The sequence below is a fragment of the Phasianus colchicus genome, chromosome 1 (genome assembly GCF_987193195.1).
Source record: "Phasianus colchicus chromosome 1, bPhaCol1.hap1.1, whole genome shotgun sequence".
In the NCBI taxonomy this organism is placed as follows: domain Eukaryota; kingdom Metazoa; phylum Chordata; class Aves; order Galliformes; family Phasianidae; genus Phasianus; species Phasianus colchicus.
The window spans coordinates 120,893,095-120,965,183 of record NC_143436.1 but is presented as its reverse complement, the minus strand read 5'-3'; the positions used below and the strand labels follow the sequence as shown (position 1 = coordinate 120,965,183).

The 72,089-nt window shown below is 39.3% G+C and overlaps 1 long non-coding RNA gene across 1 annotated transcript; it reads left to right on the top strand.

Annotated features, from left to right (window-relative positions):
- Positions 1 to 40,995: 40,995 nt before the first annotated feature.
- Positions 40,996 to 67,219, top strand: LOC149919996 (uncharacterized). Its single transcript, XR_016461007.1, has 4 exons — positions 40,996 to 41,114; positions 41,187 to 41,282; positions 63,559 to 63,752; positions 67,093 to 67,219. It is a non-coding gene; the product is annotated as an uncharacterized LOC149919996 (long non-coding RNA).
- The last annotated feature ends 4,870 nt before the right edge of the window (positions 67,220 to 72,089 follow it).

The following is a 72,089-nucleotide window of genomic DNA, read 5'->3' as shown; positions in this document are numbered from 1 at the left end:
AAGATACAAATCTCTTAGCACACATTTGGTCCTGCTTATGGAAAAAAAAGCCTCTGGTAATCTCACTTCTAGCTTCCAGAATGCCTGAAATACCATGAATTTGATGCCTTTTCCTTCTAAATTGTATTTAAATGATTGAACAGACTCAACAGAATCTGCTCAGTTTTCACAAATAGCAAAGTCAGTTTCTGGTGAAGTGAAATGACTGAAGAGACAAGTAGAGACCATGACTGTAAGACCACCAATAATATGCTACTTAAGGGACTTATGTTCTAGAGGTCACATAGCTGAAGTAAATTACCTCTCTCTTGCAATATATATTTTATGCTAGTTTGACTTCATCATGTAAAAAAATTACTTTATGTGTAGTGCAATTACACATATTTAGAAATAATCTGTTTCCTTTGACAATATTTCCATTATTAGAAATGCTCAAAGTTCCTTCCAGTGACTCGTCTCAGTGGTTTCCAAGGGTTTAGAACTATCAAGAGAGGAACGACAATACCAAAACACAGGCACCCAGTACAAAATTACGTTAACCAGCTTTCCTGATGTGAAATGAAGAGCTGCATGCAGAAATGTACTTCTATTTCTGCATAAAACCATTGCACTGCTGTTGTACGCCCATGAATATTTTAGTTTCATGAACGGTAGAGGGATTATATTTATAATTATAGACTCACGTGTACTGGTGTGAATGTATTTTCCACCAAAACCAAATCTGTTCCTTTGTAATTTGACTGCATAAACCTTATTAGCATTTTTTCTGACATTTTTTTGTACTTCTTAGGAATCCACAGTAGGTTTTCAAAATTTCTTGCACTGTACATGAGTATACTGTGTAAAACAATTCCTGAAAAGGCAAGAACAATGCATGTGTTTCATGTATGAGTGCTTAATTGCAACTCTAAAGAGATAAATATTTGCTTAAGCTAATCATACTGCATATTTCCTAGGTGAAAGAATTTTCTAAACTCCCCTGAAATAGAAAGATTTTTTGCCCAGAGATAAGGCTCCTAATTTTATTGGTCATATATGTGCAAAAGCAACCTTCATAGCCCTTGCAATTTGAGGCCTTCCCAGTAAAGCAATTCATTTCACACTTTTAGTTAATTGCAGCGTACTTAAAATATTTTTAAAATGCTTCCGTATGTGTAACTGTTAGTAAACATATTTTTATTGAAAGGTCCTCCTTAAATTACAAAGTAACAGCAATTTGTTTTCATTTAATTGACAGCAAGATATCAGTGTATCAGCGCCTTTAAATACATAATGGAAAATCTCCAATAAAGAGACCTTTGCAAGTAAGCGCTAGCAATCTGGAAAGAACAAACTGGATCTGGCAGTATTCAAGCCTGTACCATTCCAACTGCATGCAGTCCTAGCTCATCATTCATCTAGTATTAGATTTGCAAGGAGGGATAGTACAACCCACTGGCGGCAAAAAATAACCAACAAAACACCTTCCAAATACCTAGACATGTTTCTTTTCCCTGTCCTGGGAAGGAAATGTCTCCTCTATCTGTATTTAGCCTTGCATGCCCAGAAGAATTCAAGAACTGTGCTGATGTGGTACTGAGGGATCACAGAATCACAGAATCACAGAATGGCCAGGGTTGGAAGGGACCTCAAGGATCATGAAGCTCCAACCCCCCTGCCACACGCAGGGCCACCAACCATCCCACCTAATACTAGACCAGGCTGCCCAGGGCCCCATCCAATCTGGCCTTGAACACCTCCAGGAATGGGGCATCCACAACCTCCCTGGGCAGCCTGTTCCAGTACCTCACCACTCTCTCCGTAAAGAACTTCCCCCTGACGTCCAACCTAAATCTCCCTTCCCTCAGCTTAAAACCATTTCCCTTTGTCCTGCTGTCACTCACCCTTTCAAAGAGTTGATTCCCCTCCTGCTTGTAGGCTCCCTTTAGGTACTGAAAGGCTGCAATGAGGTCACCCCGCAGCCTTCTTTTCTCCAGGAAATGGATATGGTTAGTGGTCATGGTGGGGGTGGGTTGATGGCAGGACTAGATGGTCATAGTGGTCTTTTCCAACCTTTGTGATCCTATAATACAATAATAATACAACCATGAGAAAAAGAGAGAGGGTTTGGAAGACTGCTCCTTCCTGAGGTCATGCACAGTCCAACATCCTCACAAGGAGCTCTCTTTGTGATCCAGAATAGTTCTTTCTCTCAGTGAAGATGGTGCCTAAGGAAGCAAAGCTTAGCTGGAGAGCTCTATCTGCAGAAAACAAATGTATGCTTTTTTGATGGAGCAAATAATTGCTTTTCCAGTCAGGAAAATGCAGTTCAGCTTACCAACACCAAATAATGGAACTCACACATCTCTTCCCCCCAATATTTAGATAAAAAGTGCAACTGTTCCCACAGAGAAGAGAAGAAGTTACGAGAAAAGGATCAGAAAGACAACTGCTCTTTCCCAGAGCTGTTTCTGTCTGCTTGTTGACCAAGGTGACCTTCCGTCTCACAGGGCTTATTTGATAAGTATCTCTGCCACAGTCCTACTTTAACAAAGGTAAACCCTCCAAAACAGCAGTTTCTCCTCCAAAAAAAGTTTCTCCAAAATAAGCATCTCCTCCACACAACTCTCCTGTCCAGGTTTCCAGGTCAAAGAGAGACAGGGACCCAGGCAAGTTTTCATTTTCCTCTTGAACATGGCTTGGTGTTAAGATCATCAATGAATTGTCACAGAAAAACCAGTTCTAACAGTTCATTTGACTCAATGGGACCAGCTATAAGGAATGAAGATTACAGAGGCTTATGCACAGCAAGTGAAGAGACAGGAACTATAACCTGAAAAGAGGTATTGGAGAAGACCTGAAAGAAAACAGAGATACCCATAGGTGCCAATCACAGTCAGGATATTCTAATTTTTTATTTTGACAGCATTTATAGATTTGACAGCTTCTTGCTGAAATCAGAAGAAACTAATTAAAATGTAATTGGAGCAATGAAAGGAAGTTATATATTGGAGTTTGTGGTTTGGAAATGCAATTTTTGAATACACCACCTAAAATATCTCAGATGATTTTGAGTAACAACACATCAACAGCTAAAAAACAAAGTCTATATTAACAGTTTTTCAGCAGCCAGGAAAAGGCTGCTCTAAATTGTTATGTTCTGTATATTTCAATGAAAGTAAGAAAACAACATGCTGGTATGGGTGCAAGAGGAGATAACAGCATTAAATGTAACAAAATCATCAACACTACCAGTGTTCCTAAAACTCACTAGTAATTCTGTGACAGTCACACCAAGCAAATGGGACAAATCCAGCCTCTGATTTAGTAGGCATGAGAGTCCTGCAGGTAACAGAATGAAGAAGCGCTACCTTTTCTTTTGCTGAGCAAAGAACTGGCTGGACAGCTGGGTGAAAGGAGTTAAAAGCAGCTGGTGACTTCTGCTCCTCAGGAGTTGGTTCTGGAGACCATCCTGCTTAATAATTTTACTGATGATTTGGATGAGGGATTTAAGCACATCCTCAGTAGGTTTGAAGGTGACATCAAGCTGGGAGGAAGTGTTGGTCTGCCTGATGGTAGGAAGACCCTATAGAGGGATCCAGACAGTTTGCATTGATGGGCTGAAGCCTATGGAATGAAGTTCAACAAGACCAAATGTCAGGTCCTGCACTTTAGTCACATAAATCCCACACATCAGTACAGACTTGGAGTAGAGTGGTTGGAAAACTGAGCAGTGGAAAAGGATCTGGGGGTACTGGTATATGCTCAGCTGAATATGAGACAGCAGAGTGCCCAGGTGGCCAAGAAAGCCAGTGACATCCTGCCTTATATCAGAAATAGTGTTGCCAGCAGAAAAAGGGAGGTGATTGTCCCCCTGTACTCAGTTCTGGTGAGACTGCACCTCAACTACTGCATTCAGTTTTGGGTCCCTCATGACAAAAAAGACATCAAAGCCCTCGAGTGTGTCCAGAAAAGGGCAACAAAACAGGTGAGGAATCTGGTGTACAGGTCTTATGGGGAGCAGCTGAGGGGATAAAAGCATGAAGCCAGTTAATATTTGATGAACAAACACACAATTAATTTCTAATATTTTACAAAGGAAAAAAAGAAAAAGAGAATGAAAAAAACATGCTCAGCTGCATGGCAGGTGACATATACTGAAGATTTGTTAAAGTCAGGTAATGCTAGTGCAAAATTTTTGGCATAGCCAATAAAACTGAGTTCAGGAATGCCAGGAAATTAAAATATCTTATTTGATATTTTTATTGAGGGAAGCCTGTATTAAAAGAAAAAACTTATGAGGTAGACCAAAACATCACAGTCACAGCTCAGAGTGCATCATCTTTATTGATAAACATCTGCAAGAGCTGGGCTACTCATGCTATGCAAGAGAGATTGCAGCCATAGCATGCCTGCTTGGTATTCTAATCCACCTGAGGGCTGCTTCAACTCACCAGATACAAAAAAGTTTGTGATATTGCATCTATATTGTTATCATTCCTCTAAGTGCTGTCTGGATGTTCATCACATAAGTTTTTCATGGTGAAGAGATGTTTCCCCAAGAAATCAAATTAGAAAGCAGACATAGCAATAGAGGTTTTTAGTATTAACATTCAGAGTCAAGACCTGATGATGCACAGCTGCATTGTTCCCTGTTTGTATGGACCCTGAACCTGTTCCTTTGAAGTCAATAGCAGTTTTACTATCATCTTGAGAAGAAGCGAGTAAAGAATAAAGAAGAAACAGGCCCATATGATCATTTTCTGATCTCATTACTTGTGAGGGAAAGAAGAAACTTATTTTAAGGAGAAAAAATAGAGTCTGTGGACCAGGAAAGGAAAACAAATACAAGATAATGTATGTACTGGTAGACTTTAGACTTAGCTACTATGGCCAGCTAACTCAATTTCTTAGAACTTAGCAAACCCTACAACAACAACAAAAAAGAGTCATACATCATTTTTTGTCTAATGATAGTAAGCCAGATGGAAAAGAGCTGTGATAACAGACAACTTATAATAATTTTATTACAAAAAAACCAACAAACCGGCTGTTGAATGCTTGTACTCCTGAGACAAATGAGCTGTCACAAGTCAAATGGGCTCAGGAATAGTAATTGAATGATGTCACACTTTTCCTTTCCCAAATTTTCCTTTCCTAACATGTAGTTAAATCATTTTTCAAAGTCTCTTAAAATAAAGCCTTTAGTTCTCATGATAGTCATTGGCAGTAATTTGGGCTGATAATAAACAAGCCTGCATTAATTACTTTTGAAGACAAAATTCACATCCTGAATTAGATACACTTAAATGAGATGGAGGAACACTGCAATAAAAACACAACCACTATACTATTTCTTTCTTACAAATGGGTTTCCAGCACAGTTTCTTTTCTGTAGAAGCTTGTTGACTGCTACATAGGAACTAGTGAGTCAGTTTTTACTTATTTTTGAAAGCCTCATCAAGACCTTTGTTTTGTTTCAGAAGAAACTCTTTTTGAATTGAGAACATCCAAGTTGAGAAAAAATACCAACCTATTTTTTCTTTGACACCTCACTATGCTCGCACCCAGAATGACAGTAATCTTTATGCTGGCTTCTTGTTCCGACTGGAAAGTATTGTCTGTTGCTCTGTGGACTTATTCCTGGCAAAAGAAACATCAAAGGCAAAATAGTCTTTAAGAGGCCTTAAATAAACAAGAACCTCCTGTAGCAGAAGGAAGAATGTAAAGAGGAACACAGTTTATCTGGACTTGTTTGAAATTTCAGCACTGTGAAATTTCTGTAGTAAAAAAATAGATTTTTTCTAAGATGTTTGTCTTTCTATGACTTTGCTGAATATACAAAAAGAAGGGAAGCTGACACCACATAAGGTTAATGAAAGTGTTAATGAAGTACAGTCTTGTTTTCATAGCTAAAGAAAAATAAAAGCTGAGTTCTTTTTTTTTCACTTGAGCAAACCACTGAGGCAGCAAAGTGTCTTGATGAGGTAAATCAACAAAAGTCAATTTCAAGAAGAGTACAGATTGTGAGCCCTAATACTGTGCACAGGAGTTTGGAAGTGAAGGAGAGGTAGGCGAAACTCCTGTTTTATGTTGGTACACAACATCAGAGGTGGATGTTGGTGGTATGGCAGTAGAGGTTGAAGCATTCCACCAACACTCCATTACATTTGTTGCTGTGCAACAGATGCCAGCAGAGAGGCAGTTTGACAAAATGGTATCTGACATGAAAGTGCAAATGAAGCAAAGGAGTGGAAGTGAATTCCTCCATGCAGAAAAAATGGTGCTCATTGACAATCATCAGAGCTTGCTGAAGGTTTATGGAGATCAACCAGTGGATGTGAGCACAGTGAGGCTGTTGGTGGTGTGTTTCAGCAATGGCGACAGCAACAGTGGGTCGACTCTGCTGGTATAGATCTTCATGAGTGCAACATGCACACCCTTGTTCTTTTCTGGTGAAAATACACAGCTAATGATGATTATGTTGAAAAAGAGTGTTTTTTTAGCTGAGAATTTGCTCTGTCAAATAGTGTTATTGTGATCTTTGTATCTGCTGTAGTTTCCATGGAAATAAATAGGCGACATTACTTTTGGAGCAACCTATGTACAGTGTTTTATTTTAATTGCACTTGTCATGTTTAGTCAGCTTTGTCCTCTAGGCTTTAGGTGTATCAGAAATAAAGCCTACTCATAGTTACAGAGCAATTATTTCTCTGCTGAAACTAGGACAGTCCAGCTGTATGCTTGTCCTTACACTTTTCACATTTGTTCACATCTAATAGGCGTAAACAATATATCTAAAATAGCACTGGGATCTCGCAATCCAGTTTCAAACTCTATATTCCATGAGGCAACACACTACGCAGCCCCTGGAGACGAAACTGCAAAGACCACACTGACAGAAGTGGCTGTTCTTAGTCTTCCATATATATCAAACATTGGTGCTGTTCTGGGAACTATGATGATAGAGCTCAGTTTGCAGTGTATCTACAGCTGCTAGAAAAATCTGAACAGAAAAGAAAAAACTAATTGCCCCTACCTTTCGCTTTCTGGTTTTAACAAGTTCCTTTTGATCTTGTAACATTTCTACTTAAAACACTATAGGAGTCTCATTCACAAACTGAGCTAGGGCAAGCAAGTAAAGTCTTTATTTGTTCAGTAAATGCCCAAGCTTCAATTAAAATGTATAACTAGAAAAGGACATTTCTCTTGTAGGATTCAGAGGATTGTATTCAGAGGATAAACATGTAAAGATATCTTCTAATTATCAGTGCAGCAGCCATTTTTAATGCAAACTGAACAAGAAAGAGAGCCTCAGAGAAGCCACAGGAGGTAAAAAAAGTCATATTGATTTCTTCTTTTCACACATATTGCTCACTCAGTCTGCAGCAACTACCTTGCACCTGCACCAGTTTTCTAGCCTCTAACTTGACAGTGGAAAACAAAAATTTCACACTTTTCCAACACTTCTTTTGTATCTGCTCTTTAATATAGTAGCTGAAATTCTTTATACTTCAACCCAAGTTTCATATGACTTATGTGCTGTATGGGTATGCAAAATCTAAGCCACAACCTGGCCCTAAAATAGTATTAAGTAGCCTCTGAAGCAGAGCTCTTTTATATAAGACATTTAAAATTGAATTAGGCATATCACTTGAGAGCATATCATTGAAAGAATGTGCATCCTGACTGGCTTGAGAAGGAAGAAAGGAACAGAAATGAATGGCCCAGCTGGCAAGAATGCACAGAGTTTTGCAGTTACAAATAAATTTGGCATTTCATGAACAAAAATAACAAATTACCAGGGGAATGGAAAGAAGGCACAGATTCAAACTGTGACCTAGTAGAGGGAAGGCATTTGCTGTCATGCAACTTGAATGAAGGGCACACAATACTCCAGCGAATTACAGTGTAACATATTTTGTTTCTGCTCAGCACATTCCACGTGCTCTTCATGAGAAGGAAAAAAAAAAAAAAAAAGCACTTCTTAGTCCACCACTGAAAGCCAATGAAAATAGGCAAAAGTTGGATCTTGTCATCCATGTGCAGATGCATTACAACATGACAAGCATGCACAAGCAATGAATTTGTAATGCAAAAAGGGATCATAATTCAAGACCTGCCCCAGCATATTTCAGGTAGGAGCTTAAAACTGTCAGAAAGCCAACAGTTTAAGATATTTCAATGCAGAAAAAAATAAAATTGAAGTGAGGTTATAGGTGGCTGATCTGATGTGCTTCTGAGCTGTGAGAAACACTTTCACCTTACTTTCAGAGAGTAACAGTTTAAATGGAGAGCAAATAAAAGAAGAGAGATCTGTGAACAAAAATAGGAAGAAAAAATAAATAAAGGTTAGTTGCGACAGTCTCCTCAGATTAAGGCCTTATTCAATGAAAAAGTAATGTGGTGTTGAACAATATACGTTCTGGGCTGAAAGACAGGCTAAATATCAGCTGTAGCCTCAATGGTTTCTGTGCAAGCACCATGTATAAACCCACATCATCTTTTGTTCAATGAAGAGCTCATCTCAACTGAAATGACTTTCAAAATAAAATCACAAAACATAAAATTTTCTTCCATAATGACCCTTCTTATACATGTGAAAAGAGTCAAAAAAGGCATAATGGAATATAAAAAATTCTTCAACATTTTGAAACAACATTAAAATTTTGTCTGAGAAGAAATTAGTACAAGAAAAAATAACTGTAATAGTGACTTTTAAAAAAGATAAATACAAACCCTTCTAATTTTCAAATGCATTAAGCACAGTCTTAGCAGCAAGGTTGCTGAGGCACCTTCAGTTGAATTGAAACTGGAGACTAATAAAAGTGTCTTCTCTAGAGGGATTACTAGTTTTAGAAAGCTTCCCATTTTTAGTTCAGATTATATTTCGTAATACTTTAATGACTGTAAGGTGTTCTCGAAGTGAATGTGATCTAATAACTTTTACTCTGCATGACTAGAAATTTCCCATTGCTTGCAGATCTTCTGAGCAACAGAAAAACAAGATAAACACTCAGAAATGCTGTGGTGCCTACATTTTTCTTTCTCTGAAATGAGAAATTCAAAGAACATCTTTGTGAGCTTCTAGTCTTATTCTTTCAATACATTCTAGATCTAGGTACAAACTTATCCCCACTGAAGTCATCAGGACTTTCATTACTAAGTTCAGTCAATGCAAGAACATTTTCAGATTTTTGTATTTGATCTCTTGATTATTCAACTTGTCATCGGAAATAAATTCTTCCTAGCATTTACTGAAAATTAAGACTCCATGAGGCATATTTAATCATGATTCTGATGTCAATGGAAGAAGCATAAAAGAAACCAGTTAACTCTCAGAGCGTATATGGAGCATAAAAACAGAAAACTGGGAGGTTTGCAGGCAGACAAGAGTAAGTTACAGTAAGGTGGTTCAGTTTTGAATGTCCATTTTCTAGTTGACCATAAAAATGTATTTTTCTTCCAGAACTTCCATAAAGTACTGTTGTATTTGGAACACAAGGAAATACATGGGATCTGTTAAAAACGATTCTCGTAGCTACATTTGGAAAGAATAATTCTGTCCACTTCTATAAGAGGATCCTTTGAGATTAGCACTAGAGCTATTGGTGAATCAATAGTTATTGAAGCAGTGTAGTCAAGCTGATAGGAGTGAACAGTTTTGGTGGCAAGCAGCAATAGAACAAGGAGCAATGGGCAGAAACTGGAATACAGGAAGTTCCATAATTACAAAAGGAAGAACTGCTTTACTGTGAAGTTGATAGAGCACTGGAACAGGCTGCCCAGGGAGGCGGTGGAGTCTCCTTCTTTGGAGGTACTCAAGATTCACCTGGATGCCTATCTACGTGACATACTTTAGGGAACCTTCTTTATCAGGATGCTGGGCTAGATGATCTCTAGATATTCCTTCCAACCTCTGTGGTTCTGTGATTCTGTGATTCTCTCCCTTTTGTAAATATTTTTGCTCAAAACTAACAGCGTTCCGTACTGCTTCGCTAAGAGTGTCTTACTTTCTCTTCACCCCAACCCACTGTTTCCTTATCTGTGCAGCACACTAACATTGGTTCAGTGTATTTATTTTAAGAATACAAACAACTCAGCTACCTTAATGAAATAAAAAACGTTGTATTGACCCTAAGCTAGGACTCCTTCACCCTTCTACTGGCAGCCTAGTTCTTGGCTCAAAAAAAAAAAAAAAGAAAAAGAAAAAAAGAAAATCTCTAAAAATAAAATGCTTTTATTTTTAGCATACATTTTCAGTGTCTGCTTGCAATAGCCACTTATTGTCTTACTTGGATTGTAAGTTACCCATGTACCCATGAACCATTTTCATTCCCTCCTTAGGGGTTCATTAACTTTCCAGCAGGTCCACTCCACATTAATACACAAGGAGCCTACTCCAACCAGAATAGCTGCACATGGCACCCTGCACATGGCACCACAATATCTTGTAATTTTTTCACATTAAGAATTGCACCCACAACATAACAGCATTGTACCTCAGAGCTGAAGTCAAGTATCCAGTGCTCCAGTGGAGAACCAAAGGAAAAGAGTCAGAGTATTTCAAAGTTTTACGGGCTGGTCTGGCCCAGTTCCGTGACTAGAAGGGCGGAGGGATTTCGTAAAATCCGCACCTCCAGAAAAGGGAAACGGGAGACCCCAAAATAATTAAGAACAGTGGCAACGATCTGAAGAGAAACAAACTAATTTACTAAATATAGTATCGGAATGCAAGATAACACACCATAATAGAATATAATTAAAATAGAAGCTAATAAATCAATTATAATGAGAGAGAGAATGTCCGAAAGGTGGATAGGCCTCACCACAGCACTGAGGGGAGATGCGCAGTCCAGTTGAGCAGCAGGGAGACAGGAGGAGAGCTGACGAGGAAGAACCATTGAAGAAGAGCAGACGAAGAAGAGCGCATCGGGTGACCTAACCAGGAGTTTATCTCCTCTCTGACCACAAAGCCACCTGGGGAATGTAGTTCTTCTTCTCTTCCAGATAGGTACCCAGAACTTGAGCATTAAGAGATAAACTCCCAGTGCACTACATGATGTTATGATGTGGAACACCAATAACCAAAAATCATAGAACCATGACTTGGACATTACTTAGCAAAAGTAGAAAGATCCCAGATTAATTCAGTGCTCCCCTGTGAGGGAAAAAAAAAAGACAAAATAGAAAAAAAAGCAAACAGATGAAGGGGGAGACAAAACAGAAGAAAAAGCAAACAGATGAAGAAATCCCAGCACCTTTGGTGTTTACCTCTGCACTCTAGTGCAAAGTTCTGTTTCTTCTTATTTTGTGTATTTTGGATTGCTCCCAAGCTTTGTTCTGAGCTTACAAGACTCCTCAAAGTTGCCATCCAGTGTTGGTTCAACATCAGTAGCAGCCACTCTATCTGGACAGTATGAATAATATTTGTTACCGCTTTGGCTCACCACCAAATACTCATCAAACATGAAATACTTATGAAAGCACCAGTATGGGAGTCAGTCACAGGCTATCAATACTTAAGGTGATTTGAACTGTGGGGATAAAAATTAGTTCAAGATCACCTGGGTGGTGCTAGAAAAATCCCCAATGGATGTACAATATATTCTAATTAATTCCTCCTTTTTATCAGTGCAGTTATAATTATGGACACATTAGTTAAGCTCCTGCTATCAATTGTCGTCTATAGGAGGCCCCACCTTCACTGATTGATTATAGAGGGAGTTTAAGGAGAATAGTTTCCTGTCTTAATCATCTAAATGAATTGCCTTAAGAACACTGAATGCTTCATGTATGTGACTGAACCCATGGCATCTGTTCTAATGGAAATTAAGTAAATTAGACTTTTTTTTTTTTTTTCAAAAAATGCATCTAAGACACTACCTGACGAACAGTGTGAAAAAAAAAGAAAGATTATTACAATGTGTTTTCTTTATATTGGACATCATTAACAATAAGCTTTATGCAGTACTTTTCACTTTGGAGTCTTCTAGTGTTTCAGAAGCAAACTTGTGAATATTTGATGGCCAAAGACAGTACGATTGTTGTACTTGGAGTACAGCAAGCCAAGGATCACAAAACACATTTCATGTTATATGGAAAACTAATCCCAGTTCTGAATCACAAACATGCTTGCTTGGGTATAAAGTCTTGTTTCTCTCTGAAGAACAAAATCAATGTGAAATGTGGAATAGATAGTACACGCTTTTCTCTCTACCAAAAGATTAATGGATGAATATGAAGAGCCTTTAATAGATAGCTTTTTGAAGGAAAAAAAGCAACACAATTCCTGGTAAATTTAAAATGTTCAAGCATCATTCACAGCTTAGAAGAATGCCTAACTTATTTTAACTGTTCCTTAGGCAATTCTAAAATATATCTAAAGAACAGTATTGTATTTTTATTTCAAAAAGCTTCTGCATCTTGTGGAATGCCACTAATTCTTTTAGTAGTGATTAGACAAAGGTAGTTGAAGTTAGCAGAGAGGGGAAAAAGAAAGAAAACAAGTTCACTGAAAGTAACAGCATGTCTAGTTTACACTTCACCTGGGAGAGATCTGCCAGTGTACTGACTTTGCAAGAGTCACTGTCAGACAGAAACATTATGATCAGTTCTCTCAAGAGTAGTGATGAAGTGAGTTTCTGGGAACAGAGGGGGTAAGAAAGACTTTAGAAGCAAGGCACTGAAAGAGAATTAAGGCACAACAGAACCAGGATAACATGACATTCTGGAAAGATCCAAATCTGGCAGGCAGACATTAGAACCAAAATGAAGCATAGATCTACAGAACTTGTTGAAAAGGCAAGAATAAAATTTTGAAAAAAAAACTAGAATGAATAGAACCATTTCAGAAATGTGCAAGTATTCTGAAACAGATGGTGCTTGGAAAGGGAGACAAGACTAGGAAAAAAAAGAAGATGAGCAGATGTTATCGATGCTTCATGTGAATGACTGGTAGGACTAAATTCTACCCCAAAACTGGGATAATGGGAGAAATTACATCATCACCAGGAAGGCTGTGCGTCATTACCAGGGCACACTCACATGTCTAGACTTGCGATTGGATAGCCAGAACCAAAGACAAATTTGGAAGTCAGATGGAATGCAGAGGAATCAAAATAAATGAAGCATAACTAGCCCTACTGAAGCAGATGGTTTGAGATGCTGCTGGACAGACTTGACTCCTGCCTCAATGTCACTGAGAGATTACTGCCGTGAGGATGCAGAAAGAGACTAATTAGAACACGTCTCCGCAAGTTTCTTGGTTTTTTGACCTTTCCTGATCCTTCATTTACAGTGAGAACAGTCTTAAGTGCATGGTTGGGATTTACTGTAGGGAGGCTTCAAGAACAGGAGCCATTTCTGATTCATTTCACACAAATCTTAATTTTGCTAGGGACTAGACAGTGAGAATTCCCTCCTATTTATTTTATTTTTTTAGTATCATTTTCTCTTCATGTTTTTCCTCTCAAGGGCCCAAATGTTTTTAAAGCTTCAGTGATTGATTCAGCACTGAATTATCTCCTATTCACAGTTCACCTGTGACCTAGCATTCAATGCTCTTGAAGTGACAAACACAAGTGGGGCTGTCAGAAGTTGTCGTGGCTGGAATTCCCTTACTCTTTTTAAGTTTAACAAGCTGCACTATCCAAAAAGAATTACTGACTGAACTTCCTGACCTCCATCCATTACCCTCCTTCTGACCATGAAGAATAGCATGTGAAGCATATGTAGTCTTTCACTCAAAAAAGATGTCATTAGAAGAAAACCTGCATGAGCAGAATCAACTTCCATTATCTGGTTTTCTTTCATGTCACAAGCATATGCCTGGTAACATGCTTGTTCTGTAATTTCAGTTCTCTCTGACAAGGCTGCTATCTGTGCATTCAGACTTCAATTGGTTGAAGTAAAAAGTGTCACTTATTCTTCCAGCAAATCTCTGGATTAGCTAGCCACTTAAACCAGCACACTTCTTGTGCTAATCTTTTGTTAACTAAAGAACAAATTCAAAATGGTTCCAAAAGACACACAACAATACTTTCTCAAACATACTAGAGTTTTTTTGTAACTTATGTTCATTCTTATTTAATTTGAAACCTGATTAGAGAACTAGAATTGCTACAGCCCTTAGGAAATAACAGCTATTGGTGCTGGCTGGATTTTTCAGGATATATCAAGTTTCAAAGTAAGCCTGTGAGCAGAAAAATCTCTATTTTGAAGATAACTTTCGCCCATCACTTTTTTTCCTTTTTTTTTCTCAAAACCCCATCTCAAGGATCTGTCATACCCAACAGCAATCTTTACTTGCCAAGAATCTGTGCTTCATTATCACAAAACCACCTTATGACTTCACAGCGTTCAGACCTTCCCTCCAAGTCATCGTCGCTCTACAACATAAGAATCCACAAAGAATAACAAGGTAATTGCCCTATTGCAAAATTGCACTATACCAAAATTAAGTCATATCACAGGATTGGTCCTAATGCTGTGATGTTGTGACAAAGGAATGCAGATGCAAATGAATGATGGTAAGAGTACAGCAGAGGATCAAATATAGTTCTGTGCATGTCATTACCAGTTCACACAGAATCACAGAATGGCCAGGGTTGGAAGGGACCTCAAGGATCATGAAGCTCCAACCCCGCTGCCACAGGCAGGGCCACCAACCTCCACATTCAATACTAGACCAGGCTGCCCAGGGCCCCATCCAATCTCACCTTGAACAGCTCCAGGGACAGGGCATCCACAACCTCTCTGGGCAGGCTGTTCCAGCACCTCACCACTCTCATAGTAAAGAAGTTCCCCCTGACATCCAACCTAAATCTTCTCTCCCTCAACTTCAAACCATTTCCCCTCGTCCTGCAGTTATCTACCCTTTCAAAGAGTTGATTCCCCTCCTGCTTGTAGGCTCCCTTTAGGTACTGAAAGGCTGCAATGAGGTCACCCTGCAGCCTTCTCTTCTCCAGGCTGAAAAAGCCCAGCTCCTTCAGCTGTCTTTGCAGGGGAGGTGCTCCAGCACCTGAACATCTTTGTGGCTCTCCTCTGGACCCTCTCCAACAGCTCTCTGTCTTTCTTATACTGAGGGCTCCAGACCTGGATGCAGTTATGTTATTGTCACACTTAAACTGAATTTTTATTTAAGAGACAAATTATTATTTGTCTGTGTTATTCACAATGGGCTGCAAAATAGACCACTGCCCCCCAGTTCCTCTGTATAAGTGTTAGTAATTAAAATCCTTTCAAACTGCAGTAGGTCTGGAGCTGTAACACTTACCTCTCTGAGATGGAATTGATCCCAAAACCCGTGCTTGAAAACATCAGCCAAAGAGTAAATGATTAGAGAGAGATCTTAGCCCAACTAAAATCAATGGGAACTTTGCAGAGGCCTTCAGGTAAGGGCAGGATTTCACCTTGAAAATTTTCTCATTCTTTATTTTGATCAGGGAAAGAGGAAAATAACATTACAGACATTCAGCAAAGCAACACAAATTATACAAATCTGTCAAATACTTTTTATCAGTCTTAATCTGTTATTAGAAAGGAATATCTAGAGTGCTGCTGTAAGCAGACAGCCTTTGGATGGAATCTGTACTGTGAGGAAATCATACTCTGCCCTATGAGTCCTAGGGCAGGGCTCTGTAACATGCTGATCTCTAAACAAATTGCTTATCCAGTGGCAGGTCAAGAGGATGTGAAGAGCAAAGAGGGAGAACATTCTGGGAAGTCACTGTAAACCACAGCCTGTTAGGTTTGCAGTAAAGCCTCTTCTGGGTAGTGCCAAAGCTAATATGTCTTAACAGACAAAAAGTGGTCCCATGCAGAGCCCTGCAAGTGCCTTTGTGCCATCCATTACATTATTCCAAGGTTATTGGGTCCTGTTAGAATCAGTGCTGGAAGCTCTGTGCAGAGACAACCAAGAGGAATAACGGTGACTATTCTGGTACTGGTTCTGATCCAGAACGACTCATCCCTGATTGATAGTTTCCAAATATTCAACTGCAGATCTTCACAATTCTTGCACCATGCAGGATTTTTCCATAAGTTGAGTTTTGCTAGTGCCCCAATGCCTCAAACTGTGGAAAGCTGGTATCCTGTGGTAATTGTTCATCTCCCACGTTCATTCTCTGAGAAGAAAGATGGTCAGAAATCACAGAAACATTGTCCGTCTCTGCAGTGGGAATCTTGGCTCTTGAAGTCTGGTTACAGGGAGACTTCTGTTTGAAACCCAGGGAACAGGAAAAAAAATCCATTCTCCCAGTCAGATACAGAATCTTTCACACTTGGATTCCTCAGGTGTGTTATCTAAGCTGCAAGAGATTAGAAATTACACCAAACTTCTGCATATTTCTTCAGAACCTTTACTTTACACACAGACACAAAATATTGGTATGAAATTAACTTTGGGTGATAAACACACAGAAAGGAAGAGCAGTCCAAGAAAGCAATTTTAAGAAAGAGAAATGCATCAAAGATGAGAAAACAGGTTGTGTATTCACCCAGATGATCCTTCTTTCCATATATGCACATAAAGAAAACATAATGCATAAAAATTAGCACTTTCATGACAGAAGAAATCACAGTCTCTCCAAAAAAGTAGGAGGCTATGGTAGGAGGAAGACAATAATAATCTGGATTTTCTGAATCCAGCAATGAAAAGGAGAGAAAGAAAAAAGAAAGGAAAAAAAAAAAAAGGATGACTTAAAGCTGGGTTTTTCAGAAGATGCCAAAATAATTGGGGTTGTCAGTTCATAAAAAAATCCCAAAAGCTCCCTAATGGTTTCTATTTTTGCCTAAGTCTTTAAATTCTATAAGGGCAGGGATAGAACTCTTTTTTCCTCCTCTTCTCTCCCTGGTTGCATTACTCTGAGGATTAGCACATTAAAGTTTATGAGATTGTTTCACTCACCATTTGAGAGGGCAGCATGCTGTGTGGATATTTTAAGATATTTCCCTAACGTAGAAATGTTAGAATTTTGAAAACTTAAAATTTTCAGGAAGGTGTTTATTTACGATGTCAGACTGAAATAACCTTTCTTTGTGTTCTTTTGTAGATCAGTAGTGTTACCTGAGAGCAAACTAAATAACTCTTCATAAATATGTTTATCTTCATTTGACAGTAAATGAAATTCTTCATGTACACCTAAGCTTCTCTTCAGAGCCACAGCTCTTTTAGGTTTACAGACCTGTTAAAAGAGTTGACTGGGGACCTTTGAAAACAAGGGTCAAGACAAGAAATTAAATCAGATTTTGCTGATGTGTAAAGGTCTCCTATCTCTGTTCTTGTATGGGAAGTGTTAAAGTAGTCTTGACTTGATATGCCAGATCTGAAGAGATGGCAAAATGACAGCTGCGGAAACTCTCCCTGGAAATTCAGGAAGGGATGAAAGGTAAAATCAAGTTTTAAACTTGAAAACAAAAGTCTAAATAAAGACACCAATCTAGAGATTTAAAAAAAAAGGCATTGTTATATGGTACACTACTTGAATGACAAACATTTACCAGAGTGCTGCCAGGAGAGACACATTAAAACAGCTGGATTTTTTTTGCAGTAAGTGGTATTAAGGCCACCAGGCTTATAATATGGAGTATAAAGAGTATAGCAGGCTAATACTCTACTACAAATTCAATTGAAAAGTTTTAACCATTCAGCATAGATTGCTTATACTTCATGTTTGTAAAAGACGAGGCACAAATCTAAATAATAAACTATCAACTGAAAATTCTGATCACTCACATTAAGGAGTTAGATATATAGAGAAATAAACTTAAGGGGGGAGCTGCTTTCATTTTGTTTTGTTTTCACATAAGAGAAGAAAGTAATGCAAGGACTGCAGTTTGGTTATGAGTTTCAGCTTGCTTGTTATGTACTGGGAAAGATTTCAAGGATAAGGCAGAAATAATCCCAAGTGTCAGAATACTGAGTAGGAGGCAAGTGGCAATTTGGAGCTAAAATAACCCATTTTTTTTAGACCCAGTAGGCATATTATGTTGTGGTTCCAAAGGGGGAAAAAAAAGCTATTGTTGATAGCTGAATTTTACTTAGTTGATAAAAGTCTTGCTCTTTATATGAAATTGCAGAATTTGAATGCCTTAATGGAGGCCACTGAGTCTCCCTGACTTATGCAAAACTTATTGTAATGGGTGACACTTGAATTTGAAATTTTGTGAGCAAACACTGGGGATACAGACATCTTTTTATCCTTCACAACTGAAAAAAAATATTTTAGAAACACAAGAACCTATGAAATCCTATTAAAAACTAAAGTTTTTTACCACCTGAATTTTTACAGGAACTGCTGACATCCCATTCAAGTATGGGCATATTTACTTGCTTTGGGTATCCAAGGCAGCCTGACTTGGATCATTTTTCATTTTACAGAATCTGAATGGCAGGTTTCAGAATGCCACACTGTATCACAAAAAATGTCAGACAAAAGGCCTGTTTTTGGCCACATATGCCTGTGGTTCTTTCCTGGCAGCAAAGCTGGGTAAACAGATAGAAAAAACTGTTTTTATCCCAGTGTTTATTAAAAATCTGAATTTACCATCAGGATTCTGGGTCAGACATTAAACAGGGGGTTATCAAGGCGTCTTGACATTAGATTGTTACAGCACTGGATGCCTAAAGTTGAGACAGAGGCTGGTTCATAATGCAGGTATCTTGTGTAAATCCCTGTTAAATATTAGTAAGGTTGGTCGTTGCTATTATGCTGACTGGGAAAGGGTCAGGACCAGAAAAACATATGAGAATACAGAAGACAGCTTGGGAATCCAGTCCCTGCCTCAGGGACCTGTTCCTTCCTAATCCACTGTCCACACCTTCCAGTATCCACCAAATGGCAGTAGCACCCTGCTCAGATCTGCTCACATCCTTTCTTCCCCTTCCTCAGTGCTTGAGAGTTACTCCAGAGCCTCACCACTAATGGCTAAAGCCTTATCTGTTTCAGTTTATCCAGGATCATTTTTTCACCTTTTGTTATTGAGTCAAAACATCTTCTAGATTAAATATTCTTTTATCCTTGGCAATGTGGCATTCCCAGCTGTGACTGCAAATAGAAATATTTCCATTCTATGCAACTTTTGGTGCTACACTTTCAGACATTGAGGACTATTTTTTTTTTTTTTAGCTTACTTGCTTCCTTTTTCAGCAGTAGAAAGCTGTTTATACCCCTGGAGACATCACCTCCTCCAACTTTCATATAATTGTGCTATGTTTTGATTCCAAACTGACATTCTGCCCAGAACATCACAAGACACAGGAGTACAGGACAAAGAAGAAAACTTTTGGGTCACAGCACAGAATATTATGGTATTCATTAGACTGAAATTATGTATCATGGGCTCCTCAGTTTAAGGCAGCGTTAACTGATTAGGAAATAATTTGATACCTTTGCAAAGTATGCTAAAATATTTACATATGAACTAAAAAGTAATGCAAATTTTAATAAAATTTATTTATTCTGCAATATCAACACAATATTCTGCTGAGGTTAGGAGCTCTCTAGGGAGTTCAGGGGCAGTTGCCTTCAGTCATGTAATAGTGGTGAATAGATTAGAGGATGGAGACTGATACTTATACAAAAAGGTAGCTGCTCTGCTGAGGTTCTATGCCCTCCAGAACCTCTTCCTGTCACTTATTTCCTGTTGTTAACTCATCCTTCCTCTCCAGGTCTGGCCATAAACTTGAGCAAAGGCTTTCTTAAGGCCTCTCACTGAGGACTTTTAAAGCTAGTCAGACTGAATAGGGGAAACACAGTGAACCTCCAGACAAAACATGAAAAAAAAAAGCCCATACCTGTGGGTTTGCATGATCTAGTGGCATCTGGACCAAAGATTGTGCCAATGCCAGTCAGGCTATGCAGAGCCTGAAAAGAGAACTGAAACCTCCTTCCTGAGAATAGAACTGAAAGCCTGAACAGAACAAGGACAGAGACAATGCAATTTATTAGCCAAATCTGAACAGCCTAAAGGACCTAGGCCAATTATCAGTTATGACGAGCAGTAGACTCATCATAGCTTATAGTAGTATCAGTCAAACACTTCACTTGGACTATATCTTCCTGTAAGCTGTGGTACTTGTAGCCTCATCATCTTACTTGCATGCTGATGTAGGAATAATTGTGTCTAGCACTATTTCTTTGCATTTACCTTCTCATAACCTCTAACTAAACATGTATACAACAATACTATATCAGTCCAGACTGAGTGTAAGACTAACAGCATAAATGTGGACAAAAAGAAACGTTTTGATGCATCTGAATTTTAATGAGTGGAAAAAAAAATCATTTTATCTTTAGAAGTTATTATTATTATACTTTTTACTTAAAAATTACTTCCAAAAGTTACATTAAAGTAACCCACCTGCCTCTTCTACTTTGCCATTCTAGTACAAACTGGAAGGCTGCTGGTCACTGGCAGTGACAGGATACTACAGACAATGGCAGAACAATCAGATCCACCACAGAAAATCTTATGTTCCAGTCACCTAGAGTTCATTACTTGAGGTTTACATGTGGGGGAACAGCTTTTTGCCATTGCAATTTGACAGCAGATAAATAGAAACGTCATTTACTGGCTCAAAATGAAAAACAGAGACTTGTTTATCTCTGATCCTTTTGCAGAATCTGTGCAAATGTGCCTAAATGTCACCATATTCTGGATATAATTTGTGATGCTTTCTGCGATGGGTCGCACTAATTGCATGATGTAGCATCAGAAGACGTATTCAGATTAAAATTGAGAGAAAAGGTGCAAAGGGAGAGTAATACAGCCAAAAGTGTTGCAGGTAACCTCCTCATAAAGGAAATTTCTATAAAACTGTTAATGAATTGGGAAGCTAGATCTTTTATTTTTAAGTGAACAACTTTTGCACTGGCAATGCTGTAAATCCATTTCAGTTTTTCTCTTGACACAGATGACTAATCGCAGGAAAAAATCTGAAATCAAAAAGACCTGAGGGAGGTAAATAATGTTAGTTTAGGTTACTAGATGAGCAAAGGAAAAAAAAGACAGGCAGAAAAAGCTGAATGAGAATTAATGGCAGAAAAAAATGCAAGCCATTCAGAAAAGCATACTGCTTCACCAAGAACAGTGCCAGAGCCTTGGGGATCCCTGGTGTTCAGCAGCAATGATGCAATCTGCAAACGTAAGTCAGCTTTGTTTCCCCACCAGTCACATGCACCATTAAAAAATAGCTAGGGAAAAAAGCCCTAGCAGAAGATTTGTTTGAGATAGGCAGTGATTTTCTGCACCTCTTTATGAACTATTGGCAGAAATCCTATTCTCCCAAGGAGTGGGCTACCCTTCCACCAAATCAGAGGTCCTGGAAATGATTGTTCAGTGCCTCAGGAACTGACAGCTCAGTGGAGTATGATAAGAGGACTAAGGACAGCAAGAAATGGTTCACAAAGAGTCACTGCTCCTGCTCCAAACTGCCACTCCGCATTTAGATCTGTGTCATCCTTAACATAGAACCAAGTTTTCCAAATAGTGCTCTTCCTTGTTATAAATTGTACAAAGAGGTCTTTTCAGTTATCCATAGATATCTCTCACAGAGTCAAGCCCAAAAATTCATTTCCTTCTGGGAAAATATAGGGTGGAAACCATTTTCAACAGTGTAGAATTGAATAGTGTTTCTCAGCCTCTTTTAACATGAGAAATCTTGTGGCTAACCTTGTGCTACAGCAGCTCATTTTACTGTTGCAATTCTTGATTTATAACCAATAAGAGTGCATAGAAAAATCATTGATTTTATTTTCTCTTATTGTTTTGTAGAGAAATGCACATTTATTTTTTAAGAAAATAAAGCAATTCCTATCATTTAATGGACTGCAGTCTACGTCTCAAGAAGCACCATTGGACCACCAGGTAGGAAGCCTACGATCACATCTAGACAACTTCTGCTACTCCATATTCACTCCAGCTAGCTTGGCTATCTCTCCAGTGCATGGAACACTGAAAGAGACCATTAACAATGCTTCTTTCCACTAATACAAGTGGGACATGCATAATCATAAAGTAAGACCATGTAAAGATCAGAGCATGCAACCCTCTTAGCATGTTAGCCTAAAGGAAAACACGATGATTGAATTGGAAGAGATACCTGCAAAAATCAGCCACAGCTTAGAAACTATCTTTGCCTGTCATTTTCAGCTACACACACACACACACAAATATTATTTCGTAGAATCATCACAGAATGCCCTGGATTGAAAAGGACTACAATGATCATCCAGTTTTGACCTCCTTGCTATGTGCAGGGTCGTCATCCACCAGACCAGGCTGCCCAGAGCCACATCCAGCCTGGCCTTGAATGCCTCCAGGGATGGGGCATCCACAACCTCCTTGGGCAACCTGTTCCAGTGTGTCACCACCCTCCGTGTGAAAAACTTCCTCCTAATATCTAACCTAAACCTTCCCTGTCTTAGTTTAAAACCATTCCCCCTTGTCCTATTCCTATCCACCCTCATAAACAGTCATACCCCTTCCTGTTTGTAAGCTTCTTTCAAGTACTGGAAGGCCACAATGAGGTCTTCCCAGAGCCTTCTCTCAGCTATACAAGCCCACTTCCCTCAACCTTTCTTTGTAGGAGAGGTGCTGCAGCCCTCTGATCATCTTATTGGCCTTCCTCTGGACTCGTTCTCAGAGTTCCACATCTTTCTTGTGCTGGGGAACCCAGGCCTGGACACAGTAACCTGGATGGGGGCTCACAAGAGCCAAATAGAGGGGGACAATCACCTCTGTCTTCCAGTGGCCAAATAGCACTTGAAAGAAATGTTGATACTTTTTTGCAGATAGTTTTTGAGTTAAAAAAATCTGCACTGACTATAGCTGTGCTACTCTGTGTTTAAAAACCTGCATCTAGAACAGCTTCATTTCAGTTCCCTTTTTTTTTTTCAAATAATAGGTGCGGTGTAAGCATAAAGACTGTACATTAATATTTTGACTTTATCATGAACTACCTCTGAAAAAGAAAAAAAACCATACAGAATAAAATAAAAATGTGTAGGGAAAATGTAAAGAAAATTAAAAGAGAATCTAAGTAATATTATTAAGCCCTAAGCATCTACTCTACTTTTATACTTAAGTGTAATCTTTTTCACTTGCACAGAAAACCTGAATTTCTTCATCAATTTGTATCAATTTCAATAACGTTTGTCCCTGCATCAAATTCTCCTGAACATCCCTGAGCTGAAATCACCTTAGACAACCTGAGCAGTATCAAACTGCAATTCACCAGTTGTGATAAGAGACTGGGAGATAAATATTCTTGCCTGAAGAAAATCAGCCACTATTGACAAGAGCTGAACTTTTCTGACCCCACCTCATTTCCTTTGAAGAGATCTCCCATGGAGATTACTTTAATTGTTAAATGTCCTGTACCCAACAAGTGAACTCTCCTGCGGTTATGGGTGGCAGCTGTGAGTCAGAAGGATCTAAAATGCTGTCAAACACTATAATTCCCAAACTATGTATAGAACTTATTAAAAAAAAAAAATCTATAACAACTTACGAGATTCTACACTGAATGAAGTTTTGTTAGAACCAGAAATTCTGCCTCTCACATAGCTCCAGTTTCACTGACTTACTTCAGCACTAAAAGCAAATGCTTGAAGGTAGTATACAGTAGAGAAATTAAGATTGCTGGAGCAGCAAACATCAAGTTTGGCAACACATCTCCCTCTTATCCTTGCAGCCCTTACAAGACATTTCTGTCATCCATACATAGGCCATATGCCCTCCTGGATACAGTAGCCAAGACTACGCATCTGTGATGCACCAGGATGAATCTGCAGAGCAAATAATGGACAGAAACACATTTTCCAGTGGGTGATGAATCTCTCAGTGTGGCCACAACGGCTCTGAGATTTTTTGGTGCTATGCACACAAAGATCCCATGAAACACCTCCAGAACAGGGGACAGCTTCTGGAAATCATGACTCTACCAAACAGTAGGAAACCAGGGGCAGTTTTGAAGCATATTTTCATTTAGTGCCCTCCACTCAATGCTAACCCTTGCAGACTACTGTCATCATTGCCTGTTCCATTGGTTTAGCATGCATGAGAACTTCTGTGTTTCCAAGCTGTCTTTTCATGTGGTGGAGCACTGCAGAGTCCCTGGACCACAGTGTCGTTCTGCCAGCTGCCAGGATCTGGCTGTGGACTGCCCTCAAAGCAGCCACTGAAGCCAAACTCACTTGGTACATTCAGAAGCCAGCTGTTATCAGAAACATGTTCACTGCAGCAGTAATGGGAAATTAGTAACATCCAGCATTTGGTTAGTGCTTTCTTAAGTAAGAAACTCTTTGACCACATCAAATCAGTAAAGCTGTTGTCATCTCTGAAATGGGAACTCTAAAGCATACTGGTAACAGAACCCCCCAAAAAAGAAAACGAAATTGCTACCTTTTACTCAAATGTATTGATTTTCAGAGATGAAAATCTCTTATCCATGACTTGAAGGAATTTGGTTTTTCGATATGGCAGTCAGTTGTGGGTTCTCAGCACCTCTGAAGATCAGGCCACCTGCCCAGATGACTACACGGGGGAGAAGGCACAAGCTACATCTTGCTGAAGGTTCTGATTTTGACAATGTGAGTCAGATCAGTGTGACATTCCAGTAACTGTTTGCTGAATGAATGACTTCTCATCCCAGTATTAATTTGTACATTCACATTATCTCTCAAAGCAAGATTTTATTTTCCTGTTGAGTTCTGAACACAAGCTTAGTTAAATCAATTAACACACTGTTCTCTGTGCACACAAGAGAGCTGAAAATCGCTTACATCTCAGAGGTTTTTCTAATTACATAAAAACAGCATTCAGGAATTGCAGAGCCATGTGGTCCATATGAAAGTGAATAAGTGAGGGTGTGCATCTTATTGTGAGAAGGAAAAACACAGCTTGACTTAATGCAGCTTAATAGTTCCATGAGAGTTTTGTTCATTTTCCTTGGGGCAGTGAACTCTCATAGAATCATAGAACCATTTGAGTTGAAAGGAATCATTAAAGGTCATTTAATCCAAACCTCCTGCAATGAACAAGGACATCTACACTAGATCAGGGTGCTCAAAGCTCCATTCAGTCTGGTCTTGCACATCTCCAGGAATGTGGCACCCACCACCTCTGGGCAGCCTGTGCCAGTGCCTCACCACTCTTCTTGTAAAAAACTTCTTCCTTATATCCAGTCTACATCTCCCCTCTTTTAGTTTGAAAACATATACTCTTGTCTTATCACAGCAGACCCTGCTGAAGAGTCTGTCCCCTTCTTTCTTATAGTCCCCCTTTAGATACTGGAAGGCTGCTATCAAGTTTCCCCAGAGCTTTCTCTTCTCCAGGCTTAAAAGACCCAGCTCTCTCAGACTGACCTCGTCAGAGAAGTGTTCCATCCCTTGGATCAATTGTGAGGCCCTCTGAACTTATCCCTTCCTTCCTTGAAATGTGTAGTGGCAACATTATTTCTGTGTTTCACTGAGGAAAATGCTTTTCCCATTCAAAAGCAAACAGCCAAGATATAAAGTCCATGATCTGGGCATCAGCTCTGCATCCTCTCCTTCTGCTGCCTCTGTCAGTCAGTCGACTTCTGGGTGTGAGTGGGAATTGGGCAGGGCATTTTCCAGTAGAAGGAGCTTCCACTTCGGCACTCAGTTGGAACTAGTTTCTGAGTTTTGTGATCTGGAGGGTGTAATGCAAATTTGATGTGTTCTGTTTAGCTTTTGATTGATTTGTTTTTGTCCCTTTTGTTTGTTTGTTTAATTCTGGTTGATTTGACTGTCACGATTTTCCATAGCATCAACAGTAGTAATTTAACTTCTGTTACCTGTTGTGGGTGGCTTATGTAACATTAAATTTTTACTTTTGTGCAAAACACCCAGCTTCTAAGACCATACAAAATTAAGTAATTAAATAAGAGGCTTTTCAAGGACTCTCAAAGGACATTTATGTATTTCTTTGTAGCTCGAATTTCCAAGCTTAGATAAGGGAAAGAATGGAGTAACAGATAAAAAAAAAAAGAAAGCAATTACTATATGATTTCCTTTCAAAGCACATTCTATAGAAACACTGTCTGCTTCTACGAGTGTGTAGATGTCATAACCAAAGTCACAACCTGTTATTGCTATTCTTTGCATATACAAGATAAGAGAGACAAAATCTTCTTTAAAAAGCTGTCTGCACCCCAGGAGACATTATCATCTCTGTTATATGTAGAAAAGTCAAATGATTTGCCCAGCATGAGGAATGTGTACACATCCCATATTTGAGCCCTATCTCTTGTGCTGTGGTTCCTTGACATGGTCTTTCTTCTTACGAACATTGCTTTTTCCTTGACAAAACATGCATAAACTGAAGCCAAGTCTGATCTGCTTTTTGCTGCAATACTGCAAGCATTTTTCAGTTCTTGAGTAGTTTTTCAGTAGTTTTGAAACAAAAAAATTTCCACTTTTCATTTGAAATTTCTGTCACACTAAAGGGATGTAGAGTCAATGCAAACTGTGACAAGTCCAGCTGTGGGCCCTCTGAGGTCTTGCAAATTGACTGTCTTTTTCCAAGCACCACTGCAGCATTGCCTAATTCTGCTGGCTACAGAAAGATATCCAACATATTTTAGCTGATGGCACTGCTCCTTAGCAGATCTTTACATGCTAGGACACTGTAGGATTTGGAGTGAGAAGTGAAACTGTAAACAAATCCCACTGTTCCCAGATGGCATGGCTTATGACTGTCATCTCCCTCTTGTCAAATCTAATTTATTTACTTTAGTATAATGTTACAGCAAATACATAATTAAGAATTTCACATTTATGGAAATAAGATGAAGTTGGTGTTTGGAAAAGCTACACCACTCTGTATTAAACCAGTGAAAGATCCACTAGTAGCTGTAACAATAGAAATAGAGTGAATTAACTCACTAGAAATGAATAGATGTTTCATGCAAAAAGGCATGAATAGTGGAGAAGAAAATTATCAATAAAAGGCAGCCAGATATTAAACATGTTGGAATGTCTTGATTGCAGACTTTACGGATCTCAGCTATTAAACGTGCTATATAATAGTGCAAATAACTTTCCTGAAAAATTGCAAATCAGTCTTGAGCCATTAGAGAAAATATTATGTGATATTTTGAATTAATCTTTAAAATGAATCTATTCAGATACGCTCACATCAGGGATAATAGTAGAGCTCTATGTGAGATGATATGCAGTCAAGGAAAATAAGAGATAATGACTATGGTTTGCTTCAATAAACCTATGGTTAAACCACACACAGATATATGCCAGAATAAATGTAGCTTGACAATGAGATCAGCCATAGTGCATAGTGTGTGAAGTGCACAACTGTTAGAGAATACTGCTGTCAAAAAATGACTAACATTAAATAATGTTGCTAGATAAGAGGAGAAAAAGTATGGGCACAGCGCATCTATCATATTAGGTCACCATTTATTAATTTATCTTTGAAAGGAGTGTTTGGAAATGTAACTGTAAGCTATAAGGGAACTGAGCATGGAACAGAAGTTATTTCTTGCTCAACTTGATTTAGGTAATACCAGAAACTGTGCTGTTATCAGTGCTGCAAGCTGAAACACAAATATGCTGAAAGTCTCTAAAATAATTCTTCCATTGTACTATTTAACAAGGAACTAAGCCAATTTCCCCCGACAGTTTGCTTATGGTGGAAGGTATCGGGATTTATGTCACTAGACATTCAAGTGGTAAAGATGAGTCAGTTAACATCTTGTTTCAATCTATCTTTCCAGAGTGGTACTTCTCAAGCTTTTTGAAAGTGCCTACTTCTTTTGGCTTGTGCATGCCTGTTCACCCATTTTTTTGTGTGTTGTTATTGTCAGATGCTCATCTCCAAGGCAGGGTGGTGGGAATTGGCTGGGATTACTGGCTGCAAGTATGTATTCCCATTCACTCACTCTGGTTAAACTGAGCTGTTGCTGGCACTTGGAGGTAGTTAGAAGCTATCTAGCTAGTTGAAACACTTGCAGCCCCAAATTAAAAATCTGTTCATGCTAAGAATAGAACAGCTACTGGCCTAGGAGGAAGATGAATTGCTATAGATATATTTCATCTAGCACTTCATGAGATATTTCAGCCTTTATGCGGTTACTCATCTAGGGCAGTTCTGGAATTCAACGAGGAAAATAGACCTGGAAGAGACTTCCTGGGTCATTTGCAATTACAGAGAGCTACCTTGACTCTTTAATCACTTAAGAGGCTCCATTCAGAAAGAGAAGTTCTCTTTTGCTATTACTGGAGGGTTATTCAAATGTCTTTGGCATTAGAATCCTGTTTCTAATTTCCATCAGTTTTTTCTTGTGCTAGTATGTCCAAAAATATTCTCAAGCTCAGGTTTTTTATATTTCTACAGGCCTTCTCTCTCCTCTGCCATATGCTTTAATAAACAGCAGTTATATCTCTCCACTTTCATTTTTCTGAAATAAATATGTGATTTTTTTCTTACATCTATCTCATCATATTCTTCAGTCCTTCCATACCCTTGCATATACTTGTGGTATTACAGCTCTGTAATTCTTTCTTGAAATGGGCTGGACAGAATTTGATACAGATCTGTAAAAGAAAAGGAAAGATCTGTATCTTTTTAGAACTGTCTTGATAAACTTTTCTGTTTTTACTTCAAGTGCCTTGTGTGTTATGAACCACGGCTGAATGGTGGTGGTGGTGGTTGGTTACCCTGGTTAAGTATTTTGTGGTCATCTTGTACACTTGAGGACTCTTGCTGTCATTTCCCATTTGGAAACCCGAAGGTACAGCAGAACGTCTTACATGACCTTTATACCTGGATATGTAAACTTCCAGATGTTTGAGCTACTGCTGCCTTTAAAATCAAGGGTACTTGTTGGTAACGACAGCTCCTGGTGTTAGGAAAGTATGCAACCTGAAGCCAATATTTTTCAATTTAACGTGTTTAAAATGAAGAAGTTCACCTGTATATGTACTGTACAAGTAAGAAGTACTGCAGCTAAGAGCTTCAAAAAGAGAAAAAAGAAAATTGCTGCTTTACAGATATAGTTATTGCAAAGTCTGCTTTCCCATGCTATAGAATAGAAAGGATATTTGTCTGGGTAACATAAAACTTGAATTGGATTAATTGGCTTAGAAAATGTATTGTGCCTCTTACATTATATGTGTGTATATATATATATATATTTCATTTAGAGCCTTGCTCTGCCATTCAGTCTTGAAGACAAATGCATTTTCTAAAAATGAATATCTCTTTAAGATATGACTCGCTGTTGGCAAAAGTTTTCTTTGATCAGATTACTTGCACTTTACTCTGTATTTTTTGAAGGCAGCTCTGTGTACATCTCGTTTACATGTGCCAGTGACCTTTACTCAGAAAACTCATAAATAAATGCTAAGTCCCTCATTTCTGTCTGCGAAATCATAGTAAACATACTCAAGAGGAAAAGAGCTTATGATTAGGAAACTACGTTATCAGCTCTGATGAGAGGGTCAAGGAGAAATCAGCATTGTCCAAAAAATAAGTCTTTGAAGCATTCTGGTCAACAGCAATGATTTGTGCTATAATACAGATTTTGTGCAAAAACACTCTCCTCTTTGAAGGAAGGATAAAAAGCAAACTGGTTTACATGGAATACTTTGTGGGGAAAAAAATGGCATTTACAACAGAATAGAAATATTTAAAAGAAGATAACTAAAATACCTGACCCATAGAACTTTTAAGCAATGGCTATAGATAGCCATAATGGCTATATCAAGAATTCCAGTTCAAATGTTTTTGCACTTTGCTTGTGGTTAGAAAGGTGGCATGCTGCCTTATTCAGGGAAATTATTTTCAATTTAAAATCTATGTGAACTGCACTTTTAATTTTTCCATTGAGTAGCTGAATGGGCAGTGAGGAGAGGTAAAGTGAATGATGGGCTACAGAGGCAAAGTTACATGCTATTTTTTTTTTTTTTTTTCATGTTCTGATAGCTGCCTGCAAACCAGTAACAGCTATATGTGGACAAGTAACTTTTGCAATCAGATTACAGAAATATTTACGTTTACAAATTAGATTCATGAGGAGAACATGGCAAAAATTTGTATGTCTGTATCTGACTGATGGGAAAAGCATAATTGTCCTCTATTTGCAGCTAAACCGATCTGTTAAGAAATATGCAGGGGAAGCTCGGTTCCCTCCAAGCTAAAGACAGGGCAGGCCTGGAACGACACATAACTGCCATGTGTGGATTTACTTCAGAGCATTTCAGATGGTAGCTGAATGACATTACCCCACGTTCTTGGCAGGATAGTGAATTTTTCAATTGGTCAGTAGCAGAGCTAGGAAGAGACCCAGACTCTGTGAGTCCCCCTTCTGCCTCACCGCTGCACAAAAACTAAGCTGTACAGAAGGCAAAAATAGTTCTACTTCTTGATGCCATAATAACATTTATCTAACATACCCTGTTTAAACAATATTTAAAAGCTTGTCTTTCCTCAAATCCCTGAAGTTGTAAAACTCTAAAATATCACTCAACCTATGAACAGTAACTATCACTCATAGTGAGACTGTGTCAGACCAGATGTTGGAGAGGGCTTTTTATGACCTAACAGCGTCTCATAAATATGTTTGGAAAACAGATGGTTTAGAGACCAATTATGTACACACTTTTCATTAAATGTACATATATCATGCTCTGCATCTAATTAATAATGAAACATGAATAAAAAAGATCTTTGCTCCTTTGGTCATCAAATTTTGCTCTTTATATTTCCATAATCATAACCATAGATGATGCCTAAATGCAAAAGAAGGAAGGATCAGAAAACTTTGGAAATACAGATGCATGACAGTTTTCTGGGTGGCAAGTGTCACAAACTTAGGAAGATTAAATTGTTACTTGACAGTGGTCTTCAAGGAGATATTGTCTCTTGATTGTTTTGCAAAACAATATTTTCATTTAACATCTGGACTTCTTTCAATGTTCAGTTTAATGTTCCTCTCCTCTTCTCTCCTCTCCTCTGTTCTTCTCCTCTCCTCTATTTCACATTTGTGGAAACAAATGTAAAATAAAGTGTTTCTTTTCCAAAATATTGCTTGCAATCCTGAAGATACATGGCTGATTTTTTAGAGAGTGATTCACTTAGAGATGTGATTCTGTTAGAGAAGGACAAAGGAAAACTACCCATTCCCACTGCAAATCTGCATAACAGAGCCTAAAATAGGGATAAACCTTCACCAGATGAAACGGATCAGCAGGAGTATTGAGTTCCATGCTGAGATGGGATAGCATCACTTTGAGGAGTAATACTTCTTTATGTATTTCACAGGAACAGAGTGTATTGTCTAATATTTATTTTAGGCTTCACACTGTTTTCTAAAGCACACTGAATCACTACTCCTTGGGGGAAAGCTAGCTTTAGTTCCTCACGGATGGCAATTCAATGAAATCACTTTGAGCAAAAGGTGAACATTTGTTAGCAGCAAAGAGGAACTTGTGTGACGCTTCTGTGCGATCACATTTACACCTACTAAATCCTTGTGACTCTAGTTGCTGGCATGTAAACTGAAGCTCCACCTACTGCAGCTGGATTCATGTCTAACTTTCTGCAGCAGACAGGATTTCCAGAAATCTGACTGACAAATGAAGCATAAGCTGTCCTATTACTCATTCTGCACCATGATGGGTATATTTAAACTTCTCTCTTAGCCTGTCTCTGCTAGAATCACTCAGATGGATAAATGTTTCTGTCAGGACATACCTGACTGAGAGAGGCAGCAGTGGTGTAAAACTAAGCATGTTCCTACATGGACAGATGCAGAAGCTTATGAGCTAAGTTACGTTACTAAGGTATGTAAGAATCAATATAATGTGCCTCATGGCAAACACATGAATGTCAGTGGCTTCCCACCAGAGGTGGCTGATTTTCAACCCCCTTGTAGCGGGGCTGAAATTCTGCCTTTCTTCAATGCACAGTTAGGCAGAGAGGTGCAGACAGGAGGGTAAGCAGTTAGTTTGATGTGAATGCGTTCTTGAAAGTTGAAGACAAGGATGTCTGAGATGAAAACAGTCAAACCAGTTTGGGAGGATGAACCTCTATGGGATGGAGAGGTGTGTGACAAGGAAAGTACAGAAGAGAAAATTGCAGTGATCAGAATGGGATCTAACTGAACTTTGTTTTAAGATGGAGGAAAACAGATGAAACTTTACTGAGAAAGACAAAGAAAAGTAGATTAGGATATTAGGGTAGTATGAAAGGGATGTGTAGTCAGATGCAGGAGGAGTGGTGATGCTGTCATTGCAACAGAAACACTGTCTGCAAGAGATAGTGGCATGTGGAAAAGCAGGGGCTAGTTTTTAGGCCATTAAGTTCAGAGATTTCAGTGGCAGACTGAAATGTTGATTCAGACTGAGAAAAGGAGCTCGACAGTGAAGGACATGATTTATGGGTACTTGCAGAGGGGTATAAAAAACAATAATAGAGAAACTGAAAGACGCTTAGAGTTTGTGTGCCTGTATCCTGTGTTACAAAAGACCTGGGAGAGTGCAGTAAGCCCTTAAGGTAACTGAAACCATGCCTGTCTACTTGCCAAAAGTTTGTGTAAGACTGAAATTTCATTTTAGCAGCAAATGGGACTGTTTAGGGTCCTCCCCTTATTGAGGACCATGATACACCATCACATTTTGTCAAAAGCAATCCAATGCATTCTATGTTGCTGGAATGGGTCAAATCCTTTGGAGAGAAGTGAACAAAAATAAAGGCAATGCAATCCTAATATATTTTACAAAATGTGCATAGTCTTTAACAAAGCAGAAAAGAACATATCTCAGGACTCCTACGCACACTGTGAGCTCAGGCACTTTATTAATACTGATAGAGATGATGATTTTAGCTTATTCAATATCAAAGACAAACTGAAATAAAATAAGGTGCATTCCTTGTTGCCTTCACTTGTATCCTTCTATCCATCAAAGACACAGATAAAACTGCACAAAATATCTTCTATGTATACATGTTTTCATGACAATTCAGAGATAGGCATAGATGTGCAGATTTCTAATTGAATGCTACCTTACTCATAATAAAGCAGAGTTCCAAATTGTCACTTAAGTACTGTCTCTCTCAAACACCCATTTCCCAGCTCCAACCATTTTCACAGAAACTGTATATGTGCATTTAGACTAAAAAGCAGTGGATTTTTTTTGAAGTTATAGTATTCCTACAAGGTATTTCAGTCCATTGATGAAATCAACATTTTTATTTTTATTTTTTAAATAAAAAGGGATAATTCAAAAGCCAATAAAACCATTTTGACCAGGTCTTTTTAGATTCCTGAATGCTTTCCTGAAGTCACGAAAGACAGAGATCAGGTCATAAACCTGGTCCGAGGCAACTCATCCTTTTACCTGCCATACTGCAGTGCTCTCACTTGTAGAGTCAAGAATCATCCTTGGCCCCAGCAGTGTGACCCACCATGATTCTTCCTCCTCAGAGGAAAAGGAAGCAAAGGCTAAAGTCCATTCATTCACTGCCTCCATACTGTAAACATCAGCAGTATTTCCTTGTCAATATTGCCACTCAGAGTTGGTGTTTGATTAACACCTTCTGTTAAAGGTGTTAATCAAAACTTCTGTGGAAGAGCTGTGGCCTGAACCTGGGGATTTGTCTATCAGCCCACTGACAGGCCTGGAGGAATCTGGATGGCATTTAGTTTTTAGCATCTTCATTCCTGAAGACCATTTAAAGGTGGTACTAGCAGTTCTCTCCGTGCAAATACCATGCTCTATATTTTGGCTAGCTGTCTTCATTGACCTTCACATACCCTGAGAGCACAAATTCTTAAGGATATAAGCCAATTAAAGTGTGCCGTCTGCTCCTTATGAAATTAGAGCAAACTCATCAGGTTTCAACTAGTCTGAAAAACAGACACATCTGTTCCTGTCATCATCAACTCATGGGATGAGCAGCTGGAGGATTCCCAGCTCACAGTTGGGACTGTTAACACTGGAGAATCCATCCATGGGAATTAATGCAATAAAAGAGCTGCAGGGGAAGTGTGTATTACATAACCACCAGGAAAAATATAGTTTTATTTATGCTTGTAATCATGCAGATAGCTGATAAAACCAGAAGTGGCTCCACTTCATTTTTTGACTAAGTGCTAAGAGGTCAACAGAATTACATCAGAAATTACTTTAGCCCATAGTATTTTGAACAACTGCCAGCTGGTGAATAAAAAGACCACTTCTTAAAATGAACTAGGCAAAAAAGGACATGCAGTATTATGTACTTTTAAAGTAGTTGTAATTAGGAAAGAAAAATGTAATGTATTGTAAAAGAATACGGAGAATGTAATGTACCAAAAGAAAGAAATTACAATTGTCATGAAACTTGATCCACGTCAGAGACACTCATCTTCCATTCTCCATACTGCTTTCAAAAGAGGATATGATATAAACTAGAAATCTTTATATGTATGCATCCTAGACTTAGAGATGCTTAGGAATACTCTTTAGTATATTTTCTTCAAATGCTCTAGTTTGTTGAATGAAAATCTTTTATGTATATGTATTAGATATGCCTTTTTTGATTGCCTGAGGATAGAATTTTGACTGAAGAGAGCTAATATCCTGATAATATTCAGTAAATGTTTTAGGCAAGTTTATCAGGAACCTCTATTCAATCCTCCATACTACTTGCTTGAAAATCACTCTACTTTTTATATTTATGAAGAAAAGCATTTTTCCCACCTTATATTTTTCAAAAAACACCAGAAATCTTCTATTTCTGTGAAAACTTGGAAGAAATATTTTGTTGCTACTGATGCACTAATCACTAACTTAAAGCCCAGCCAGTCATTAGCCGCATATCTCCTTTCTGTTAAAAAATTAAATAAAGAAAAAAAAAGAAATCTAGGAAAAAAAAAAAAAAAAAGTAATGGCTTGCCTCCTATATCTTGAAAACTTTTTTTGTTTGATGGTTTTGCTTTGTTTTGTTTTTTGTTTTTTGTTTTTTTTTCTTTTTGCTGGAATTACTACTGACAATGAAAAAGGAACATTTACTTATGCCTCAGCTAGAACTAATTGTTATTACGGATAAAGTGCTTTGCATCATACATTGCAATATCTTCCAAATACTTATAAATCTCAGATTATGATAGTGAAAATGCTTGATCATCATTTATTTATCTGCTTCTAATTTTTATTAATGCATGTACTAAGTAATGCAAGATGTTCTGGGAGAGAAAAGCATTTTTTAAAAATGTATCTGTCATGATGAATAAGAACTATCAAGTTGGCACTATATGTGTGAAGTCAAAAATCAAATGTATTTGGGCCTTGTATTGAAAGAGATGAAGGCATGTTAGGTATCTTCTTTGAACTCTAAAACTGGTGATTTTCAGGTATTGCCATTCTGAAGACATAATTGAACCTATAGAGTTAATCACACTTCTGTGCAATGCAACCTGCAGGAGATAGGCTACAATCACACTGCTTACAGAAGAGAGCCACATGCTAATCTCTGACTTTGCCCACATGGTACACATGCTCCCAGAGGCTGAACTGGACAGCTTGGTCTGCTTTGTATAGTCCTTGAGTCTGCATCTCCTCAGAGCCACCTGAGTGTCTGGTGCCTTTCTATGCCATTTCTGTGCATTTTTCCAGCTCAGAGTCCCTGGGACACCGTAAAAGCAGTGTTGTAGTCTATCATATTGTAGGACATAGAATTACAAAATCATAGAAGTATTTGGGTTGGAATGGACCTTAAAGATCACCCAGTTTTGATTCCACTGCTGTGAATAGGGTTGTCTTCTACTAGACCAGGTTGTCCATGGCCCCATCCAGCCTGGCCTTGAACACTTCCAGAGATGGGGTATCCTTAACTTCTCTAGGCAACCCACCCTCCAAGAATTTTCTCCTTAACATCTAACCTAAATCTACCCTCTTTTAAAACCATTTACCTCTTGTTCTATCACTGCATTCCCTGATAAAGAGTTCCTCTCCAGTTTTCCTCTAGACCCATAGATACCCCTAGGTACTGGAAGGCAGCTTTGAGGTCTCCCCAGAGACTTCTCTTCTCCAGGCTGAGCAATTCCAACTCAAATAACTCCAGTGCCTGAAGGCAGATGGTTGGAAGAGGACTCCAGCAGAGAGCTGCACTGGATACAATCACATCAGTGCTGTCTCTTGAGCCATGTCCAAGTGACATCTTGCCCAGGCTAGACTGGGGTAGTGCTTCAGAGGGAGCTAGCAGCTGGCCTTCAGGAAAAGCCAAGGGGTGAATGGAAAAGCAGAGATTCAATTCTCAGTTATTCTCTTCCTTCTCTTTTCATTTAGCAGTATGTACTTGATGAGCTCAAATACTAAGTGGACCAGACTTTACATTTTCACTGCTACATTTTCATAAATTCAATGAGCTATTGTAAATTAAATGTGAGGCTAAAAAAGGCCTGTTTGGTTTAGAAACTAAAATGATATGCTCATTTATTATATCATTTGGTTCTGTTACTGCCTGTGAATTGCATGAATGTTTTGTCCAAAACTGTTTTAGAGGACTGGTTTCATTAAGAGCCTTTCAGGACTGTTCATTTTGAATGTTCTGTCTCATTTTCTCTCTCAGAAGAGAATAAGATTTTGCTATAGAGACATATAGAAATAATAGAAATCCAATGAAAAAAAAGCAGAAAGCATCTGGAAAAGGTCTAAGAAATCTTTTCTTTAAGGCAACATCAGCTGTACTTAATTTGTTCCTGGCAAACATTTGTGTAACCTGCTTTTTAAAGTCTCCCACAGTGTAGATTCTGCTATCTTCTTCCTCCTAGGAAATTTTCCTGTTTTACATTAATCTTGCAATTTTAGCTCACTGATTCCTCATGCTCCCCCTGGGTTGATGTGGAGAACTATTTGTTCTTCTCCTATTATCAGCCACACATTGCTCAAGTATTATAATATGCCTCTCTCCTCAGATTTTCCGAGCCGTTTTCAATCTTATAATCATGGGCTGTTTGCTCCTAGATTTGTCTCAAAATGTGGAGCTTCCTGGGTGTAGCAGTGCTGCTGAAGCCTTAGTGGTGCTGGCAAAAGTGGAGAGTTTATTTATGTGCTTAATACTCAATACTCCTTTTTACAACGCCACAATGTCGTCCCCCATAGAGTGTTTCTGTTTCTGTTCTGTAGCTCCTCTTTGTTTCCTATTGTTTCCAAAGTACATGAGTAGACTTTCTTCCCTCTTCCTGCACATTAATTCTTTGCAGTCAGACTTTCGCCAGGACATTGCCAAGCTCCTCTCCAAAGATTCTCTGGTTTAACATGAGCTGCCAACAACTATTTTCACAGTATTGTTTTTCAGCTAGTTTGTTGCTTAATATGGTTTCATCATCTCGAAGTTCCCCAAGCTTGCTTACAGAACTATTATTCGATAGGGTCAAAAGACCAGTAAAAGCCAAGACATAAACCCTGTGATTCCTATGCTGCCATGGCTGCCATGTTACTGCAGAATAAGATTTGTTTTGTATTCTTATCCTTATAAACCCATATAGACTGTTATTTATCTCCTTACTGCTGCCATGTTGCTTATAAACAACTTGGTTGATCAATTGTAACACCATGTTTCCTGGTTTAGGCCTAACTCATACTTTTTACATAGTAAAAAAAGTAATGCCTCCTATTTATTTCCATGGAAATTGCAACAGATCCAAAGAGTGCAATAACAATTTGATAAAGCAAATTCTCAGCTACAGAACACTTTATTTCAATGAAGTCACCACCATGAGCTATGTATTTTTGCCAGCAATGAAGAAGAGCTTGCATGCCTCTGCACCAGCGGAGGTGAACCACTCACTGTCACCACTGCTGAAATGCACCACCCACTGCCCCACTGCGCTCACATCCCCCGGTTGATCTCCATAAACATTCAGCAAGACTGTCAATGAATGTCAGTGGGTGCCATTTTTTTTCACATGGAGGAATTCAGTGACACACCTGTGCTTCATACTCACTTTCATGTCAGATACCATTTTGTCAGACTGCCTCTCTGCTGTCATCTGTCACATCACACAGCAACAAAATGTAACAGTGTTGGTGGGAAGACTCAGCCTCTACTGTCATACCACCAATTGATGTTGTGGACCAATAATAAAATATGGTCATTACTTTTGAACAAACCTTGTACAAAAGAAACACAGTTTATTAAATAGAATTTTGGTACTTGTCCAGTTTTAATCACTCAGTCACCTATTTGAACATAATCCAAATTAAGTTAATGGACTAATACTTGACTAATCTTCCCTTTGATGAATATCCATTCTATCTTTCCCTACAACTCAAAAATCAAGAGAAAGAAATGGCCTAATAAGTTTGTGGAGTACGGCTAAATGATGCACATTTCAGCATATTATTTAGCCTTAGCAATTAAGGGAGCTACTGTAAAAAAATCCCAAGTAGTTGTTTTCTTGTTGAAAGTAATCTGACCCTCCACTGTGTCATTTCTAGGTAAATAATTTCCTTGCAGTAAAAAGAGTCCATTAGGCTGAGGTAACACTTTCCAACCAGAGTGCAAAATGGCAACGCTCTGTTGTGTGCTGTTGATAAATGAAAAAGACACCCACAGGTTAAATGCATACAAAGTTAAATACAATATTGAACGACTGGGAAAAATTATGCCTTTTCAAGTGTGCACTGCCATTTCAGTGGTGTTTGTTCAAAAGTCATTACTAACCTTTGGCATCTCATCTGGGCTTCTGAACACTTGCCACTAGGGTTGCATTAATGTTTGAGCAATAGAAGAACATAAAACAAAAGCCAAGGAGCCATGATCATGGAAATGGAAAAAAAACAGCAAAAATCTACAGTAGTCATCAGCAAAATCAGAAGCATATTTCAAGTAGACATGAAAAATAATGTGTTTAGTGGTAGGCTGCAAGAACTAATTTTATGACACTGTCCTAAAGCTAAATTAATCCTTTTGCTCAAGTCATTTCCACCTATTCAACTTCTAGCTTAAATTTTCTTTTGACAAGCTGTTTATTCTTTTTCCTCAATAGAGGAATAGGATAGAAGATTCAAAGTTTGTTGCTTCTTGTTTGTTTTTTTAACAGGAAAAAAACCCACACAGAACAGCCTATTTCTTGTTAAGAGACTTATCTGCATGTCCACATTGTAGGTCACTAATCTGACCTCATTGTGTGAATCTCTCATTAGATCAGGTGGAAAGAAATGGGCACTTCTACAATAGAATCCTATCAATCAAATACATCTCAGACTCCTGCCTTAAGATAAGGGGGATCAAATCTTCAGCCTACCTCTCTCTCTCTATGGACCATAATGGGGTCCAATCAGCAAACTCAGAGTTAAATGCTCGCAGTGCAAATATTTCTGTTTAGAAGAATAAACACTTCTCTTAAGCATTGCAATTATTGTTTGACCATTCATAAATAATGGGGAAATACTTGTAACAACATGGCTGGAACACGCGGCCAGAGAAGGCATAAAACTGCCCAAAACAAAACAAGATCCTCAATGCAAACTATACTGCTAAAATGTTTTGTTGGTTGAGATTTCTGTTGTAAGGGTATGTTTGTTTGTTTTTTCTTTCATTTATGTTACCTTATTTGTTTGTCTTCATTGGCTGTTTGTCATTCAAGCTGGATTACAGAGAACCACTTTCCCTGTTTGGCCAACATTAAGCCATTGAGCATGACTGTTTGAGGCAACTCAGTATTTTTTTCTCTGCCACAAATGCTCCCTATGTGGGAAGATGTAGAGAAGGAAGAGCATCAATAAAGTGATCTTTCCCACATAAGAAAGCAGCCCAGAACATGGTGTGAATTGAGCCTTCAGCACACTGGCCATGGGGACAACCAATGGGACCCTTGCTTTAAGATTATTTGTTTTCTGAAGAACAAGAGAAACAGAAAATATATTAGCCTTTAAAGTAATTTAATCTTGCAGTCCAATACTTAATTAATGACAATTTAAATTGGATAGATTGCAGGACTTACAAATTGCACTAAGTAAAACTTGGAGGATCTGGATCCTACCACTGACCCAAACCCTGCAGTTGGGTTTGTCACAGTTGGGTTGTTACAAAAGCCAGTGTGTTTTCTTGCCTTGAATTTCCAAACATATGTTAAGTTAGAAAAGAGAATGGAGATGGGCAAAATCTCATTTCTCATTCATATGACTGAGGATCAACAAAAGCCTAGAATAAATGTTATTTGTGTCTACAAAGGTATCAGGAGTAGAAGGAGGCTGATATTTATTTGCGAAACCAGTTTCCAAGGACTCTTCTCCCTGTTTTGTGATTACTTTTGACCACAGTCCCAGAGGAATTTTTCAAACTCAAGTTAGCACAGAAACTTGGGTTTGGGTTCTGCTTCCCTGTCTAGGCTATCTCAGAAGAATTGGAATTCTTCATATATTTCATTCATTTTAAGCATTAGTATAAAAAACCTTCTGTGTTATGCCTGTAATAGAAATATTACATTTACTCTGGCCATTCATATTATGAAGTCAGACCACACCCTCAGTTAAAGGTTGCATTGCATGACTGTAATGTGTAATTTTTCCACAGTGTGCAGGCATATTTAGGACAGGTAGCTGAGACTAATTTAAAATATATGATATTTTAACATGCTTCCATTGGAGCTTCTGAGTTTTTTTTTCTGTTGAGTAACCCGGGGCAGAGGCACTAGGGATGAGGAGAGGAGAGCAGTTCTGATTACCACTGAGTGACAATTGTCTGTGGGGAAGAAGGCCCTGAGCTAAAAAGTCAGAAAGGCATCTGTATTGCTCCCACTGAGAAAGTCCCACTGAAATGAAAGCTGTATTCCTTTCAGCATAAGAGCTGCGTGGGGGAGAAGGAAAGGTAATGGGACTTCTTTCTGTGTTTATTAATCCCCTTTCACATTTTTTCAGCCTATAGCCCTGCAGCTGTAAAAGAGACATATGTTCATCAAGTCTAGATTTTGGCTAAAATTAAATTAAATTCAAATGGTGACTTAAGAGTTTAAGTCCTGAATTTGTCAGTGAAGAAAAACTGAAAGGTTGTAACCGTGTTTTCCACTGAATCTGAAGCAGAAAAGCTTGTCCTGACATTCACCTCCTTGAAGCCAGGGCCAAGAAAGTGTATTTACAAGCTGAAGTTATCCACTCTCTGTAAGTTCTGATCCTGCTTTTGACTTATTTTCAGTGTGGAAAGATTATGACTTCATTTTTATCTATCTGAAGGCACTCCTAGGAGATACAAAGCACCACAGCAGCTTCAGATAGCCATGGAAACAAGAGACTGGGAGAGGCAGCCGCAGCAGGCAAGAACATGCCAAGGTAACCAGCAAGAGCTTTCATTTCTCTGTCTGTCCTTGATCCGTGTGTAATGGGTTTGGTTTCAGGAACAGACCATGGTTCTGGTTGGATTTTAACATTTCAAGAATTGCATATTTACAAACAAAGAAAAAATATGAAAAAATATATATATTAGTGACCATGAGATGGTAGAGTTCTCGATTCTTGGTGGAGCCAGGAGGAAGAACAGCAAAACTGTTACCTTGGACTTCCGGAGGGCGGACTTTGAACTGTTTAGAAGACTAGTAGGGGGAGTCCCCTGGGATTCAGTCTTAGAGGGTAAAGGGGTCCAAGACAACTGGTTGCTCTTCAAGAAGGTAGTCTTACAGGCGCAGGAGCGGGCTGTCCCCCTGAGCTGCAAAATGAGCCGGCGGGGAAGGAGACCGGCGTGGATGAATAAGCAACTATTCTTGAAGCTCCGGGAGAAAAAGAGAATCTACCTCCTGTGGAAGAAGGGACGGGCAACTCAGAAAGAATACAGAGAAGTTGTTAAGATATGCAGGGAGAAAATCAGAAAGGCGAAAGCCCAGCTCGAGCTCGACCTGGCCACTGGAATAAAAAGAAACAAGAAATCCTTTTACAAATATATCAACAGTAAGAGGAGGACTAAGGAGAATCTCCATTCTTTACTGGATGAAGCCGGGAATGTGACTACTGAGGATAAAGAAAAGGCAGAGGTCCTGAATGCCTTCTTTACGTCTGTCTTTAAAGGTCAGACCAGTTATCCTCAGGATATTCCACTTTTCGACCAGGTGGTCTCGGCTGGAGACCAGACTAAACCACCCATGATTCAGAAGGAAACGGTCAGAGACCTTCTACTCCAACTGGACTGTCACAAGTCCATGGGGCCGGATGAGATTCACCCGAGAGTGCTGAGGGAACTGGCGGAGGTGATAGCCGAGCCGCTTTCCATCATCTATCAGTGCTCCTTGTTGACTGGTGAGGTACCAGAAGACTGGAGGCTTGCCAATGTGACTCCCATCTACAAGAAGGGCTGTAAGGAGGACCCGGGGAACTACAGGCCTGTTAGCCTGACCTCGGTGCCAGGGAAGGTTATGGAGCAGATTGTCTTGAGGGAGATCACGCGGCAAGTGCGGGACAACTGGAGCATCAGGTCTAGCCAGCATGGGTTCACGAAGGGTAGGTCCTGCTTGACCAACCTGATCTCCTTCTATGATCTAGTGACCCGCCTGGTGGATGAGGGAAAGGCTGTTGATGTAGTCTACCTAGACTTCAGCAAGGCCTTTGACACTGTCTCCCACAGTATTCTCCTGCAGAAGCTGGCAGCCCGTGGCTTGGACAGGTACACTCTTGGCTGGGTAAGGAACTGGCTGGAGGGTCGAGCCCAGAGAGTGGTGGTCAATGGAGCTAAATCCAGCTGGCGACCGGTCACGAGTGGTGTTCCCCAGGGGTCGGTGCTGGGGCCTGTCCTTTTCAATATTTTTATTGATGACCTGGATGAGGGCATTGAGTGCACCCTCAGTAAGTTTGCAGATGACACCAAGTTGGCTGGAAGTGTCGATCTGCCTGGGGGTAGCGAGGCCCTACAGAGAGATCTGGACAGGCTGGAGAGCTGGGCTGAAGCCAATGGGATGAGGTTTAATAAGACCAAATGCCGGGTCCTACACTTTGGCCACAGCAACCCCAAGCAACGCTACAGGCTTGGGGTGGAATGGCTTGAAGACTGTGTAGAGGAAATGGACCTGGGGGTGTTGGTTGACGCTCGGCTAAACATGAGCCAGCAGTGTGCCCGGGTGGCCAAGAAGGCCAATGGCATTCTGGCTTGTATCAGAAGCAGTGTGACCAGCAGGAGTAGGGAAGTAATTGTTCCCCTGTACTCAGCTCTGGTGAGGCCGCACCTTGAGTATTGTGTCCAGTTCTGGGCCCCTCACTGCAAGAAAGACATTGAGGCCCTGGAGCGTGTTCAAAGAAGGGCAACAAAGCTGGTGAGGGGTCTGGAGCACAGGCCTTATGAGGAGCGGCTGAGGGAGCTGGGATTGTTCAGTCTGGAGAAGAGGAGGCTCAGGGGAGACCTTATTGCTCTCTATAACTACCTGAAGGGAGGTTGTAGCGAGCTGGGGGTCGGCCTCTTCTCTCGTGTAACTGGTGATAGGACTAGAGGGAATGGTTTCAAGCTTCGCCAGGGAAGATTCAGGCTGGATATTAGGAAATACTACTTCTCTGAAAGGGTGGTCAGGCACTGGAATGGGCTGCCCAGGGAGGTGGTGGAGTCACCGACCCTGGAGGTGTTCAAAGAACGTTTGGATGTTGTGTTGAGGGATATGGTTTAATGAGAACCATTGGTGACAGGTGGATGGTTGGACTGGATGATCTTATAGGTCGTTTCCAACCTTAGTGATTCTGTGATTCTGTGATTCTGTGATAAACACAAAATTTTTACTCTGTGTAGTGAAAAAAGAGATGGCAACAGATGATAAAAATGATTTTATGTTAATTGTTGATATTATGCAAATTGATGGTGTTCAGATATTAGGCTAAGATAAACGGTTAATTGCAAAGTGCCACTGATACAAAATGTTTATCTATAGTGGATCTACGCCTCTCAGAGCAAATTCAATCTCCTTTTTATATGAATGATTTGCAACGATGTTTTTAAACATGCAACATCCCACACATCAGGAATCTGATTTCCAGTGATGAATTTTTTATTCAGGCTCACTTTTAGTTTTAAAACTTCATTTTTTTTATTATTTTCAGAGTCAATATTTCCTGTAGACATTTATTTCATTTTTACTTGCCCTGCAGTGTTTCATATATATTTAAAAACTTATAGCATTAAAGGTCTTTCAAATGCCTTGATGTGAAAAATAAGGTTTTTGAAAACAGTCTTGAGAATTTTGTATCTGTGGATGAAATGAGCTAGATAAGCTGTTACAGTAAGTCCTGGAAATGTGATTAATAAGAAAAAAAAAAAAAAAAAAAAAGATGATTGGCACCACAGTTTTTTTTATACACTGCAGAATGAATGTAAATGTAAAACATTTTCTGTCCTCATATGTGAAATGACTCAAAAGTCATGTTTCTATTTCTCTTCTAGCACAGGTTATTGATGACAATTTTCTTGGAAAACTAGCATTGTGATTAATGAATTGCACTTTATTTTGTTCATGTTTTACATATTCTGTCTCATCCCCATTTAAGGTCAGGAATGTAAAACCACTTGGAAGATGTGCACTGTCATGCTGATATTGGGGCTGCTGGCAGTGCTGAGCAGCAGGGAGCAGCCAGGTGAGGTGTAAATGGCTACTGCTGGTGCTGCTGCACCCTCCAGGTTTCCACAGGGAGACATGCCCTGTGTCCACATCTGCAAGACTTTTCCTCTCTGATCTGGATGCAGAAAGGTATTTATGGTTGCAGGTGTTCTGTATGAGGCTCCTGCCTTATCATGATGGCTCTGGCTCCTTCTGTTTCTCACTTTTTTTTTTTTTAATGTAGGTTGGTCCTGTTTTCACCTAGAATGTCTCTACATAGTGAGAAACGGGAAAATCACTATGAGAACTGGCCAGAATCACCTAGACAGGCAAGCCCCAGTCTCTGATGGGGCTGCTGCACTGCCTGCTGTGATGCATCTGAGGTCTGTATTTGCTTCCAGGGAATGCAGAAGTAGCCCCCCAAAAAAGACAGAATTGTGTATGTTTCTCCTGAGACTGATCTGATTGATGCTTGGAAGTGTCTGAAGTGAGGCAGGAGGCAAATGGATAAGGCCAGTCTCTTCTCAGTGGTGTGTAGTGATAGGACAAAGAGTAATGGCCTAAAACTTGAACATAGGAAGTTCCACGCTAACATTTGGAAGAACTTCTCTCGGTAAGGCTGATGGAGCACTGGAACAGGTTGCACAAGGAGATTGTGGAGTCTCCTATGGAGATAGTCAAGACCTGTCTGGATGCCTACCTGTGCAACCTATTGCAGGGTAACTGCTTTGGCAGGGAACTTGGACTTGATCTCTTGAGATCCCTTCCAGATCCTGTGATTCCGTGAGATGTTCACTTGTAGAAAGCGATGGAGGACTCTTAAAATATAACTAGCCCCAAACGTAGAGAGGTAGGTAGTCTAATGAAATGTTTGAAACGGTGGTGGTGTTTTTCCAGGACCAAGAACATAAGGATTTTTTTTTCAGTTTACTCTGAAACTTCTAAGAAGCGACAAATATTGGCTGATATTAGCTGATATTTCCTGAATACATATTAGGTATATTTCTATGCAGTTTATTCATGAAGGGAACACAAAGTTTCTACTGCCACGGAGAAAGAAATGGGAGTGAGTTTTTTGAACTATTTGTCCACTGTTTCTAAATGATTCGTCTCCCTCAGTGTCTGGGCCAATTCTGCCATGGCTGGAAGACATAGATCTCTGGTGTCACTGGAGATACACTGGTATATAAAAGTAGCAGGAAGGGAGAAGAAATAAAGACTGCTCACTGGAGCTGAAATTGAGTCTCTTTCTTTCCACTTATTCTATATTTGCAATCTCAGTTTTTAAATTCAGTGCAACAGGCCACATTACAGAAGGGTCATGAAAAGATATTTTATAATCTTCAAATGATAAGTAATGAAATTGAGAAAATTACACCTAGAAAAGAGACTCTCAAGCTGGAACAAGTAGTTCTTGGTTTCCTTTCCAACTGTTATCTTATTTCATGATTTGAACATCAGTCCATAAAATTCATATATGCATTTTAATGCAGATGGCAAGACCATTTAAAATTTTTTTTTAGAGAATATAAGGAACTCTACAAGCAGAAATAGTTTCCCTGCATAAAAAGGAGAGCCTTGCACCTTGTAAGATTTGTGTCTGCATGTAGGCAGCTGATGGCTGAGCCAGTGCTGGTGATGCAGGGAGCCCTTGTGAGAAGCACAACAGAGGGAGAAGACCACACACTATGACTCAGCTCTTCTTCCTGCTCACATTGTCCTCATACTGCAGTCACGCTCTTAATTTTTTCATTATTCATAGATAGAGATTATGCAGAGAAATTTTTAAAAAAGTAGATTTTCAATTAAAAAAATCAGATAAACTCTATAAGATCAGAAATAAAAAGACCATTAATTAATTATGAAGAGAGAACAGCTGTTTTACAGAAGAATTCTGGGTCCCCCTGAGAGAATAAGTGCTACACACTGTACATCTTCATTGCTCTATCCATAAAATCAGGATAATTTCATAGTATGCATCACAGAATCACAGAATCACAAAATCACAGAATCACAGAATTAATGACCTCAAAAAATCATTGAGTCCCACTCCCCTGCCAAAGCAGGTTCCCTACAATAGGTCACACAAGTAGAGATCCAGACAGGTCTTGAATATATCTATAGAAGGAGACTCCACAGCCTCTCTGGGCTGTCTGTTCCAGTACTCCATCACCCTTACTGTAAAGTTCTTCCACATGTTAGTATGGAACTTCCTCTGTTCAGGTTTTAGGCCATTATTCTTTGTCCTATTACTACACACCCCTGTGAAGAGTCTGGCCTCATCCATTTGCCTCCCACCTCACTTTAGATATTTATAAACATTTATCAGATCCCTTCTCTGTTTTCTTTCCTCCAGGCTGAACATATCCGGGTTAGTCAGCCTTTCTTCATACAGAAGATGCTCCAGGCCCTTAGTCCCATTTGTTGCCCTCCACTGGACTCCTTCTAGGAGATCCCTGGATTTTTGAACTTGGGAGCCCAGAACAGGACACGGCTCTCCAGATGTGGCCTCACCAGGGCAGAGTAGAGGGGGAGGGTCACATCCTTCAATCTGCTGACCATGCTCTTTTTAGCGCACCCCAGGATATAATTGGCCTTCTTGGCTACAAGGGCACACTGCTGACTTGTGGCCAACCTGTTGTCCACTAGGACCCTTACGTCCTTCTCCACAGAGCTCATCTTCAGCAAATCATTCCCTAACCTGTACTGATGTGTGCTTCCTACCCAGGAGCAAAACTCTATACTTGCTCTTGTAAAACCTCATTAAGTTCCTCCCTGCCTAAATCTCCAGTTTGTCTAGGTCTTGCTGAATGATAGCACAGCCCTCTGTTGTGTCAGCCACTCCTCCCAGCTTTGTATCATCAGTGTAGGCTAATAATTACTAGTCTTTCCATGGGAAAACAATAAGCAATACTCTTAAAATAATTTGGGTGAGTATAAAAAGTCATTTGGACATAAGAAGTTAAACAAAACCAAACACAAGGTGTTGCATTTGAGTCAGGGTAATCTCAGGTATGTATACAGACCAGGAAAAGAACTCATGGAAAGCAATCCTGCAGAGAAGGAGCTGGGGATCATGGTAGATGAAAAACTTAATGTGAGCCAGCATTGTGTGCTGCAGACCAGAAAGTCAACAGTATCCTGAGCTGCACCAAAAGAGGAGTGGTAAGACGGTTGAGGAAGGTGGTTGTTCCCCTGTGCTGTGCCCTCGTAGTGTCCCATCTCAAGTACTGTGTCCAGACCTGGGGCCACCCAATTAAGAAAAAAATGTGGAACTGTTGGAGTAGATCCAGGGGATGCCACGAGGATGATCAGAGGGCTGGAGTACCTCTCCTGTGAAGAGAGACCTGCTGGAGAGGAGCTCTGCAGAGAGGGATCTGGGTGTCCTGGTTGACTACAGGTTGGCCATGAGCCAGCAGTGTGCCCTTGTGGCCAAAAAGGCCAATGGCATTCTGGGGTGCATTAAAAAGAGCGTGGCCAGCAGGTCGAGGGAGGTGATCCTTCCCCTCTACTCTGCCCTGGTAAGGCCTCATCTGGAGTACTGTGTCCAGTTCTGGGCTCCCCAGTACAAAAAAAGACAGGGATCTCCTGGAAAGAGTCCAGCAGAGGGCCACAAAGATGGTGAAGGGCCTGGAGCATCTCCCCTATGAAGAAAGGCTAAGTGAGCTGGGTCTGTTCAGCCTTGAGAAAAGAAGACTGAGAGAGGACCTGACCCAGGTCTATAAATATCTAAGGTGTGGGGGGCAGAGTGGCGAGGCCAGACTGTTTTCAGCAGTGTCTGGAGACAGGACAAGGGGAAACAGCCAGAAACTGGAGCATAGGAAGTTCTGTACAAATGTGCACAAGAACTTCCTTATGGTGAGGGTGACAGGGCTGCCCAGGGAGGATGTGGAGTCTTCTTCTCTGGAGATATTCAAGAGATATTCTGCTCCAGTGGTAGCAGAAAATCTTGCTGTCAATGTAGCTGGGCTCAGCCAGCAGTACTAAAGTGGTGTGTGCTCAGTGCTTGGTGATGGTTTTGGTTAGGGAGGTAGTCCTGGAAAGCTAACATCCCAGGGTAAATATTGTTAGCCATGAGTTGAAGAGTGCCAGAAACATGTCAGAGTTTATCCACTGTTTAGGTATGAAAGAGGAAATGTACAGGCCCAAGTAAGATGTACAAAAAGTATAGTATTCAGTAACAGATGGCCACTTGAAAGTTTATAAAACCTCCTCTGCCCTGGAGGATAGAATCTGAAATACACTTAGTTTGGATGATAAGGAGTTCACGGTCCCTGTAGATTATGGCTTCAGTTTCTAGGAAGTAGATTATCTCCTTGACCCTGAGAAATTGTACTCAGTGGTAGCTAACTTCACTTGTCAGATTTCTTGTAATGTTCCTCTTGATTTCCCCTGGCTTCTTTGAATCTTTCTTCTCCTGGTTTTGTTACTACTTCTCTGTTCTTTTAGGTGGTTGTTTCATCTTTCCTCTGGATATTATGTGCGGGTCCCTCTACACTTTCTGTCTGCAGAGAAGTTCCTGCAGATAAGGAATTTTCTTGTGTGGATGGGCAGAAATGTTTGTGTATTTTTAAGGTGAGGGCAAATGACCTAGAAATTTAGTTCTCTGCCCCAGATCTATCTTCCACTTCCAATACAAGCTAAGTATTTTAAAAGCCAATTTCTTAGCTCTCTTCCTAATTCCTCTCCGTTGCCACATTCTACTTTGCTTTGGATGATCCCATTATCCTGACTTTCACTTAGCCTTGTTACCTGGATATTACTTGAATTACATTTCAGCTCACACATCAAGACTGTGAAAGACTCTTCCACAAAATGTGTCAAAGATATAGCTCTTCTTATCCATCCACACAACTGAAGTGCTTGTTCAGGGTGTAAGATGTCAACTCACATCTCTAGCAAAAGCAGCATTTCTACCTCTCATCCATCTAGAATGCTGCTGTATCTGGTTTTCCCAAACTGCCACATTATCCATGTCTATTTTTAGGCATATTAACCCTCTAGTGTATAGGCATCCACTCTTTTCTCAAGATCTCTTCCTGTAACCTATCACTTCCCAACATCTAAAAGAATTTACACTCTTCTGATGGGCCCAACTACCTCTCTAGGTTGCTTGCCTTTTACTTTTTTGAACAAATATTTCCTTTTTTTACCCCACTATTCTAGTGTTAGGAAAAGGCTGCCCTGTAAAGGTACTTTTTTATTCCCTTTCAGATCTTACTCAGTATTCTTTTCCACTGCAACATCTACAAAATTTGACAATGAATACACTATTCGTGTGCTTGTACCATTGCCTGCACTTATTAATATTTTATTCTAAAGTTCTTCTGTGCCTCCACCTACCTGCATTCATTTTCTCTCAAATTGTAGATCTAGTAGGTAAGAAATTGTGACTTTATTCTGTTTGTGCAATATTGCATTGTGTGCTCAAGAAGCAACTGACCCGTGTGTGAGCATTTTATCAAGACAATTTTAAAGAGAGCACTTTCAGTCCATCCCTTATCTCCAAGTTTTTTGCTAAAATTAGTAGTTGAGATAGACAGCTGCTGAAGAACTGAAAATGGAGTTGGAGTTCTACAGTATGGGGTTGAACAGTGCTGAAGAACAACAGACATGTTATTCAGTTAATTTTCCTAAGTAAACCTAGGCCAGCACTAGAAGATAACTCTCCATTCAGAGTTAAAAGTTTCCTACAGTATCGTGTAACACAGTGAAGAGATTCTGCAGTACAGTTCTTCACTGTCATCTTAGTTCACTTCTATCAGTCTCATGTTTGAACATGTCTTTCTGCAGATTAAGCCAACAGTGCCTTTCCTTGTCCTCTTCAATTGATTTAATCATTTAATTTTGATTTTTGTAATAAAAACTTTTCAATAAATTTGAAAATAGACTCTGTTCCCACAAAAGATCTTTTCAGTCTTGCTTTACAGATAACATTCTATGATTCTCTTGTCTTTTCTCATTCTTTCTTCTGGACTGATTTTCTCCTCTACTAAATCTGTTGTCCAGAGTGGAATGCAGTGACATAGCCAATACCAAGTGAATGAGAAAAACTACTTCCTGTAATAACTTATATTAATACATATGGGAATGTCATCAGCCTTTTTAAGGCAGGATCCTATTACTAATTCATATTCAGCTCACGGTACACAATGCCCCCAGGGCATCTTCTGGCAGAGTTGCTGCTTCACCGGTTATTCCTCATTTTGTATTTGTGCATTTGATTTCTCCTTGCTAAGTGTATCACTTTGCACTTGCCTTTACTGAATTTCATCTTATTGATTTCAGTTTCTTCAATTTATCAAGACCATTTTGAATTCTTATCTTGTCCTTTGAGATGCTTTCAACCCCTGTCAACTTGAGAGTAAGCTCAGATTTTATAAGCATACAGCCTATAATATCATGTAAGGCGTCACTGACAATATTTCATAGAATCATAATCAGGACAGACCTCACTGGAAATGCCTTCCCATACTGAAACATCCATAACTGCTCTTTCAGGAAGACTTTTCAGCTAGTCCTGGATCCATTTAAAAATGATACTAGACCTATGTTACTATGATACTATGATACTATCTAGAGCATGTTTTCCAAGGTTCTTAAGAAAATGTTGTGAATACTAAAAAGTTAAATAACTTCAATACTGCATTTGTGCCTTGCTTAGGAACTCCTTTGAGAAGGAAAGTTAAAACATTCTGAAATGATTTGCCCTTACAAATACCTTCTAGCTCTTTTATGTCATCTTCTCTAAAAGGACTTCATGAATGGGCTGTTTAAGGGGGTACTTGTGCTCAGACATACAAATTCTTCAAGGTTGGGTGATGTCATGTCACACAGGCCATGCAGAGCTGTTTTCTTGAGTACTGATTGTGACTCAGTTTCAGTTTTCCACACATATCAGACTGGCTGCTTCTATTACTAACATACAGGATGGGGTGGAGTGCCTGAAATGGCATAGACCAGGATGCAAAGGAAAATGTCTTTCAGACACGTGGGTTACATATTTTGATATTGCATATATTGACAGTTTAATAGGGCTTATGCTGAAGAAGTACTGGAATAGGTTTTGAACAAGGGCGGAAAAACACTGATAACCTAATAGGAGGGGGAAAAAAAAGGTTGTTAGATATTATTAGAATGAAAATATATTTAAAAAATGGCAATGTTTTTGCATACAATGCAAAACTTCATGAAAACAAGACATATTTTAACTGGAAGGAATTAAAAAGAAGAAAGGTCAGGAATCAGTCAGAAGCTGCAATCTGTTGCAGCCTGTTGGGAAGAGTGAAGGAGTAATTAAGTTATCAGGCAGATATGATGACCAGAACATTAAAAATTTATAGAAGTTATAGTGAAATCAATGCAATTTTGAGATTCTACATGTAATTCAACCTTGCAGGAGGGATGGCAGAAAAAGTTCAGTTAAATGTAAAATAGAAATAATCCAGATGTTAAACCATGAAAGTTTTAAGTTATAAATTAATATTTAGCAACTAAACCTGAGCATTTCTGAAAACATGCACGGTAACATTATAATACACAGGCTTTTAAAGGGGGTGGAGAATTAGGCAAAGATAGGTAGAAAGAAACTACTTCACATTTCACAGAAATGCTTACATGAAAGCCTCCAAGCAGGTTCTCAGAAAAAAGGCCTGTCAGGACCACGGATATTCATTCAGATTATCCCCCCATTTTGGGGCAGGATTTGTTACAGAAGCAAATTCTGAGAGGTGTCATTTCAACCTTTTCTCAATCCCTCCCCACAGTGAAGGCTCTCTGGGTTCCCCCAGCTACCTCTTGCTTTTCTTCACTGACTAATGTTGTAGACATTTTGTTAATGAACAGCCTAAGATTTCCTGCCTCTAATTTTTGCCCACTACTTCCAGTCACAGTCCAAAGAGATATAATGAGAAATTGGGGCTGGATACAGCCTTTTGTAGGCATGCTCTCAGGAGAGCCAAATATGAAATAAGTGTAAGGCCTATCATCCCAGGGACACAAAGCTTAGCAAATTAGCAAAAAAACCTGCAGGTGCTCCCATCCTGCAGCATCCCACACTCAAATGCTGAAGATAATTTGATGACATGGGAACAAAAACTCCCTTATTTTGGTCAAAATAAGAGACATACTATTGGGATAGTTTGAAATTTTAATTCAATGTGGGACATTTTTTTCTGGCAAAATCTCATTTTACTATGTCTTATTCGTGGTCCTTCCTCTTGTTATTTCACCACAGCAACATTTTGGCCCTATTGCTGAGCATGAGTTCTAAATTCAGCCTGCAGATGTGATTGATATGAAGCACCCACGCCTGAGATGTAGTATGTGTGTTAGACAGGCAGAGTCCCTTCAACAGAAATGTATGTTTACTCCCTAGGCAATTACACTGTCATTATAACATTTTCCTTAATCCATGGGACAGCCAGAAGAGAAATGGAAGGCAGCAAGACAAGGAAAAGTGTGAGGGTGGCAGCAAAAAAGCAATTGGGGTGGAAGGTATATTGTAGGTAGGGATAAGTCAGAAAGGAAAAAGGTGAGCAAAGATGGGGAGAGTAGCAAAGGATCCAGAGGGAGTTAGGGTAGAGATGTAGCAAGGCAAAAAAAGTGGGACATGCAATGGAGTCTGCTGGGAGCACAGCAGGATGAAATGGAAATGGTGAGGGCAGAATAAGAAAAGTCTCCATGTGTTTGATGTAGAAGAGAAGGCTTGGCAGAAAAAGCAAGACTGGAAGACTGAGAGGAGAGGAGTGGAGGGGGCAGGTAGTTTTGAGGGAGGGAGGCTGTCAGGTAAGGGAATGGTGCAGGGAGGTAAAGAGTGACAGTTTTCTCCTTCCAGCTGTAAGCAGAAATTAAATGCTACCAACATCTGAATAGCCAGTATTTGCCTAGGCATCTAACTTTTCAACCTGAGATAATCTGAGATGATGGTGGCAGGCTTCCTCAAATACTACAGTACTTATGAAAAATAGTTCTTTGCAATTTAAAAATCAACCACACATCTTGAGAGACAGGCATTATTCTGGAAGTTTGCGAGATACGAGGTTGGCAATAAGGCTCTTGGCTGAGAGAGTATTTCCACCCTGCTTGAATTCTCTCTTACAAAAAAAAAAAAAAAAAAAAAAAAAAAGTAATGAAAAATGTAATAAAATGTACCAAAATGCATGAAACCTAATCACATAGCTACTTATTTGTATTCAGCAACCAAATCCTTCTGCAGGAGCTGTTATTAAGTGCATAGAATCCCATAATGCTCTTTAAATAGCATGTGCAGAAGAAGCAGCAAAGCACAGAGGAAGTGAAACTGCTGTCTCATGGCTCGCTCTCTTTTTATCAAGCCACTGCCCAGTGCAGATTGTGGTTGTGGTGTTTGAATTATGTCTGTGGATCCTAAGCAGCAGGAGGTTGCCTTCTTGCTGTCCTCAGTGTCCATGGGGGAAGACAAGCAGAAACTACAGACAGCTCGAGGGGAAGTCTGACTTGTCAACAGTGTGGCCACTTTCAGGCTAGAGTGTGGAAAGCAATTTATGAATAATTCAATCACACCACAGTGAGATCACTGAGGGGTAAGGAAGGGTGTAGGCAGAAAAGTAGAAAAAAGCAGAAAAAACATGTTTTTTATTTCACCCATATCAAAATCTCAAGTTTCTCTAGTCTGTGAAGGATAGAAATATAGAACCTATCAAATCAATTATGTCCATGTCCACTTCTACCATTCAGTCGAAGGTTCACTCTGCACCTTTTGCGGTGGCTGCCTATTTTACCGTTTAATGCCATGACGTTGCTATGAGACAGCCTAGTGCTTGATCTCTCATACCCTTACAGCCATACTTCAGTTCAGACTCCTGGGGTTGTACTGCGGCTCTGTAGTGGGCACAGTGAGCCATCTGTGGTCCAGCCCCAACTTAGATTCCAGCTATCACTTGCGCCTAAGCATCTGCACTGTGCTCAAGAAGACAAGGGCTAGGACACATGCTGTGGGTTGGCATGGTCACCTCTGTCTCGGTCTCTTATTTCATGTTCTCTCTGAGTTAGAGCTGAAGAACCATCGCTGATATTCTCTCCCTGCAAAGACCTCTGGATGGTGGCTGACTTTCATCCTAAGGGTTTTGGTAAGCCCCTTCCCCTCTAGGCTCCCTGACACGCAGATCTCTAGGGCACAACAACTTCTGAGCTGTGCAGCTGCAGGTAGACAGGAACATGTGGGACCAGAAGAGAGGATGGTCCCCACCTTGGAAAGAAGTGGCTGTACCTTAAGAATTTGAGGGTGCTTTGCCAACTGCCCCTCATCTGTCTGCTTTGTGGGAGGAAAGGACCTATAGCAGCCAGAAACTCTGAGGTAATCCCTGGTACAGTACAAGGGGGCTGGGGGTATAACTTCTCATGTGTGCTGTGGGTAAGAAGCTGACAGCTGTCTGCTTTGATAAAGCTGAATTTCACAAAGGAGCCATCTTCCTGCAGGTTACTGCTTTGTATACGAAAGTGTCAACAGCAGCTCAGAATCCTTTGCCTTCCAGACATAAGAAATGCTAGGGCTTCTATGTTTAAATGCTTTTTATTAAAAAAAAAAAAAAAAAAAAAAAAAAAAAAGGATTTTGATGCATAAAAGAAAGCTACAATCCATGAAAATTACTGCCCTGAATTTAGTGTCCCTATATCTTATTAAAGCTGGAGACACACAAGAGCTTCTTTTAGGAAGGGTGCTGAAAACCCAAGCAAACAAACAAAAAAACTCATGGATTGACTTGATGGGAATTGCATTTTCTTTCATTTTTTTTCTTTTTTCTTTTTTCTTTTTCTTTTTTTTTTTTTTTTTAAACCTGCTTGTAACTAAGGAGAGAAATAGTTTATCTCAAACTGCCCTATTTACATTACAAGAGTGTGACCAAGAAATCAATGCAATGCACTTAACAGAAAAGAAAGGTACCACGCTGTAACTAGGTCATAAGCACAATTTCTCTTTTCCCTGGAAGCCCTGCTCTTCTCTTTTCTGTTTTGTTTTTCAATACAGAAATGCATTTCTCTTTGAAAAGCTCAATTTCAAAACTTCTGCCTCATGTGCACTTTCCTTTTTCACTGGTGCATTTTGCACTGACTATTACAAAATGCCTATACTGCATGCAAAGTCCATCAGAAAATGAAAGAAGCATATTGTGTTAGGGTTATGCCTTGTGTCCCTCCTCTTGAAAATAATCCAATTAAATATAATTCTCATGATTCATGTAGATCACGTAAGCAAGGATCAAATAACCCTTACTTAAGCAAACATATTCCTTATTGATACTTTATTAATAAACACGATTGCTATTTTAAAGAGCTGAACACTTTCTTTAGTGATGCAATCTAAGACAGCATGGATGAGGAGAAAGACAACTTACTGTATAAGAGAGCAAAATGCCTACCAGTGCCTACAAATTCTCTCTCCCAACAGCTTTTGCAGCCCCAGCAGGGGGTAGTGGACATGTCTCATCTAAGACTCTGTGATGTTGTTACCCTCAGCCTTCCCCATCATCATTCCTCACTATGTAACTGTCACTGCTGGACATAACACATGGTCCAATGAAGCCCTCTCTGGTAAGTGAGATAGGAGAACAAAAACACTCAGTTATTCTGTGTGTTTTGATTCGTCCAGTCATCTCAAGCAAGGACAGTGGTAAATAGCATGGTAATTAAATTCCCAGAAGGTAATAAGTCAAAAACTGCTGCAAAGGACTGTCATGGTATCAAAATGCCGCAGCAGAGAGATCAGAGATTAGATAGTCCTTCTAGAATGTAACGAAATGAAATTCAGTTTTGCAACAGGAATTCTAATGTGTCTGAGCAAACATAATCAGAAACAAGGATATTCAGCACAAGGAGAGCCTATGTTTTGCAGCACTAATGATAAAGGAGACATTAATGTTAATGGGCAGCTAATCAGATACAAATATCTGCAGTAAGGCATCAGAAAAAAGCATCAGCTGAATTTTAAAATTATTGCTCCTTTGCCCCAGTAAAATCTTTGCAATTCCAACAGTAATTAGAAATTTCCTTGGGCATATGACTTGGATTATGAGCACAGTGCCTTGTGTAGAGGGTTAAGTCCCATCGCCTGCAGGAAAAGTTTCAGTTCTTAATGGTCATTGCCATAGGCAGGGTTTGTGTGGGGACAGTGGGGAGGATAAAGTTGCTTTTTCCTAGCAGAAAGTCCAGCACAGGAGGATAGGACATAGGTATTTGAGAAGTCAAAAAAATGAATGGAGAGGCCTCTCAGTGCTGGTGGTCATGGAGAAGAGGGTAGGGCATGAGGATGGCGCAGAAACAGAAAGATGAGGTTCTTCTGACTATTGGTCAGTTGGTGAGATGTACTATGGCTTTTTTTGGTTTATTCTGAAGGAAAAAGAACAACACTAGAAAATGCAGAATTCCTTGGTTCAAGAGTCTTCCTTACTCATGTTAAAACTCCAAAGAAAAATGGCTTATTTCTCCAGTTGATGTATGTACAACAACTTTGATGGAGAATGTGTTTCATCATGGAAATTCGAAGTGATAGAAACAAGCAGATGCATGTACTTTCACACTTTCAGTCATTGTTACAGTGGAGGCCATCCATGAATCTTGCAGTTCAGTGAGGGAAATTGTGTTTTTGTTTCATGTGGAAAGGATATAATAAGAAGGAGAAGGACTTGGGGGTCCTGGTGGACAAAAGTCTGGACATGAACCAACAGTATGCACTTGCAGCCCGAAAGACCAACTGCATCCTGGGGTGCATTAAAAGAGGGGTGACAGTACAGAGAGGGAGGGGATTGACCACCTCTACTTTGCCCTCGTGAGGTCCCATCTGGAGTGTTTGTGTCCAGGGACCACCAGTACAGAAAGCATGTGGAATTTAGAGGAGGGCCACAAGGATGATCAGAGGGCTGGAGAACGCCTGCATTGAAGATAGTTTAAGGGAGCTGGGATTGTTTAGGTTGGAGAAGGCTCCAGGGAGACCTCATTGTGAAGGGTTCTTATAAGATGGAAAGGATGGAAATAGACTTTCACATGGTCTGATAGTGATAGGACAAGAGGGAATGGCTTTAAACTAAAGGAGGGGAAATTTAGGTTAGATGTTAGGAGGAAATTCTTACCTCAGAGGGCAGTGAGGTGCTGGCACAGCTGCCCAGAGAAGCTGTGGTGCCCCATCCCTGAAGGTGCTCAAGGCCAAGTTGGATGGGGGCCCTGGGCAGAATGAGTTGGTGGGGAGCAGCCCTGCCCACGACAGGTATTGGGGGGCTGAGTAGGCTTAGGGTCTCTTCCAACCCAAGCCATTCTATGATCCTATGATTTTAATATAACTTCCTGGTTTGTTTGGTTTTTTTTCTTTAAATGGAGAAATATTTATTGCTGCTGAATTCATTATGCCTGATAGGAATTTCTATAAGCCTGCACAAAATGTTGGTTTGTTCTCCTCATTTATGTCTATGATGGAAAAATTCCACTGAAAGCAGTTAAGTAAATTCTGTAGCTAAATGTGATGGAGAAAGTAAATTCTGACCTGCTGCAATTCAAACAGCACTACAGTTGCAAAATGTTTAAATAAGGATCATTTTGAAAGAACTGTTTTGTCTACAGTACGGTTCGTGCTGTCCTTGCACTACAGTATTGTGAGCACAGTTGAACAATTGTGTGCCTGGTCACGCACAAAGCTGGCAGTCCCTCTGGCAGCTTTATAAAATAGTGGCACTGGGAGAGGTAGGTAAAATTCCAGCTTGGCCTCCTTTGGCCCAGCAGTTTCAGTGTCCATTTATTAATTTATAGCTACTCGCTTGTAGCTGGGCTTATTGAAAGAGGGATTTATTCCATGTGGACCCATAGCAAGGTTACTGTATAGTTAAAATTGGAACAAAATGAAAATAAGGTTTATTTCTTTTTGTAAAGCTGCAGAATTGGGTTAGTTTATGTCTTTCACCTTCCCCCCAGAAGTCTGCACACCAGACACCTGCTTAAAAGGGTGAGATTCCTGCAGACCAGGGGCCTCTAGGAGCCATGCCTTCAAGGAAGAACTGATATTGCAAGAAATGTGTCACACATTACCTAAAGGACTACCTAAATCAGCTTGTCTGTTCATGAGATTTTCTTGACCTAGATTTTCCATTGACTGGGCAAAACATGACTTTTGCTAAAATAAACTTATTTTTGTTGGCTGTTTTAAAACCTAAGTGATGAATGCCTCCCATAGGTGAGGGCTTCTAATTTACAGGCTTATACTCATCAACTGGAAAGGCTTTCAGCTTTCCTTTGTCACTGCAATCCAAATAGGTAGAGATGGAGGTTCCAGGGCAGGTGGAAAGGGAAAGCTGGACCTTGTACATGTGCAACCTAAGATCAATTTTTTTTTTAAATTAAACTAGATGCACAGCTTTTAAAAAAGAAGATGGAGAAAGGATTTTTTACAAATTATATATGATATTTTGCTGGCTGCTACAGATGGAAGCTGAAAGAGGAAAGGAAATAATGCTTATACATAAGAGAAAAAATCTATATTCCATGTAAAGAAGATATCTGAAGGAACCAGAGGGCATTACTCTGATAAGAGGAAAGCAGCCTTGAAGACATATCCATAAGGATAAAAGTAACAATCTCAGTCCTAAATAGATATCCTAGTGTGATCAGTACATAACCTTTGCCTTTCACAGACTTTGTATGGAAACACGACTTAAATCAGATTCTTTTGGATTTAAAATTGGAAAGCAGCCCCGAGTCGGGCTGATTTTATCTAATTTTCAGGCTTCACTGCTGAAGAATTCATAGGGGATTTGTGAACACTAGCTATCTGTCTGGCCTTGCTTTCACCTATGTCTGAGCAGGGTGAGCAGGTGGTACAAAGCTGCAGGCACCAGTTTGAAGCAGTCCAGGATCCCTCTACATCAGATTCTTTGAACTGCTGAGGAAGGAAGCAAGGAGACCAGAGTCTGGCTGACTGATATCGAACAGCAAATGCTTAAGGAAAGGAGGTTTCTGAGAGCAAATTTATTGAATGTGCATAAACTCACACTCCCACGTATACTTGTCTCTTCTAGTGGTGAGCTTCATGCAAATCTGATACTGCAAAGAGATGAAGTTCCCAGAACTTATTAATGAATGTAACATCAGAGGTGAGGAAGAAGTGTCCCTTCTGAAGGGAAAGGTTGCAGTCTCTCACATGCTCACATTTCAAACTCTTAGCTAATAAGCAGTCTGCACAAGAGGAAAACTGTAGCAATGCTGCAATAAAAGATAGATAAGTTGGAGCCTCTAGACCCTGCTGAACACTAGGGAAGCCACTCCAGCTGTACAACAATCAGAAAGGAATCTTATGGTTCCATCCCATGCAGAATAACATGTTTTCCTCTACAGAAGAGAAAAGAGATCAGGACAGAATAAGATCTTTCTGCAGTTCAGCTGTGCTGCTCTCTTGCAAAATCCCTTATTGCATGGCAGCAGCTTGGCAGCAGCCAGATGTCCTTGGGAGACTGTCATGGCATGATAACCTTCCACAATGGCAACAGTATGGGAGCACAGTTGCACTGTAATCATGCTTGTGCACTTGGCCAAATATGGTGAGATTTACTCTTTCCACAGGTTACACTCATGCTGTCCAACATGTTAAATAATTGCCCCCAAGCTGGAATTACAGTTTGTTCCCCTGTAGTTTTTCTTTTTTTGGACAGTGAATTTATACACACCCTTTCCTCCATGCTTTCAGATGCCCTCACTTTGACACTTTCAAACTCTGAAAAATTAGACCAGTTTCCATAGCAACTTTAATCCTTATTTGCGTGACAGTAAAATTATTCACTCGATATTCACTAGGCCCTAAAATCTAACCTCAGTATAAAGACACTCGTGGTCTGCTGAAGTCTCAGTCCTTGCCCAGATTTCCAGACACATATATGTGTTTGCAACCTATTTCCAAGAGACAGAAATTACTGGATGAGTCAGGAGTAAGATTGGTGCAATGTTCAAATAATTATTGCTAAATGTATGTTTTGTACAGTTAGCACTGCTTTTTAATCATTGAAGAGGAAAATGAATTTGTTTAAAATTGTAATTGCTGAAGAAGTTTCTGGAAAGAAAACAGATATTTCTATCAGATAACTGGTTTTGTTGGTATATTAGAGTTCCTGGAATTTTATGGGAAGTAGTAACTGCCTAATTTATTCAGTTGTCTCACATAACAGTCAGCATGTTTTAGTTTGAGAGTTTAAGATTTATTTTTTATTTCTTATTTTTTGCTAAGCACATAGTCTTCTCAATTAACTACATCTCTATGCAACACATCCAGAAATGTCGCCATTACGAAAGTACAAACTAGCAGAGCTGAAATATATGTGTATTTGGAGACATATGCTAAGCTTATACTCAGACGCTTCCAGAGACATCTCTTTTTCAAAACAGTTAGTAGCATTTTAACTATAAAGCAGATGCTACTTGCTTTATTTGAGCTGATAGGTGTTCAGTGCTTCAGAAAATTAAGACAGTTATTAGAGTGTCTGGCAGGGAGTAAACAGCATAATTTTAGACACCCCCTTTTACAATCTTGTATCTCGCTTTCACGCTTATGCTGAATATAGGAAGAGATATTAAAACAAACTTGTAGCTTGTAGCTTGCCAGGAAAATGGCTTTTTAATGAAGATATGTAAATTAAGGAACTTGGAAAGTATCTTTGGCTGTAGAGGTGAAATGGATTCATAGCAAAATGTCACTGCCTTAGAAATGAGTAGTTGTTATTGTCCTAATGGCTGGTTGGTGGGTGCACAGAAAGAGGTAGCCCTCATGGGTCCCATGGTGGAAAACTTTTTGCTTGATGGGAGTTGTATTACTGATGCTCTCCTACAGGCTCCATCTAAAGCAATTCTTCAGCAGCCCTTGTGTTCTTTTTGTCAGGAAGGCAGGTACACTAAATACTGGGCATATCTATCCTTCCAAGGATGGATTTTAACCAGTTCAGTATTCACCTGCTTTAGCAGGCTATCACAACAATAATGATTGCCTAATACATGATAAACAAAGCAAAAGGTGCCAGAGGATGCTTAAATGATGGGTCACTCATATAACACATCTATAGCCATTTCAGTGACCTGAAGTGTTCATAGACATTGTTACAAGATACTTTCTGCAATGTATCTAATAATCCACATTCTGGTCTGCCCACATAGTTGGTCTTGAATCATGGTAGCTGAGGGACAGCTGTTTGATTGGTTCAATTCCTGCTATTTTGGTCAACCGCTACACATACTCCCATCTGAATCTATTTGTGACATCACTCAAAAATTTGTTGGCTTTCTCCATCTTTTGAGCTCATCCTTTAAAGGTAAAAATAAATATACTCTCTCCCCTTTCCAATTCAGAAAATAACTTTGCAGGAGTTTTGGCATGCACTAAGTGATCAAAGGATTACTAGTGATGCAGCAAGAAGACTGCCAGTGGTGGATCTGATAGCACATCCCAGCAGGCTAAAAGCCAGCTAGGGATTGACAGGATAATATTCATCTGGTGGGGATGTGATATTGCTTTGAGAATTGCCATGATGGCAGAGATTTATATCACGTCTACACAACTGCTATCCACTTTCCAGACAGAGCTGAAAATCAAATACTGACAGGGAAGGTCCTGCTTGAGAGCTGCAAATGGGATAGGAGTATGCTCTAGGGAAGGAAGAGAAGTCAAATGCCAGAGTGATTTAATTACTTTTCCCTACACCATTATTCTCTTATGTTTTTTGCAATATTTATCACGGCTATTTCTGACACTGGAGTGGGATGGGCTATCTTGGCCAGCTGCCAGACACCCACCCATCTGCTGTCCCACTCCCACTCCCCAGGGACCAGACAGAAAATAAGGTGGAAAAGCTCATGAGTTGAGCTAAAGGCAGGGAGATCGTCTCTCACTCTATTGCAGGGCCTGCTAGAAATGGTTGTGCCTAGCAAAGGGCAGCCCATGATCTCCTCTTTCAGCCTCTTTTCCAAGGTAACGAACAATAGGATGAAAAGTAATAGTCTCAAGTCGAGCCAGGGGATGTTCAGGTTAGATATTAGGAAATTTTTTTCTCAGAAAGAGCAGTCAAGCATGGAACACGATTTCTCTGTGCTCTTCATGTGATATGTGGTATGGTGCCTTCTGCCTGAATTTCCAGAACTATGTCTTGATTTCTCTGCTAACTTAAAAGAGAGATGCACCACACTATTTCTTGGTCAAATGAAGTGAATTGTACAAGTTGGCAGAGGACAGACCGTCTTAATTCATGTGTGTCTATAGCATTCATAGAGAAGATCAGGAGTATGACAGTTGTCTGTGATGGGAGATGAGTTTTTAGGGTCCTCACTGTTTAGGCAAGTGGCCTTTATCCTAGCAGTGTTATGTCCTCCACTTTTGGTCCTCTTCACTCAGATCACTGTAACCCTAAGGAAAAGCTGTATTCATCCTCTTAGTCCTTTGATGAATTCTTCAAGGACCAGAATCTCAATGCCAAGAAAGCTATAGACACCAAGTTTATCTTGGAGCACATCTGGATGTCAAACAGAGGCCTTCACCCCACTGACCTAGCCATTGGTCGTTGTTCACGCTGTGTTAACAGGAAATATTTTATTCCAGATTTGTCAGCACTGCTACTTCAGTTGCCTTTAATGACAAAAGTATGTACTGTATGACCAACCCTATTTTCATTTCATAACCTGCTGGCTTCAAAAAGTGATTACTCTAGGTCTATTTTCAACACTTTTGCCTCAATAACAATTACAGTTAGGCTAGCAGTATAAATTATTACTTATTTAAAGATGAAAATTACAAATTATGTACTGTCCAGGCCTGCTTGGCCTAAAACACTTCTAGCTTAAAAGAAGTATTTTCTTGTCTTGACAATGGTCAGTGATGATAGAGGAAAAGAAGAAAGCTGCTTCTGTCTGTAACCCCCCTTTAGATTATGTCAAATTTTTAATGTGTGTTAAATCCTCTTACATCTAGTTATTATAAAGTGCATCTTAATTCCTTGTACATTTTACACGCTGAAAGTTGCTGTTCTGTTGTTTTGTTGTTATTTTTTTTACAGTTTTGCAGGTAGTATTCTTTCATGATTAATTAATTTTAGTGAAGTGCAACATGGCAGGAGAAGAAGGAATTCAGAGCAACATCTACTTCAATCACAATGTCCTGCTTCTCAGTCCGGGTGAAGTTAGGATGACTGCAGGCCTGTTCTATGGAAAAGCTGCACAGGATGGGAATTTGAGCTAACAGTCACAGAAGGTAAGTCAATGTGTCTATCTTGTGAGTTCTAGTGCAAGTGACATTGAGTATTTTGCTTTCTAGTTAATACTAGTAAGTCAAACCCAACTGCTCAGTGAGCTGAACTGTGAAATAAAAGTGCCAAGGAATATCTTAATGAGACACTGACTTAATAGAGCTACTTAAAAAAAAGAAGGAAAATGTGTAAGGGAAATTCACTGAGGGAGTGTTCTCTCTGAGACGACAATAAATATTCCATGTACTTTAAAAATTATTTATTTTAGTGAAATATTTGAAAGGTGAGAAGTTATCTCTATTAGAAAGCAGTGAAGTTGTTTTTAAATGTAAAAGACAACATTCAAAATGTGCTGGATTAGAGAAGGAGCTTATGTACTTGATAACAGTGACTAAAGTGGAAGTGAGTGACCATTTGATAAAGTAGCTATAGACCTCTGCTAGCAAAAATGCCCAAAATACTGCCAGGCTTCCAAGCGTGGTGTTCAGAAGTGGAAATCACCCCCTCACTGAAAGCTGCATGTAGCACATACTGCTGTGAAAATAGCATAAGCATTAACAAAACACTGTTGCCTGCAGTGATCCTGACTCTCAGAGACATCTATTTTGCTGGAGGATTTTAGTTAAGAGAACCAAAGCTCTTCTGGCTGCCATCAGAGTGACTGTTTTCTTCTGGTCATTATACATGCATCTCAGAAAAGTAATCATCTAGAAAACCCAGCACGGACTTTGGAAACCTACTTTTCCCTTAGCAGATATGCAACTGTTGAAATCAAAGATGGTTACAGACTGCTTCCATTATACTAGTTCTTAACAGGGTCCAGTGAGATTCCTCGGGGTTTGCTTAACAGTGTGTTTCTTTGTCCTGTCTGCTTCTATTACAAAGTATTTAAAGTCAAATACTCTTTTTCTTAATAAAAAAGAAAGTTTTAGAAGCAGCATTTAGCATTTTTGTCCATCTTGGAGCTATGCTGGACACAAATTCATTGCAGTTTCCACAGAAGGCTGCCAGCCCAAGGATGGCTCATTTTAAAAAGGAATATGGGCGTTGCTTGTACTGCTAGCACTGCAGCCTATGAAAGAGGGACTCTGCTGTGCTGACAAGACTTCCAGCTTTCCAGATTTTAGTTCATCATTTTCTTGGAAAACTGCATTTCTGCAACTGCTCCTCAAGCCTCTCATACAGTTCCAGTACATACTGCATGAATTTCAGTGCTGCTCCCACTATAGCTCAAACTTAATCGATCCTGAAATTGGGGCAAGTGCTAAATTAATCTTTTTAAGGTATTACTGTACTATAACGTAAATTGCTCATTAATCCAATATTTGTAGATGGGAAAACACTTAGCACCAGCAAATGGTTTTATTTAAACACTGCACAGGTAACAGTTAATTTGCAGTCATAATGTGACTTTTCTTCTAACAAAAAAAAAAAAAAAAAAAAAAAAATCCTGACAATTAGGGCATTTCACATGTCACTGGATGACAGCAGCAAGGCCTTGGGTAGAAAGACAAAGTAGACCACAGTTCTCTAAACTGTCCTGCAAAAGTCCAATTGTCTTCTAAGCATCCCTGGTGACTCCATCAGTATTTTTCTTTCCCGAACTTCTCAGTGTACTGAGGAGCTTAGTTTTCCACATAGAGTGTCTCAAAATAGAACCTTAGATTAAATTTTTCAAGGCACATCAGTTGCATGCTTCCCTGCATCACTTACTTCCAATGGGAAGTTGAGAGCTTCTCTCAGACATCCAAAGAGATTCATGCACAAACTTGCCAGTGTCTCACCAAAAAATTAGAGTGAGGCATCAGTGTGACTATGGTATATTTCCATACCTCCAGATATTTTGTTTTAACATTTACTAAGTAAACACGTTTTAAAATGCTGTACTGACCATTGGATACTGGTATGCAAGGAAAGGTAATAGTAATCTTGGGTATTTCTGTGAGGTACTGTAACTAGAAAGTTAAGGTACATTTCTTTCACGCTTACAAGAACTGTTAATCATTCATTGCTGTTCAGGGAACAGAGTGAACAGAGTTCAGAAAATCATCTGTCAAAATGTTTCTGAGACAAGGTGTATGTCATGGGGCCACGGACTGTTTTGTTAATCAGTGACTGAGTGGTGTCTGAGTTTCCCTTGAAGAGATAAAATTAAATCTTCAGAAGGTTTCCTCCAGTGAGGGAGAAAATACGTTTTAGTTTTCTCATTTTAATACACATTTATGCAGCTTTGCAGGGATAGGAGTGACAGGATGAAGTGCCAAAGCAATAGAAGATGGTTTTAAACATAACATATAAATTTCTGTAATAGAATGCTCCTTGAATTTAAAGTCTTTGAAGGAAATAAGTTTTGATCACAGGTAAGACTTTTCCAAGGTCTCATTAAAGAAATTAAGGTTTCTTTAAGTCTGGAGCTAAGGTGAGAGGGACATGAGTACTAGAATAGTCAGGCTTAATTCAAATTTATTATATCTCAACTCACCTCTTGCACAGTATAAAGATAAGGTAGTTTCAGCAATTGAAAAATATTTAATGGTGCTACACTCTACAATTTAGAGTTTGGTCTACTCTTGGTTTTCATTCTGGAGTTGCAACACATTGGTGAAAATGGCAACATAAAATCTTACAAGCTAATTTTCACAGTACATTAAAATGCTTACACAAGTGAAAAGCATATTGATTCTTACGCCCTTCCCTTCCACTGTAACTACTGCTACTTAAGGTTTTGATGAATTGCAAAGGTTTTCCTTTGATTTCTCTAATGGTCTCTATAAAAGGTGGAGTAATAATGCAATTTATTATCTGCATTTGTGACAGAAGAAGAAGCACAGATAGTCTTTCATGTTCAAGGATGCTAAGTGATGGGGAAAATAGGTGATTAAATTTGGATAGTAAACGTTTTTTACTTAGGACCAACATTTACAGTTATATTTGTGAATCATCTATCATTCTGGAGCTTATATTCTGATTTGCTTCTAGGCTGGTGTTTCTCAGTCTCTCCTAATGAAGGACTTCCTTTCTTGAAGAAGTTTGTCATTTGATGGGACAGTGGAAGGGTGCCAAAATGTTTTCTACTCACAGATAAAGCTGGGAGTGTTGATAGTAGGAGAGAAGGCCACTTTTTGTCTGTTAGCACATAGAATTCTGTGTTTTGGTTTTTTTTCCTGTTATATAGGCTGTTAATAGTTAATAAATCACAAGTAAGAAAAAAACTGCTCAGTGATACCAACCATGTTTTTTTAACATTAAAATACAAATGATGTTAGTTTATACTAACAGAGGAAATTGTAGAAGAAGAAGAGAAGACAATTATATTCTGAATTTTGTTTCCCTCTTTGGTTGCAGACAGACACTGGGTTGGGATGGAGTGCTTGTCAATCACCAAGGTCTATCCTCTGCTAAAAGAAGTCGATAAAACTAGCAGCAGCTGAGGAATACAACAAGAAGTACTTGGCATGAGAATATTCCAGAGCAAATACATGTTGCTACAATTTATCTCCATGTTCATACATATTTTACCTGATCTTTGTCAGGGATTTTTGATTGGCTTTGGTTGGCATTCTGCTTTCCTTCTGTGAAGATGAGGAGCATCATTTATTTATTTTTAATAAAATGTAATATTTTGGAGGAAATATCAACAATTGTTGTTTGTTAGTATTTTGTTGACATGTGAATCCTGTTAACTTCATTTTAGTGTAAAGAACACCCGGAAAATATTACCAGTTTAATACACAAATGAAAGAATTCAGAGACTAAATATCCAAATTTGTATATTTTTCACAAAGTTTAATTTTTCAAGTTCCAAATCATGTTTTATCTTAATAAATCATAAAATTCATGAGATGACTATCCATGCAACAATGCAAAGAACATATTATTGGTTTAGTAGCATGTCTTCATAGAAGCCCACTTCAGTTCAATTACTATGAACTTATAAAACTGAGGTGCATACCGTGAGAATATAAAAACCCTTTTTGAAATTCCCAATCCAGATCACTAAGTATGAGATTTACAAAAAAAAAGGGTATTTTAAAATGAGAGGCATGTTCTACCTTTCACTGTTTAACTCTTCCAACCAGATGCAGAAAACAACTTCTGCATTCTGAATGAGTGGTTTTCATCTGCACCCTGCCCTGCATCATCCTGTCTCTGTTTCTGCAAGGAAACCACCACAGTGCCCTGTGGAGTGAACACTTCTCACTAGGACAAAAGGAAACTCATCTCCTCAGTAGACCAAAACTGTCTTGTGACAGTGCAAAACCTGGTATATCTGTCTAATAGAAAATGAAGTGCCTTTGTTTTTCAGGCTGAAATGATAAATTTGGATCATTGTACCTCCCTTGATATTCAGTATCTGCTTATTTTTATATTCTTAAAGTATTTGAGTTTCAGAGGACATGTATGAAATAAAGGATATGAAGGAGGGCAGAGATGACTAATACGTAACAATGCAACTGAGAACTTTTAGATTTAATTTACATTTTACGAAATTCTTAAAACAAACGAATAAGATTTTGATAGCTATGGTAATATATGTACACTCATAGGGAGATACTCATTACTTGATACTTGCAAGGAAAGGGACAGAGGAAAAGATCAATAATAAAGGTGCATAAAAGTATTCCTGTTCTCAGAATCAGACCTCTTCTTGTTGACTAAGGTGGGATACCTAGAAACTAGTCATTCAAAAATACAGTTCATTTTCAGAAAATCACAGCTACAAACATGTATACAAACTGTATACATGTATTTTAGAATGATTGAGTTGTCTTGCCTTCTCTGCAATCTGTGCCATTAGTCCATCTCATGTCTCTGAAACTAGGATTTTGTTCTTGATGCTATTTTCATTTTAGAAAGAAGGATCCATTTTGATGATATGCACTAATTGTTTCTCATTGCTGAATGTTTCATGGCTGGGAAAAGCAATTACTTCTACTGTGAAAGATATACTTGCACGCTTGAAGGGCATACTTACCAATGAGGATTTTATCTGTGTGATAGTTGACTGCGCTCACTGCCTGTTGGTTCAGGGGAGGTGTGACAGAAGAGTTTACTAGGTGGAACTGGTAGGGATTTAGCCTGTTTTTGAAAGTTCAACTATGAGGTTAAAAAGGTGGAGATGATTCATAAATACACACAGTAATGGTGGAGAGCCTGTATTTTGTGATTTTCCTTGAAGAATTAAGTGCAGGATAACTAAGTCAATTGCAGATACTACTAAAATTCTATGTACTTCTCTTTTTAAGCATGGAGACTGAGCTGCTCTATAACACATGGGTGATGGTGTGCCTGGATGCCTGACTTCTGTTTCGCATGAGATAGCAAAAGCTTTGTGATAGACGTGATGATCGTGAGCTTCGTTGTAACCCTTCTGACTCTTCTGGCTTAAGTAAAGTTCCTTGCCTCTTTTTGCTCACATCAGTTAATCTGAGCCCATTTTTAAAAATTCTTTTTCTCTTGAGTGTTTGTGTGGTGGTTTTTTTTTTTTTTTGTTTTGTTTTTGTTACAATGAACCTTCTGCGTGTATCTTTTTTCCTGAGGGAGTCAGAAGTGGCTGGATGCTACTCTTCACAAAACTAAGATTTTGCATGCATATGTCATTTGTAATTACCTTATGGGAATGTGAGATGGCAACAATTACATTTTAATCTGACCCCAGCCTGTACTAAAACAATGGCTGTTTCTTTACTTTTCTAATTATGATATTCTGTAAAGGGTTTTACTAGGAAAGAAAGGCTTTTAAATGTTCCATAAAATCCAAGTCTCTGCTTCTCTGGCTCCATAAACTCAGCTCCCTGTCTTTGAGAAACTCATGTGTGAATTATTCACCTTTGCTCTTTTTATGTGTCTCTCGTTATATGCAAGCAGTCTGACCTGGTCAAGATGGTTAATCATGTAGTGCAATAAAAAAGCTAATACAAGACATGGCCACAGTTCATGAAAAAAGCCAAAGCTAAGAGCAGTTTATAAGCCTTCTGCATCACTGAATTTATCAGTGGTTACTAGATGTTAGAGTTTGGGAGAAGGTGAAGAACTAGAATAATGAAACCATCTAAATATATTGACTGCAGATTCTTCCTCCATTCAGTAGATTAGCTAAGGGTGAAATATCCATCTTTGGGGATCTATATTCGTGGTCAAATTCATCCATGAAGTATCTACCACTGTAGTTTATTTCTCAGTCATTTGGCTAATGTGGAGGCAATCTGCAAGCCTAGTCACAATAAAAAGAACAGTTCACCTGTCTACTTTCTTATTTTATTGCTGTTGCTCTAGTCAAAGATATTTTCCATTCTCATGATACTTCCTGAGCAGGATTAATTTTGAAATGCTAACAGTGTTCTATTTATCTTTGAAATTGAAACTGTTAAGCAATGTTTCTCCCAAAAGGCAAAATCTGTCTACATACTGAAACCCAACATTGAAAAAGAAATCTGGGAATGAGTCCCAGGCAGGGTCCTGATTTGTGAAGCCCTTGGACTCGGGCAGTGCTCACCAGAGCAGGTTGTGTTCTTGAATTGAATCAACACTATGTTTGAGCTCATTTGCATGACAATTCTCGTTGGATCAGCAGTGTCTGAGCATAATGGTGTGATCTTTTTGGACAGTTTGGAGCATGAAGTTCACCTGTGTTCGGGATATATTGGCAAAATCTTATCTTTATGTAAAAAGCTTACTTGTTTCTTAAGAATCTGGAAACAGCTTTGTAGTTAACCCAGGTACAAGGTTCAGTTATCTTTCTAGAAAAACCCAGCTAAAGGCTATCAATTGAAGTTTTGTGCAAAACAGAGTCTGTCAGAACTTTGGTGAAATGATGTACTGACTGAGACTGGTATCTGATGTGTGAAAAAATAGTATGACAGTGGGCATATAGAGAGTGATTTGGATTGTTGCAATCTGTGTCTTCAGCATTTCAGCTATGGAGGGCGTATTCAAATCAGTACTCATAACACTCAGTGGTGGATATTCTCCATTATGGCTCCTACATGTCCTTGGTAATGTGCAATTAGGCACCTTGGGGAGTGTATGCAGAGTGGAAATCTTTTGATGTGTTTTTATCCCATGACGTGAAGATACCAGTTTTTGTACTATGAGAAATCTTCATAAGCATTTCTTTTCCACCTTATTGCTCACAGAGCATATACAGATGTTATGATCTCTTCTATCCTGCATAGTCCGGACCCTTCTCTTCCAAATGTAACAATTCTTTTTTTTTTTAAACCTACAACCTCTCAGACCCCTTTAAGGAGGGAGACCTTTCATCTTATAAATCCACAGAATGGCATATTGTTCAAGAAATTATCCACTGCTCAGGAAATGGAAGTACCATTTCTACTTACAGCTGGCTTGGAGACATAGGTGCCACTAGAGATACACAGGGAAATCCTTTCTTGCTTTTTCTCCCAATTCCTCTTCCTATTGTTCTATTTCAGTCCCGACCCCTGCTGACAAGCAACCTGATGTTTTCACAGAGCTGACCTCAGTGATTTCCCCATCTCTCTATGGAGTCATAATTGGTTATGTAGAGTTCATAATTATGTCAAATCATTTTTCTCAGGTACAACATATTTACCAACACAGATTTTTACTATTTAAATGCTCTCCAATGAAGCCTTGCTTTCCAGATTAAGTTTTTATTATCCTGCAGAATGTTATAATACCATCAAGCATTCATTGCTTCACTAAGTGCCCATGGTATCACATCTCTCAGGAATAAGTCACAAAGCACTGATCTTACCATATATTTCTGTAGGATGCCATGCCTGAGTTTGACAGTTGTAACACTGGTCATTAGTGCAATCCTTCTCTACCTTCTTATCAGTATTGATCAATGTCAGAATAACCCCTTAAGAGCCTTTGGTGAAGAATTTTACCAAAAGCTTTCTGAAAATATAGGGATGTATCCTGACAAGATTATACCCCTCACAGTCACTGATTCCTGTAAAGAGTCTTGACAGCTTTGTGCAACACAACTTCTCTTCACAAAGCTATACAGCCTCTTCTGCTGAAGAGAAAGATTTTTCCATGTTTTCTCTAATTTTCTTCTTTATTGCAGATAAAGGCCAGGACAGCTGTCAGATACGCAGCTCGAGTAATAAATGCAGTAGTAGCAGTAGTTTTCAGCTGTGGATTTTAAAGCATTGCTCAAGCCAGCTAGCACTCATTACAGATGATGAAAACAGATAGCAAAAAAGTTACGAGGCAGCAAGTAACTGGTGGGGTGGATGTGACAGCCAGACTGCTTTCTTTCCTATCTTGATCCTGCACTTTGTTGTACTGTAGCTGAAAAAGAACCTTCAGAGCTATAATACTGTGGGGTTTGTATGCACTCCCAGTGAAAA